Source organism: Trachurus trachurus (assembly GCF_905171665.1).
Source record: "Trachurus trachurus genome assembly, chromosome: 18".
NCBI classification, from domain to species: domain Eukaryota; kingdom Metazoa; phylum Chordata; class Actinopteri; order Carangiformes; family Carangidae; genus Trachurus; species Trachurus trachurus.
Window position 1 is genome coordinate 11,472,628 of NC_139909.1, and position 72,089 is coordinate 11,544,716.

Genomic DNA, 72,089 nt, shown 5'->3' on the forward strand with positions numbered 1-72,089 from the left:
TGTAACGGTACTCACGGTTCCATACAGGTCACAGGGAAAGTTGAGGGGAATCAGCGAAGGCCAACAGCTTACACACGGATCTCTCTCTCTCAAGTTGTCAAAATGTCCATCTTCTCCTGAATTAGATAAATCAACTAAATACCAAGTCCTAATACCATTTCATGTTGATTTAGCAATAGCTTGCATTGGCTAAATACATCAAGAGCAGAGTAGGCCTATGAGCTAAGCAAAAAAAAATGCTAGGAAATGCTAACGGCTAGCCGCGGTTAGCAATACCAGTCCGTTTTACATTGAAACACTTAGCCTAATTAACAGTTTTCAAAACAACTCACTGACTCATAATTACCTCCTTCTGGGTCGAAGCAGCTTCGCACTTTAGGTATCCAGTCGTCAACCATTAAAATAAGAACATATAACTCTTCCTACAAACTCAAACATCCACTCGGTAGTGATAGCTCGTCTTTCCACTTTTCGCTCTGCCACAGCAGACACGCAGCTCCTCGCTAAGTCCCGCCCCCTCTACCTCAGACTGTTACGGGATTGGCTGAGAGCAATGGAAGCTTTAACACCTGCCAATGAGGTGAAAAGAAAATAATGATTGACATCCTAAAATACAAAAGCTGTAAGCAACACATTCAACACAACACACCATAGCCTGCACTGCACATAAACTATGCTATTTTTTTTATTAACTTCACTCTTTCTTTCATTTGAATTGTAAATAATAGAACTATAATAGAACAACATATTTATGTACAGTATATTTTTAAAGATTTCGACACAAAATGAACTTTTTTATACAGCAAATATCCTATAACCAACAGAATAAATTAATTAGTTTAGCCAAGGCTATAACTGATAATAATGATTGATGTTTTGTTTTGTTTTACCTGGTTGCGTTAATCTTTGTTGTTTTTATCTTATGTAGCCTATATTGTTGTTGTTATTTATTGTCTTGTAAAGCACTTTGTAACATTGTTTTGATAAAGTTGTATGGATGCTGGGGCGTTTAGTGTACAGTAGGTTAAAGGCGCCCCATGTGGCTACAGTCCTCACTGCGGGTGAGCGGTTTGAATCCTGCATCATCTAATAAAGGCTCAAAAAGCCCAAAAATATATACTACTTAAAAAAAAAAAGTTGTATGGATGGTAGCCTACTGTATGTCTCACTCGCAGTGGTTCAATAAAAAAAAAGTTATTCTCAAAAAAACATTGTTTTGTGCTTTATAAATAAAATTATTATTATTAATAGTAGTAGTAGTAGTAGTAGTAGTAGCCTATCTTTATCTTTAGTTTTAGTCAATGGGAAACCACTTGAATGCACACAATGTCTGCTGACTCATCGACCGAGTGGGTCCCACAAGGTGAAAACAGACTCAGAGCCTAAATGAGCTGCTGTTTTATGAGTAGCTTCCCTATTTACCCGTCACCTTCTTCACCTCCTCTCAGCCCCCCCGTAGCACCACAGGCTGATGAAGCAGCACCGAGGATCTGCTGCTGCTGGCTGGCTGGCTGGTATATCCATCCATGTTGGAGCGTGGGGGATCATACCCATCCTCAATTACATCCCATAAATGTCAGGCTGCCTCTTCAGCCCCCCGCCTCAGTTAGCGATCGGCCTCGAGGGGCCGGCCGCTCAGACGTGAGAGGAATCGGCCCGTCGCCATTTCCATGCACAAGTGTGAGCATTCATTAAGTGTGTCTTATCGAGGAGTGAGACAGAGAGCTGGCAGCAGACGGTCCTCCAAGGCAGAGCATGATAGAGCAATTAAAACGATAGTCAATTAGGCCACACTTGCTAATTGACTCATGATTAAATCCAGAGCTGATTAATAAAGTGAACGCAGCCCTCCTCCTCTCGGCCTTGGTGAGGGGGAGGTGTGATGGAGAGCTTCATGTGCTGATGTATGCAACCAAACACAAGAACATCTGGGCCTTTGTTTCCAGCTGTGTGCTGCATAGCTCAAGTGCAGCCATGAAAAAAACGCCTCCTTCATTTGTTTTTGTTTTTTTTCATCATTTCCCGTCCTTGCAATTACACAGTTTCACTGTCACACAGTAAAAAAGGACCATAATATTCAGCATCTGAGCAGTTTGGTTTTAGATTTGCTGCCAAAAAAAGAGATTATTTGCGCAGATGCTGAGACGTCTGTCTTCAAAGCGGCGCTGCAGTCCCTGCTGGTCAATTTATTAATCTCAAAACACTTTTAAGAGCCAAGGGAAAAAAAGAAAAGAGAAAAAAAAAGGACAAACACATTTTCCACTTTACTTAGTCATAGTAGCATCTGTCTGTACAGCTTGGTCCAGATTTTCAAATATCTGTCTTGAGATTTGGACAAAGGACGTCATCATGTTGAAAAACAACATTTCTGTCTGAGTAGTTATCCTAACAAATATGTTATTCTTAAAACTATGAACTGTTGACATACAGGAATGTGGAGGTGATGCAATGAATAAGAAAACACAGTAATGACAAGAGATTATTTTAAAAATGTGACTGTTTTCAGTCGTTAAAATCTTTTCTTTTTCTCTTTTTTTTAAATAGAGGACAATGCAGAGGACAAATTCTTCAAATGTAGCTATGAATTACTTTAAGTTTTGCTATCACTACAAAGCGATTGTGTTGTTTTTGTCTTTGGGTTGGTTTTAACATGAAAGGAAATGAATAAGTTAATAAGTGAGAGCTAATTGTGATGTAACATAAGTCAAATCACTCTCTGATATGTTGGTGGTCTATCAGGTGTCAGATGAGGATAAATCCATAAATTCAGTAACACGAAAACGTCTTACTTTTTCCAAAATTTAGGCATCAAAAACATGAAGGTGTAATAATCAATGCATCAAATGTTTTTCTGTGCCATTTATGTAAGATTTTCAAACATTTTCTCAAAAAAATGTAAAAAGGAAACCTGAAACCACCTGTGAGGCCGACATCAAAAGAGCTAAATTAGAAAATGTGCCTTTTATGTAATCTGAATGAAGCCACAGGTGGAATAAAAGCTGCTTCTGTTTGATAAAAGGTTAAAATGGGAAAAGCAACTCATGACCTGGTTCCACTGTCTGTCGCCAGCTGGTTCACGGCACAAATCCTGGAGTTGTGTTGAAAAAAAGGTTTGTTTACCCAGTGTTTAATAATGTGATCCATTAATTAAACCTTTACTGTGAGCATTGTGATAAGTGGCCAAACAGGAAGAGGACACCCACAGCTGGTGGTGCAGTGGTGACTGGAACAGGCTGTTCAGTTCATCCCCCCAGTCTAATTAAGGTGTTTAGCTACGCTTTAGCAGCACTGAAAGTGACACAGGTCGACTCTTTCACACCTGCTTCCCTTCATTTTCCAAAATAAACCTGAACCTCACACCACGTCCATGTCCAAAGACGATCACCTGTGGCTTGTTTTTGCCTCCTTGTGTGCTGCTGCTGATAACGACTGCTATTTTATACGCCGGTAAAAGTGGAATGTCTGCACCTTTTTGTAGATGTTCGTCCTTAATATCGACGTTTCATGTTGTTGAACTGAGATTCACGTTGGTTGGCAGATGTCAGCCTCTCAGCAGGATCCACATCTCTGCTGCTGAGCACCTTTAAACAGAACTGGAGAGATCATCTTGTTTTTCTGCACATTCTTCTCCCTTGTTCCAATCTGGTTCCTATATTACCCACAATGCAAATGTGCGATATGCCAGTAGCTGCTGATGAAGTGTGAAGTCTGTAAACTGAAGCACTATGAAATGAGATGCAGATCTATGAGTGATTATGAGCCTTTGGGAGAAAGTGGTTCCTCAAATGCCCCTCATATGGGCAGTTTAGTGCATGCTACTACCCCGTAGCTAACGTCTACCAAATGCTTGCATGTGAAACAGTCAGGGAACATCCAATAGACTGCTTTGGGGTTAAAGGTTACAGGTTTAGTGTTATCTTAAGGATAGGATTAGTATAACAATAAGAGCTTGTCATTACTTGAAAATTCAAGTAAAGGTTAATGTCCTCCATCAACAAATGGAAGTGCAACAACCACTTCCACTTACCGCACTCTTATGGAGCCATTTTGGTTCTTTAGGTAGCTACGCTTCCGGGGCGCTCCTTTGTGTGCGACCCACTACAGCCCGCTCGTACCGTTTTGTTTGTTTGTTTGTTTTTATGTATGTTACATGTATCAAGCGTCTCTGAGTGCAGTGTGCATGAGTTTTTTCAACGCTGGTGGTAAAAGATGTGGAACCTGGGATGGACTATGCAACTCATTGTATTCCTTTTCGCCCTCACGCTGGTTTGCAGCGCGTGTCAAGGGGCAAATCCCATTCAGCAGCATGGCGACCGAGTCGTCTTGAGCAGAGAACTTCTCTTGTCTCTGCGCTTCTCATCTGGGGGCGAAAGACCGACTGATCTGCCAGCGGAGATTTTTGTGCCCCTCCACTTCGTCCGGAATCCCCCCCGGCGGCCACCGCGGAGGAAAAGAGGCAGGAGAGGAGGTATCAAGCGCAGAGTTAAAAAGCTCTGCCTGGATGACCGACGCCGATTACCCCCCCTACCCTCAGTCTTCCTATCCAACGTGCAGTCTTTGAGGCGCAACATAGATGAACTGGAGGCCCTGGCAATATCGAGACGGGAGATTAAAGAATGCTGCCTACTTGGGATCACCGAGACGTGGCTCAACGAGAACGACCTGGATAACGAGATGGCGCTGACAGGATTCGGCGTTCCCATCAGACTGGACCGCTCCCGTGATGTGACGGGGAAGTGTCGGGGTGGAGGTGTTTGCTTCTACGTAAATCAGAGGTATTGCAAATCTATTCATGTGCGGGAGAGAATTTGCACCCCCGACGTTGAATTACTTACCATCTCTCTACGTCCCTTCTATTTACCGAGGGAGTTCCCCCAACTTTTTTTCACTCTGCTGTACTGTCATCCCCGAGCAAACGCCACTGCAGCTACACAAGTGATTATGGAGCTATCTCACAGACTGGACACAATTTGCAGTGACGCTCCCAAATTTTATTTGGGGGACATGAACCACGTCCGTTTGGATAAAGTCCTGCGGACATATGAACAATATGTGACTTGTCCAACCACACAAAAGTTCACTACACTTGATTTGTGCTATGGCAACGTTAAGGAAGGTTATAAGTCTATCCTCATGCCTGGTTTGGGGGCCTCATATCACAATAGCATCCTCCTTGTGCCAACCTATGTTCCATGCATCAGACGCCAGGAGAGAAAGATAAAAACAGTTAAATTATGGACTGATGACAATATCTCTTCCCTTCAAGCTTGTCTGGAGTGCACAGATTGGCAATGTTTTTTAGATGGATGTGGTGACAACTTAGATGAACTTGCTGACACGGTCTCATCTTATGTTACTTTTTGTGTGGACTCTGTTATCCCAGTGAAAAATGTTGTTGTTTTCCCAAATAACAAGCCATGGGTAACAAAAGACCTCAAGTCCGTTATTAATAAGAAAAAAAAGGCCTTCTTCCTGGGGGATCCTTATGAGATCAAAGCAGCATCCAGAGAAGTTAGAGCTGAAATAGGCAAAGCCAAAAGTAAGTACAGGGAAAGAATTGAAAAACAATATACAAATGGGGATCTTAGGTCAGCCTGGAACGGGATCAAATCTATGGCTGCAATCAACCAGTATGGTACTGAGTCCAGTCAGTTAATCAGTGTTGATGGTGTTAGAGATGACTGTTTACCTGATGCTTTTAACACATTCTTCCTTCGTTTTGAAAGGTCTGATCTTAACAGTGAAGTCTCTAGGTTAAAGAACACCTTGACTCCTAGGAGCGACATTTTGATATGCAATGAACAAGTCAAGGCTTTATTTAAAAAAACAAAAAAGAGAAAGGCCTCTGGTCCTGATTCTATCTGTGGTCGTACACTCCACCACTGTGCCGAACAACTCAGTGGTATCTTCACCCTCCTTTTCCAGTTGTGCATTGATAGCTGTATGCTCCCTTCAATTTGGAAATCTTCTTTTATAATTCCCATTCCTAAGGTCAGCAAACCCAGAGAATTAAAGGACTTTAGACCTGTGGCGCTTACCTCTCTGGTGGCAAAAAACCTAGAGAAAATCATAAAAGAGGAAGTCCTCACTCTGGTTGAGGGCAAACTTGACCCACTTCAGTTCGCATATCAAACAAACAAAGGTGTGGACGATGCCAAAATATTTATCTTAGACAAAATTTTTAAACACTTGGAGAAACCCAAAACTCATGCTAGACTGCTATTTGCAGACTTTTCATCAGCTTTTAACAAGATGCAGCCATACATTTTAATTGAGAGGCTGGCTGCCTATTTTAACTTGCCGGATCAGCTTTTAACTTTGTTCTTAAATTTTTTAACTAACAGGACACAGCAGGTTTTAGTAAATAGTAATTTATCTAATATCATGGTGTCCAGTACAGGGTCTCCACAAGGCTGTGTCCTCTCTCCTTTGCTTTTTATCTTATACACGGACAGCTGCAGGTCCACAAAAGAGGACAGTTTTCTGGTAAAATTTTCAGATGACACCGCTGTACTGTCTCTTCTGCGAGATGCAGAGTTTGACCATGGCCATGTACTCACTGAGTTTGCCAAGTGGTGCAATGATAGTTTCCTGGATTTAAATGTCTCCAAGACAAAGGAACTTATCATTGACTTCAGGAGAAACAGGCCAATTGTCAAAGCAAGCAGGATTCACAGTGAGGATGTAGAAGTTGTAAATTCTTACAAATATCTGGGCACGATGTTTGACTCTCAGCTGAGGTTCGACATCAACACTGAGACGGTGGTCAAACGTGCCCAGCAGAGAATCTATTTGTTGCGCAGGATTAACTCCTTCGGAGTCTCTAAAGTTATTCTTCACACTGCATATTTATCATTTATCGAGAGCCTCCTCACCTTTTCCTTCATTTGCTGGTTCAACAATCTAACGGTAAAAGATAGGAAATGTTTGAACAGTATTGTAAAAGTGTGTTCTAACATTATTGGCATTAAGTTGTGTGACTTGAACTCTCTTTGGGAGAAACGTGTCTTACAAAGAGCCAAAAGCATTATGAATCATGATCATGTTCTCAAAAATGAATTTGCACTTATGCCGTCAGGCCGGCGCTATGCGCTGCCTCCCAGAAAGACCAATAGATATGGCAGGTCATTTGTTCCCTCAGCAGTCGTGCTGTTAAATGCTGAGTTGACTATGTGAATCCTTCTTATTTATCTTATTTATATGTACGTATACATATATATATTTATATATATTATCTTCATAGAAATACATATACATATATTTTTTTTACCTCTTATTCTTATTCTTAACATTGTTACTTTTTTGCACTTGACCGTCATTGCCTCGTGTGTTACGAGTTTTATTTATACTTTTAGATATGAGTTACAGTTGTACATTCCTATGTTCCATCATGCTACCTCTGACATGTGTGTTAGGCTGTGTGTGACTGACTGTATGTGTATGGTGGATTGTAGAAACTGAATTGCCCTGCGGGGATTAATAAAGTCTTCTGTTACTGTTACTGTTACTGTTTAGGTTAGATTGGAGTATTGGGTTAAAGTTACGGAAATGGCTGCATTGAGAGCCGTCATTGTTGTCCAGGTCACTTCTAAGTGCATGAAGGAATGTAAGTGCAACAACCACTTCCACTTACTACACTGTTCTGGCGCCATTTGGGCTCCTTAGGGTTACGCAATTAGGGTTAGGCTTAGGGTTACAGATTTAGCTGCAATGAAAACAGCCATTATGGTCCAGGTCCCTTCTAAGTACATCAATGAATGTAAGTGCAACAACCACTTCCATTTACCACACTGTCATGACACCATTTTGGCTACTTTGGGTTAGGGAGTTGGGGTTAGGGTTACAGACCTAGGGTTAGGGTTACTTAATTGGCTGCATTGGTAACAGCCATTATGGTCCAGGTCCGTTCAAAGTACATCAACTAATCTAAGAGCCACAACCACTTCCACCTACCACACCATTATGGAGCCACTTTGGTTCATCATGGTTGTAGAATTAGGGGTAGGGGTACAGGATTGCCAACATTGAGAGTGACCATTGTGGGACCAGGTCCTTTATTCTTTCATCAAGGAATCGAAGTGTGACAACCACCTCAACTTTGCTCTCTTTTGTGGAGCTACTGTGGCTCCCTGCTTGCAAATTAGGGTTAGCGTTTCTCTAAGAAGCTTCCCTGCGATTCATGTAATAGAAGTAAAAGTCACTACAATGACACAAAGACTGGAGTTATTCACAGATTTATTTATTTATCTATTCTTACCATTAACACATATCTGACATTTGGAGGGCTCAATGTAATATTTCAAATATGATGCATTTAAAAAGACAAATTCCTTTGGTGTGATGCTGTCAAATCCTTGTAGATGTGGGACTATGATTAAAAAAAAAACAACTAGCATTGTGTTGAGCTAGAGGTCCCAGATATTTCCTGTTTGGGGCCTTTCTGGGAGCCGTCAGCCAGGTCGACCAACACCTGAACAGTTTGTGCAAGTCGGCTCAGGCCCTCGTCCTCCATGATGAGCTGAGGGGAACAAAGGGAGTCCTGGAAAGGCACAGAGAGAGGAGTGAGCAGATGCAGGAGATTCACTCACGATTGGTTGTGTTATAATAATAATGATGATCTGCAACAATCGAAACCTTACCACCAGCTCCGTTGTAGGATTAAGACAACCTTTTTTTCTTTTCTTTTTAGTAATAGTAGAGGTTGTTAAACTATTTGTTTCCTAGAAGTTTGTTGTTTAGCAGCTTGTTTGTTTGTGAACCTTGGGGTATTATCAATGTTTCAATTGATAGACCATCACACATGTTTTACTATATTACAATAGTCTTGTCATTTGAACAGAAGTGTAGCGTAGCTGTAATGCTTATGGTAATGTTAGGAAGTCTCTGTATGTATTATAGTATGTATCTTTTGTTGGTCGCTGTTTATCACTTTTCACAATTCTTTGGCTTATGCCTTCATTTTTAACTGTACAGCACTTTGGTCAACTTGGGTTGTTTTTAAATGTGCTTTATACATAAACTTGATTGATTAACTCGATTGATTAAGCAATGAAGGAAAAATATTGAAGTTAGACCTTGGTAGTAAGAGGTGTAGCTAGAGCCAGGTTATCCCTTTCCATTTCCTGGCTTTATGCTAAGCTTGGCAAACCATGTCCTCGAACTCGGTCTCTTTTTCTAAACAATCTTAACACTCTTTAATCTGTAAGAGCAATTTTGACCACAGTTTCATGGTATTTTCATGGAAGTCCCCAAAAACATTTCATTTATAATTCAAAACCATCTTTTTGTTCCACCAAAGTGAACGGTCGTTTTGAGCCTCGGTTGAGTTTCACAAGGACTTTAACTGGTGACATTGCTGTACGGTGCAGAATTCAGATAAACACCATAACAAACAGTGTTGGTTGGTAGTGTGGAAGCATTAAGGACATCTCAGCGGTGAAGGAGTTAACACATTCTTCAGACATGCTCGGTGATATTCTGTAGCAGAACGTGTAATCTCAGAAACATCCACACAGCATGTCAGATGTTGGGAGCATTTGTCGCCTCAAGGCTTGAATCGAAGAAAGCCATTAAATCAAACTTACTTCCACATTTCCCCTCGGAACGAGTGACAAGACGACAAACATTTAAAAAAAACAACCACATACAGTACTCACTCACGGTATAAAACAGAGAGGTTGTGGTGTTTTATGGACTATTCCAGGCTAACATGATGCCAGTTTATTCTTATTCACCCGACTGGGTTCTTTAAACACTGCACTTGTGGAAATAAATACAAAACAGTGGTTGAATTAAATCTACGGTACGTAAAAAATAAATTAAATCTATGATAAAGTTAACAATTTCCCAGGTTTTCAGAAAATTGAGTTCAGTAATTGCGCTTAAGTAATTTCATGGTTGAAAAGATGAAGCCCCATGAGCTTTTTCCTGAATGGGTAAGAAAAAACTGTACAAGCTTTGATAAGAGATGGCACCCCGCCACCTAGTGGGCAACAGGGAGAATAACAGCTGTCAAGTGAGTTAGCACAGAGCTCATTATCAATGATGGTAGTTCAGCAGATATTAAACTCAAAACTTTTAACTTTGACCTCCCAAATCTAATTAGTTCACTGTTGAGTATGAGTGAAGGTTGAAGGCGTGAATTGAAATGGACAAGCAACCTGAAAACAATATATTTATCTGCCTCTGATGAATTAAAACTAAATGATATATCAGCTACGACATTAAACCACCCAATAATAAAATTAATTTCAATTATAAAATACAAGAAACTACAGAAGAAAAATATGTTAAGCTGCTTGTAAAATATAATTTTGTTGTATCAGGTTTCAGTTTTTAATAAATTTGTAGTCATTTCTGTTGATTGATTGTCGATCGATGAGCTTCAGACTGCAACATAACAATGTCAAAGAAGCAAAGGAGTCTGAATACTTTCTGAATGAACTGTACGTAGTCCAACTTGTAGAGACCAATATTTCCTGAACCATTTGTTGGACACTGTGTTGTAAGAATATATCAGCAGAGCAGTTGAGTTCTGTAGCAGAGGAAACTTGTTAGTGGAATATGTTGATTGATTGATTGATTGATTGATTGATTGATTGATTGATTGATTGATTGATTGATTGATTGATTGATTGATTGATTGATTGATTGATTGAAGGGAATCAAAGTCCTTTTGATCAACATATACTTGAAATGAATCAGATGTGAAAATAAAGCAGTGGTTTGACTGTAAATCTGATATTTAAGCCATGTAAATTGATCCTCTGAAGACCAGGAGATGCAACTGAAAGCTTCATAAAAAGCTAGTATGTGAATATTGACTTCAGTTTTGTTTTGTTTCTTGGAAGCAAAAGCAAGACAGCAAGCGAGCAGACAAACAGCACATGGTCCAAGTTTCATTTTTAATAATTTCTTTACAGCAGGAAGAAAAAAAACTTTACATATAGATTTATATAAACTCAAAAAGGATTCTTAATAATACAAGACTATCATATAAATATAAAACACAACAGTTTATTTCTGTTCTGCTAACATGTTTAAGAATATAGCTCGGTGTAAGCCAGTGAATGACTTACTGTGTGTGGCTTATCCAGTTTCATTTATAAAATATATATTTGAATTGAAACAGCATAAATTTCATCTGAACAGCAGGTGCGTAAAAAAAAGTCTGTCAGGGGGGTTGGGGTTTATTTTTGTTTTTTTAAGAGGAGACTCAAGATGGACATGAACTTGATGGTGGATAAGATAAACCTACAATTCGAACACTTTATTAATCAAGTAAATTAAGGTATAAAATGTATTTAAACCGACGATGTATAAAAAAAAACATGAATATTTAAAATTTAAACATTCAAACGGGAAGTACAAACGCATCTTTAGTGTTGCAGCATGCTAACCAGCTAGCCGCGGCCCCCATCCTGTCTAACAGCGAGTCACTGCTTCATTTATTATTATTATATTAATATTATTATTATTATTATTAGAAGTGGACGTCCAAACTTCCTGTTAATGTGCTGCCCCCTTGTGGTTAATAGTATGAATTTAACAGTTTTCTACGCATTGTCCCTTTAAAAGGTGGAAAAGAGAATCAGTCCAACTCAAGTGCTTTAGGAGTGGAGTTAGCTTCTCTCCGACCACAGCTACAACAACAAAGCCTATAATATTATTTTTAGATGATGTATTCATTTGATTTTTATTGATTTTTTTTCCCCATGAATAATTCACGTTGGTCTCCCAAGTTACTTTGACTTTCAGCTCAAAGTCTTAGTTTATTGTTTTCATTATTATTATTGGACGGAATTTTTTTTTCTTTTGAGGATTAGGAGGCTTGAAAAACTCACTGAACCGAAGAAAACAAACAAACACACTCGCTCGCTCATTGAGAATTAACCAGGTCGTCTTCGGCTCGGGTCGATGTGATCTAAAGACCTTTGAGAGGCTAAAGCAGTGAAGCTTTTAAGGTTTTCGTAGGTTTTCGTGCTCCTAAAACTTCACATTTAAATGGCAGTATTCAGTTTCATAGCGCCACCGGTTGGTAAAACAAACATTTCAATGGTTTTAATGGTTTCTGAGCAGGTTTCTGAGGATTGTGAGTTCTCGTTTGCATGCAAATACAACTTCTTTTGATATTTTGTCATCATCCAATCTGTCCCAAACTCTTTAATCCCCCTAATTTTGTCAGGAAAAAGTCCTAATTTTACACGAAGGAGTGTCGAACTTCCCCCCCCTCCAACAGGCTCGAAGCTTTGATTGATTTAATATCTTAAACCCAATATTGGTCCAATAACGGCTGTAACCAGATCCCCACTCTGAAGAGCTGCAGACATTGACCTTCTGTGAGCGATAAGCTGAACACAGCATGTGGTCGAAACAGCAGAGGCCTTCACTCGATTATTCACCATTACCACATAAAAAAGGTTTATTTTAGCTCCGAATGACTGAATATTGATTAACTCCAATTCACCTATATGTGTGTGTCTTTGTGTTGTAAGTTAAAGTACACACACACACACATTGATTTTTGAAACTATATCGGCTGAGGCCTTTGCTGATTCAACCCCAAGAGGCAGAGAAGAAAACAAAAAACATAGAAGGAAATAAATAAAAAAGAAAAGCAAATAATTTAATAACCTGTTTACATTTATACAAACATGAAGTCGGCTGGTCAAAACAGACCAGAGACAACAAAAATACTTAAACACACACACATACAGACACACACACACACACACACAACCTCCTGGACCGGAGGGGTTTGTACCGTCAGTTTTGGACACTTCAGGGTTTTTGTTTTTTAATGCAGCGACACTGCCCCCTGCTGCTCACAGTTAGCATAGCACACACACACACACAGAAACACACTGTAAGTGGTCGGTTGAGGCACTGTTATCATATCACTACAACATCCAGGCTCCATGGTAACTAACTAACCTGCGTCTCTCCCTCAAAGATAAAATAAAAAATAATAATAAAAATAAAAAATAAAAACGTAACATTCACATTTCTCTTCAGCTTCTTCCTCAGACTGGAGTTTAATCTGTGGCACAGAGAGAGTGATATGATAATGATATCTGTGTGAAGTTTTACAAGTTTTTGTTTTTAAAGAGTTGGGAATGTGGAATTGGATATATATTTTCATTTTTATTTTTGACTTTGCAGCTCATCTACAGGTGCATGCTGGGAAATATCAAACTCTCTCTGTGTCACGGAGCGAAGGCTAAAGCTAAAGCTAAGGCCGAGGCGTTTCACCGCTCTGCTCTCGTACAGTTCATCAGTGTAGTAGTGTTTCAAGACGTCAGAGTCCCGTGCACTTCCTCTATATAAGTACTTAGTGTTGCGTTTGTGTAGTTTTGTGTAGTGTTGTGTGTCCTCTAGGCGAGCAGGTAGCTGTACAGGACGTAGAGCAGGGCCATGGCGGCGAAGTAGAAGAAGAGGAAGTCTGTGGACAGCAGCGAGGACGACGGAGACGAGGCCGAGGAGCGGTGGCGGTGGCGGAGGTCCTTGGCCCTCTCGCCGTCCCCACCCGCCTCCTCCTCCTCCTCCTCCTCCTCCACCTCCACAGCGAGCAGGGCCGTCACACAGTGCAGCACAGCGGGCAGCTTACACAGAAGCACATCGGAGCACACACACATGTCCATCTGGACGACACACAGACACACACACACGGGAGGAAATACATGTAAGTTACACAAAGAGTTACACAAAGCAGAGAGAGACAGAGAGAGCGTTGGACTGAAAACCTGAACCAGGATCAGTCCGAGCAACAACATCAGAGCTGAAAGCATAAACCAGGCTTTTCAAAATAAAAGCATACAAACATAGTGTCACCATGTGAAATTAAAAGTTTACCAATCCTGTGTGAGTGAGTGTGAAATGTAATTTAGCATCAATTTAATACTATGAATAATAAGAAGCTGCTACAGGAATGTGAGAGTGACTCAAGTGTTGTCTTGTGTGATTCTAGTTAATCAATCATGGATACATCTCAAGGAAATTTAAATCGAATGCAACTGGACTTGGTTATTTGTCTAGGAAACACACCTACGTAGACAAATAACCAAGTCCAGCTGCATTCAATTTAAATTTCCTTGATATAACTATGACCTGGACAAATGAGAATATCCACAGGCTTAATCATTGATATAGTGATCATAGACTTGATCCATTATTAATTAATATAAGTGTGATTTCTTTTTTTACCTCAGGGACTCCCAGTTTACGACAGGCAGTGATGAAGTTCTCCACGTTCAGTCGACACTTTGCTGAGCTCAGTTTTGGCTGAAATCAAACAGGAAACAGGTGATTTAACGTGACTGAGACCAAACCGGACCGGACCGGACCGGACCGAGGAAGCATCCCAGATATTCACTAACATGTAGTGAGCTAATGCAGAATGGATGAGATGGTCCTGACTCCTGATGGAGTATAAATATCTTAATCTATAAATATCTATATCTAATATCTATATCTATATACCTGTAAACATCTATAATATATATTCATCCATAAAAATCTACAGCTCGAAATATCTATAACTACATCTATGAATATCTATAACTTTGTCTATAAATATCTATCTTCATCTATACATCTATAATATCTTTATCTATAAATATAAATATCTATATCTTCACCTATAAATTTAAATATCTACATCTTCATCAATAAATATCTATATTTCTAAATATCTTTAATATCTATATCTATAAATATCTGTCTTCATCTATAAACATCTATAATATCTATATATTCATCCATAAATATCTACAACTCGAAATATCTATAATATCTTCATCTATGAATATCTATAACTTTATCTGTATCTGCATTTATAAATATCTATGTCTTCATCTATAAATCTATAATATCTATATCTTCATCTATAAATTTCTATATTTCTAAGTATCTATAATATCTTTATCTTCATTCATAAATATCTACATCTCAAAATATCTATAATATCTATATCTACAATTATCTATATCTTCATCTATGAATATCTATCATATCTATAAATGTATCTCTGTCTCTGACTCTGTCACTGCAGCAGTAAAACCTCAGTGTCCTCATTGCTCCGTCACACTCACCACTGCTGGGGACGGGATGTGGATGATTGACACGGAGCGCGGTCGGATGTGGTTGACCAGCTGACAGAGGACGGTGCCGTTGGACAAGGCCTCGCCGAGGTCGTCGGGCAGCGTGACCTTCAGCCGGGACTCCAGCGTCTGAGAGAGGACGGACACAGAGTCACACAAAACAAACCAACTAACTTCTTCTTAAACTATAGAAAAAAAAAACCCAGAAAGTGAAACCATCTTATAAATGTGTGTGTTACCTTGCGTAGTTGTGTGATGTCCGGTCTCTCCTCTTTAGGCGACCGCAGCGTCGTCCGAGATTCACTTCTCCCAGACTCACCCAGAGTGAAGACGGCTCCTGGTGAACACACACACACACATTTCATTTCATTTAATTTCATTTTGATTTATTCCATTCATGGTTTACATACTTCACATGGTTGCACATATTTACATAATGTACACATGGTCACCATGAATGAAAAGGAGCAGGATGAAGAAAAACTTATAGAACCTGCCCCTTTTTATAGTTATAATTGCATTGGCTTTATATCAACACCAATATTATACACTATTTCAAAAAAATTAAAGATAATGAAACATGTAATAATAACATGAAAACAAACAAGCAAAATAGCAGGACACCACTCGTCTATCTATCTTTTCTTTTTTCCCTTCTTTTTCTCTTTCTCCTTCTTCTTTTTTGTAGGTGGTTATCTTTTCTTTTTTTAAACATTTTCTTTAACTGAGATATACTTGGACAACTTTTCAGTTCCTTGCTTTGTGAATGCCATAGTTTGAATGCCATGAAGCTGAGCACTGAGTGAAGGTCTAAAGTGTGTGTGTGTGTGTGTGTGTGTGTTTGTGTTTTGTGCCGTTTGTACCTGTGGGTTTGACGTTGCTGCGGGACGAGGCGCGGAACAGGAAGCTGTTTGGTTTCTGGGCCTGACCGGAGGAGGGAGGAGGAGACGTCTTCGGAGACGACGGGACATCTGAGTGAAAACATTACAGACGACAGCGTTACTACAGATGTGTCAGACAGATGTTCACACTGTGACACGATGTACAACAACAACACACAGAGAAAACTACAGCGAGATGAAGCAGGTTCAAAGTTTACAACAGTTTCTCCTGAAGCTTTCACTGTTAAAAGTTCAAATATCTTCCGTCAAACTGAAGAACAAACTGTGACGTCGGCAGAGAAAGACAGTTTACTACCAAGAGCTAATTTATTAATGAAGAACAAGAAGTAGGAGAAGTCGAAAGAGAAGAAAAAGAGGGAGAAGAAGAAGAAATCAGAGAAATAAAACTACAAAAGAAACCTGATGAACTACATTTAATTAAAAAATAATTTGCAAGACAGTGCACATGTTCAGCGACAAATATAAAGATATAAATAAAAGACCATTTATTCTTGACCATTTCAACTTGAATCTGACAGATTCAAGTTGAAATGGTCTTTAGAAAATTAAAACGAGTTGAAAAGTCATTTTCATTATTAGTCTTTTTTGTGTTTGAAGATCCAACAAAATCATCTGTAATCCATCAAATTAAAATTTTTAATAGTGTCTGTGTGCGTGCGTGCGTGCGTGTGTACCTATTCTGCTGCTGGATCGTTGTAGCAGCACCGACGGAGATCTTGAGTTCATCTGGTCGGCGCTCTGACAAAATAAAATAAAAAAGAAGCTCAGAGTTACAACAACAGCAGCAACAGTGAATCAGTCCAGATGTTGAGACGTTCTCCACATCTGGATCCAGTGACTGACCAACTGACTCTGTGATACTCACCGCACATCGCTGCCTCAGGCCGGAGCTGCAGCTGTTCTCTGGAGAGCCGCCACTAGAGGGCGACACACACCGACAGTTCATTAACCAGACGACGCCCACACACACACACACACACACCCTGCTGCTGCTTCTTCACTTTAAACTCAAGTGTGTGTGTGTTTGTGTATTTGTGTGTGTGTGTGCTCTACTTACGCCGAGACACTTCCTGTCTGTGGTGTCGCTGTCACATGACTTCCTGTTTTGGTCGATGACTTCAGCAAACTGCACAGTTAGAGATTTGACAGGGAGAGCGTGTGATTGGAGGAGGAGGATGAGAAAACTTTTCAAAATGTTTCTGTGTGTGTTTATGTTTTCAGGTTCAGGTTTATTTATTTAGCACATATTTATATTCAATGGTGCACGGAGGGAATGAAGCCGATTGGCTTAAGTTCCTTATTTCTATGGCTAACAAATAAACATAGAGAAAAAAGGTGATAAAGTACATACATAATCAACGTTGTATGAGCAAAATGAGAAAAAATGAAGAGATAAAGAACAACGTGATCAGTAACACATGGAGACAATGGAAATAAGGTACAAAAAAATCCTACCGAAACCATGGAAACGTAAACATAAAATTCCACCGGAAGAGCAAAACCGGCAAAACAGGCTTACGTTTTTGACATTCGGAAAAAGGTGGATAGGACATATTAAACTGATGGTGTGATGTGCGGGTAAAGGGTAAATATAGAGTGAGATTATTACTGAGAATGAACATTATGAGTGAAGGTAAAGACATTTTGAAAAGTGACAGGGAGATCTTGGTTCCTGTAAATAAACTTGTGAATAAACAAACAAATCTGATAGTTATTCAGTTTGTGAATTGGTAGAACAGAATACTTTGTAAATAGTGTCTGTGTGTGTTAATGTGTGTGTGTTAATGTGTGTGTGTGTGTGTGTGTGTCTGTGTCTGTGTGTGTGCACGCTCACCTGGCCTTCTCCCTCTGCTGCTGCTGACGCTCCCTCTCCTGCCAGATGGACAAGGTGCCCGGCCTCTTCCTCTCCTCCAGCGTCGGGCTGGAGGGCGACAGCGGCGACGGGGAGGTCGACCGCGGGGGAACGACGTCCACGTGGAGGCTGGACCTGCACAGACCGAGAGACGAGACGGAGAAAAGACAGGATGAATAAGACAGGAAGTGAAATGTTAAGATTTTTTAAACCAAAACATCTGAAAAACGAGCAAAACTCAAATTTATTGCAGATTAGTACGACGGAGTATTAGGGCCACATTGACAAATCACAAACTTCGAGAATAAAGTTGTAAATTTACTACTTTATTCTCGTAATGTTATGACTTTTTTCTCATAGGAAATGCACAACTATATTCTCGTAAATTTACGACTTTATTCTCATAAATTTACGACTTTATTCTCGTAATGTTATGACTTTTTTCTCGTAGGAAATGTACAACTTTATTCCCGTAAATTTACGACTTTATTCTCAAAGTCTGTGTTTTTTTTTTTTTTTTTCTCAATGTGGCCCTAATACTCTGTCGTAGATTAGAAATGCATCAAGAAATGTGTTCTTGCTTTTGTTGGTTTTATCTCACTTTGTAACATTGTTCACTTTATAAATTGTATTATTATTTACTCAGCCTTTAATGGTTTAATATAATATTAATAATATAACTGGACTGTATCTAATCCGTCTAAGCTCATTATATTGTGGTTCTAACATGAGCTCCATTAAGACACAGCGATAACAATGAGAACAAATTATTACCACAAAAAGCACAATTACCATTTTTATCAAAAAGAAACAAAAGTACATTCACTCATCTGTCTTCTTTGCTTTTTGTTTAATTAAGTTTTTGTTCTCTCTTTCTAAATAAGATGTCATATCTTAGGTTTCATACTCGCTGCTCTATCTCTGTTTTTCTTATTATGGTCTTTAGAGCAGCTCAAACACATCACAACAATCTGAGTGCATCCAAAAATACTGGTGAGAATCTAAGTTTAATAATAACCAATAAAAACACTCCACATAAAGTGAATCTAATGAGGTTTAAACTAATTTCTGAAGTCTGGTTTGTGTTAATAAAAAGTCTTTCACAGCTTCTGGTTTGTGTTTGTTGACTTTCCATTTTCAGTGTGTGTGTGTGTGTGTGTGTGTGTGTGTCGACTCTATTTTTAATCTGGCAGAGGAAACATCGGAGGTCGAGATCGGCAACATCCGTTTGTTTGGAACAAAACTGGAAGCCGAGGCTCGTCGCCAGGGGAAACGGACGCGTGGTCGGGTTACTAAATCTAAATCACGTACAAGTGTGAGAGGATTAATGAGGCTTTTTTTTCCCCAATCAATGTGAGAATAATAGTTCATAATAAAAAGCTGCTTGTTGTTGCTCCACAGGCTGAAAAACAAAACAAAAAGGAGTCTGGTCTGTCTAAAGAAATGTGCATTGTGATAAAAAGTCGCACAACAACACAACTAACGACTGCAGAGTGAAGGAATAAAGATGGACGACACCTTTGTGCAACAGTTTAAAATCGACTTTATCATGTGTGAGTCAGTGTGAACCATCCACACACACACACACAGGCAGCATGAAGAGTGTAAAGTAATGGGAACGGCAGAGTATTGACTTTTCCCAGCTCTTCAAACAGCCAGTGAAGTGACCTTGTGTAAAAAAAAAAACGAGGGCGGAAAAAGAGAGAAAAAGTGATAAAACCTGAGTCCACAGTCCGACTGCTGGATTACAATGGAGCGACTGTCAGGGGATCAGAGCGGTGATATGTAAATGTCTTCAGATTTACTGGAACAACTTGGCACCGGAGACGTAAACACATCAGAGCTCGAGCTGAAACGGAGGTCAAGTCCTTTTTTTTTTTTTTTTATAATTCCTTCCTTCTCGTACCTCCTACATCAGACCGACACCTTCACTCCTCCAAACACCTGCTGCTGCCGCTATCACCAGAAAATCCCACTTCCTCCTCGTTTCTCCTGGAGGTTTCGGCCTCCTCAGCCATCTGGGAGTTTAGGTGTCGATGTTCATGTTTTTTAGCTTTTTAAGCCGATATTTTTGTGTAATGCAAATGATTTGGCCTTTTCTCTCCAAAACCCTTTGGCTGGGAGACGATGCAGGTAATGAAGACGGTGCAACCAAAGGCAGAGGTACGCAAGACGTTAACAACCAACAGCACGAGTCCAAAACGTCCTTAAGGGCAGAAAAAACAACTTCTCACTCCAGTTGGATCGTTGACCCAAAATAAACTGGCCAACCAGATCTCTAAGCTGATCCGACCGTCCTCTTGGATAGAAAAGGTTGGATGTGGACTTTGCAGGTCAAGGTCGTCCAATGGAGGTTTGATCAGAGGCTTCGTCACTAGAACCACCAACAAACGGGTCTGGATTCATGTCGACACCCAACGACACCAAGCTACACAGCCCAAATCCAACCAGTATATAGAACTGAAGAAGCCTTTCGGATGAAACGTCTTCAAGAAACCAAGAAAGACGTCCAATTGTCTTAAATTCAGCACTTAAAAGGGATAGTTTAACATTTTGGCCCATTGCCATAATAATCCCTATAGCATAGCAGTAGGTTTGTCATCTTTAATTGTCGGTGCAAGCTGTTTTTAGAACGGCGGAGCAGAACCGTGAGCTGCTCAGAGCTACGCTACTAATGGAGGCTAATGGGATTTCTTGGTTTCCCTCATCAAACTCATCAAATACACAGTCCAACAACTCCAAAACGCTCTGGTGGACAAGTTGTGACCTGCACATTCACCACGCTATGAGATAATAACACAACGTTACCAGACAGAGTTGTTTTAGAGGGAAATACAGAGACTGCTTGCTGAAAAACTGCCCCCGATGGGAACGTGCATCAGCGGTTTTGCATGAATTTACCTCTAAAACAACTCTGTCTGGTAACGTTCTGTTATTATCTCATAGTGTGGTGAATGTGCAGGTCACAACTTTATCTACAAATATCTTAATATAAATATCTATATACTTCTAAAACGTCCAGTTGGAGCCGTTTAATCAGTTGAAACCAATCAATCGGTTGAACACACCTGTAGTGATGAACCTGTCAGACTTCCTTCTAACATCCAGCGCTGAGCAACAGTTTGCACTGATAAACTCGTTTTGTTTTGTTGTTCCATGAACCTGTTTTACTGCTTCACCATATAAACTCACTTCAGCTGATCATCGGTTCTGTTCTTACCTGTGTATCGTTGAGTCCTGGTTTGGCGGCGATGAAGATTTCTCCTTCTCATCCTGTTTAAAAATAAATCAAAGACACAATCAGTGACTTCCCTTGTTGTGAGATAACAACACGGTTGTTGATCGGCCGGTGAGCGGTCGGTACCAGAGGAGGCGCTGATAGAGGAGGCGTGGGCGGGTCCGTCCTCATCTCCTCCTCCTCTTCCTCCGTCACAATACTGTCGATGAACTCGAGCTGCTCGACCTCTCCGTTCACTGAGAGGAGAAGAGGAGGAAGAGATGTTTTACTTTCTCTGATTGACATTGAAACTCCTTAATGAACAGTTTACCACCACCAGGTGTTTTACCTTTGTTCCCCTCCAGAGGAGATCCGGCCTCCTCCTCCTCCTCCTCCTCCAGGTTCCTCTGGTCTCTGCCGACCTCGGCCATGCGGAGCGACCGCTCAGAGAAGTCGTCGGCCGACTGGAGGCACAGAAACACACACACACACATCCTGTTAAAACTGTGGTGTGTGTTCAAGTCTCGTGCATTTTCATTCTGACAGTTTTTTCTCTCCAGCTTGAAATGAACATATTTATCAAACTGTCAGAATCTTTTTGGTTTATGAAACTTTAAATATGTTGGAAAGTCAAGACCCGTGGCCTCAGATTTAATCTACAAAGTCAAACTGCCAGGTTGTTAAACTTGTTAAACTAAGCTTTTTCGCTATTGCTCCATTTATTTGTTGCTAAAAGGCAGAAAGTCTGTAGCTGCAGCATCATTTGGTTGATGAACAGAGATATTTCAATTAGGTTGGGACAGTAATTACAATAAATTAAATTAAAAAATAAAATAATTATATTAAAATATATTAAGGCATAAAAATAAAATAACAATACTTCAATAGAATAAAATAAAGAAGAATCAGATTAAATGGTATAAAATGACATGAAATACAAAATAGAATAAAACAAAATAATAAAATAGAACAAAAGAATATAAAATAAAACAAAAAAAATATAATTTTAATCAAATAAAATAAAAATTGAAAAATAAAGACATCCTGCACTTCATTGTCAGTGTCTACATAGTATATGTTGTCGTAGGTGTGGAGAGTGTTGAGGTTTAGTTTAGGAGAAGTGATGATTTCCTGTTGTAACAACATTAAAAACTTGTAACTTTTATATCTCAAATGTGGCATGAGTGTATTTCTGTGTGTATTTTCATGTGTGTGTGTTGTTGTTGTTATTGTTGTTGTTGTTGTACCTCATTCCCGGACCACCTCTTGCTGCCGCTGTCCACGCTGTTGAAGCCAGAGTCCAGTCCTCCAAACTGACCTGTGAACAGCTCCTGGTCCGACAGGCTGCACAGAAACAAGCAGAGAACAACTTAAAACACACACATACACACACATACACACATACACACACACACACACACACATATACACACACAGCAGCAGCTTTGTCACACAGGGGGTCGTTAGTCTGAAGTTCAGCGGCGTGTGTTGTGTTTTTCTTCCTCTGCCACATTTCCGTCCTCGGCTGTGTGTGTTTAATGAGAACAAACTAACAAGAGGCTTCATTCAGCCTCATGAATGTTTAACAGACTCGGCTTCCTCCGAGTTCAGACGTCACCACCTCACTTCTCCTCCGGTAAAACAATACGTTGTGCGGGTGAAAACACGCCGGCGATCCTTTAATATTCAGCTGTAGGAGCTGCCGCCGTCCGTAAACAACACTTACTCACTGCTCCCGGCTTTATTTTGACAGATTAGGACGTTAGGTGGTGTAGAAAGACTGATCGACAGGGCAATGTTGGAATATAATGAGGATAAAGTTGCAGTTTTAGGGTATATGTTGTTTTAAAGCCCCAGTATGTAACTTATTTGACTTTTTATTAGCAAAAATCAAATATTGCTTTCATAAATACGTATTTCACTGAAGTCGAATCAATGCAACATCAAGAATATGTTCCGATATGCAACCGCACCGCTAGATGGGGGTAATTCCTACACATTATACCTTTAAAGGTGAAATTTCATAAGTTCTGTCAAATCCAAAGCATTTTTATTGGTTGCTTGTCGTATTATATGAAAATATTGAGGCTTTTATTTTGAAAAACATGGCCCTTTAACACTGTGTTGTGCTGCTCACCAGCTGTTGAAGCCCGTGGGCCTCAGGTGTCGCTCCAGCTCCTCCTGGCTCCTCTTGCAGGCCTCCATGTTGAGGTACTTGAAGATGTGGTATTTGCCCTTGGAGCAGATCTGAGCTGGCGGCATCTGCAGCGGGTTGTTGTCCAGCGTGATGCTCTGCAGGTGCCGCAGGTGCCGGTAGCACAAGGGCACGTGGGAAATGCGATTGCAGGACACATCGAGCCGGACGAGAGGGAGCTCGGATATTTCTGTAAGGGGGGACACAAGGGAAGGGGTCAGTTAGCTGTCGGTGCTGGGATGAACTTGTTAGAATTAGGTGCTTTTATTCTGAAAATCTTGACTGAAAGTTGTAGTTTTGGGTTTTTTTTCTATAAAACTTTCTCCTGATTTGATGCTTTTTGTGGATGTTTGCTGCTGTTCGTCACTCCTAACAGGGTCTGGCTATCACAAACTTCATTACAGGAGGAAAAAGTATACATAAAATAAAATAAAATAAATTGAAAAAGGAAGAAAAACCTAAATAAAATTGTATTCAACAAAATTAAAAATAAATTAATTTAATTCAAATCTAATTGGCAAAAATGAATAAATTAAACTACATTAGATACATTAGATTCAACTTTATTGTCATTGCACATGTCACTACAAGGCAATGCTGCATGTCATTGCATATCAATAGAAATAATTAAAAAAAAATTGATTTCAAGTCAATTCAATTTCTAAAATAACACGTAGAAACTTGTAATAATTAAATCTATACAATAAGAAGTAGGTAGGTCATAATTCAAAGTAGAACAATTGAATTTGGTCATAATTTCCCCACTGATACATAAACAGTTAACATGAATATTCTGGACAAATGCTGCAGCGACTGGATTCATCCTCACTCTGAGCGAGTTTATGCATTAGAGGATTAAATCTGCTTTTATGAAGAGCTTTAGAGGAGATTGTTTCACTCAGTCCTTAAGCTGAACAACTGTCACTTCCATTGTCTTCACCGTTCAAACACAATTAACTATTAAAAGCCTTTGCAGCCTTGTCTTTTATTGTGAAAAACCTGCAGGCTGACAAAGAGGAAGCCGTTTAAAATAAAGAATGAATGAAACTAAGCCAGAGAAAGTGAGAGACTCTGACTGCTGATAAAAGTTATCTGACACTTTATTGATGTCGACTTTTATATCAAAACCACCTCTGATATTTGATCAGGTGTCGGGTCGGACGGGTCCAGATTTTCTGTAACACCTCTTTAAAAACTTCTTTCACTTCTCCTTCAGCTGGTTTTAGTTTAGCGATAAACACTGACATCACACGCCGCAGCTCCGACTCCTCCTGTTTATAACACAAGTGTTTTCATTTCCATTTCCTCCTATTGATTCGCAGCACGAGCCTCTAATGGCGCAAAGATCCATTAGTCAGAAGAAGAAGCTCGATGTTCCCACTTGAAAACAGTCGATAGCTTCAACAGTAATGAAGCAATTAAAGTTTCCACTAAAGCTGCTCGATCAATTGATTCTATTGATTGATTCATATCTGGGTTTTAGGTCAATGTGAGAAAATGGAAATCTAGATTTTTTTTCATTGGGTAATCCTCCGTTTACCTCTTATAGAGACGAATAACAACACGATTTTCAGAGTTTGTTCCCAAAAACAGTCCGACCAGTCGTTCAGTTTTGTGTCCTCAGACCTTGAACGCACCACAGGTCGCTGGCTGTCGCTGTTGAGTTCATTCAAAGGCTGTTGAGACGGATTTATTTTAGCACGCTGAGCTGAAGCAGCAGCTCAGTGGGAGACGAACTGGAGACGCTGCAGCTCGTTAACGCTCATTAACAAACCGTACAATCACTTCCTGTTGAACTACGACTGATGCATTCACTGCACATCGCTGAAGATACGGCGACTATATAAACAGTGGAAAAGACATCCTTGTTTTGACCAGTTTGCACCTTAACACTTTTCACAGAGGTGAGATTGAGTTTGATTTTGTTAAATTGTTTTGATAAAATAAAAGAGAAACTTGTTCTGGGTAATTTCTTTGTTATTTGTTGAGAAATCAATCAAAATCAATTAAAATCAATGAGTTTCTACATTAGAGATCACTATATTTATATTTCCAGTGGTGAGGTACTATATTATTCCTATTTTTATGTATTTTATTTGATTTAATAAGTATTCTTATCCACCCATATGTTTGTTTTTTCCTCACTCTTTTGTATTACATTTCATATTTTTATTTTTCTATTGGAAGCAAAATTATTTCCCCTCAGGGATCAATAAAGTTATTAAGAACACTTTGATATACTTTGGATTATCACGGTACAAACTCCACTGAAGAATCACATCATGTGCACAAAGTTTACATCTGTATTATTGTTATTTTTATGTATTTATTTTCTATTTTAGAAGTATTATTATCTACCCATATTGTTGTTTTTCCTAACTCTTAAGGCTGTTACATTTCATATTGTAATTTTTCTTGTTGGCAGACTCTGAACCAAAACAATTTCCCCTCAGGGATCAATAAAGTTATTCTGATTCTGATTGGTTTGTATGGACACACACAGCAACACAAAAAACATCCCCAGTTTTCATCGGGGTTCCTCAAACACATCACGGTGGGTTCAATCTGGACAACGGGAGTCAGTCGGTCCGTACCTTCAGGCAAAGTGGTGAGCTGGTTCCTCCGCAGGTTCAAGTCCCTCAGACACTCGAGCTGCCCGAGCTCTGCAGGCAAACACTGCAGCTCGTTACAGCTCACGTCCTGACACACACACACACACACACACACACACACAAACACACAACAGTCAGTACATCAGAGTGAATCCACACACTTCCTGTTTTACACTCAGACACTATGGAAGCCCAAAGGTGACACAATTACACTTGTGGGATTTGACTTTTTACCATAAATCAACACAGAAATCCACTATTAGTGCGTGTATGTGTGTGTATGAGTGTGTATATGTGTGTATGTGTGTGTATGTGTGTGTATATATGTATATGTGTGTATGTGTGTGTCCTACCAGCTGTCGGAGGTGTGTGAGGGAGAATATGGAGGCGGGCAGCGAAGACAGCTTGTTGTTGCTGACGATGAGCACTCGCAGGAGGGGCAGCTGAAACACTGACGGGGGTAAACTGGACAGAAGATTACGACTGTGGAGAAACACACACACACACACACACACACACACAAAACACACACACACAAACACACATAAAAACACACACACACACACACATGTAAGGGTTATTGCAAAACGAGTCTCTGTAATATTCAATATTTACAGTATCTTTGACTCGAGGCAACGTGAGCCACCTGGAGGGTTTTTTGCCTGGTCTCCTAGCAACAGTAGCTATAATTACAGTGTGGTTCTGTTGTTGTTAGACGGTTTGGACGACCCGGTTTTTTACTTCCAGTACAAACAAACTAGTGGAGCCGCCGCACTTCCACCTGCAAACTGTGTTAAACTAATCTAAGATGCTTCTGATATTCTGTCTTTGTGGTGCATTCAAGTGCAGCTTGGGGATAATAACAATTTATTTTAATTTGTTGTAAACTTCAACTTTATCCAACCTGTATGGTCACACACACGTCGGGTTTGTTCTTTCTCTCTTGGTCTACTCTGATCCCTTACAAGCTTCTCTTGAAATGCCAACCTTTACTAGACCTTCGTCGTCATGGTTACACATAATTAAGTTCATGGGATGGTCACAGTTTGATTTGGTTTCGGTCATGGTGTGATGTTGTTTGTTAGGTTAAGGGAAAGGGAAAGGTCTCAGGTTGTAGTTAATACTGGCACTTACTTCCGTAAGGATTGCAGACCTCCGTTGCCATGGTTACAATAATAAACACACAGTTAAAGGAGAATTACGGCCATTTTTGCTTGGGATAGCGACAACGCTAACCCATGGGGGCAATTCTAAAAACAGAAACTCAAAAAACAATCAAATGTCTATGATACATGACTGGAATCCTTACGAGACGCCACTGAACTCATATAGTGTACAGTATAAACAGTATAAACTTTGTGTTTTTGCATGTAATCACTCAACCGGTCAGAGATATTTTGGACATTACCACTGCACTGCTCGCAACCATTTGTGTTTGTTGTGGTTGAAAGAATTGCCCCCATGGGTTAGCGTTGTGGCTATCGCTAGCGCCGTCTAGCCATGGTGTAACTCTGGTTTGCCTGCATCAACTTAAGTCGCGTTTTTTGCTCCCCCCAACACTGGGTGACCATCAGGACAACGAGTTAGGGGGGGTTAAAATGGCATGGAATTCTCCTTTAAGCTTATAGGACAATACCGGTATGGTCTGGTTTGGTCTGACGGTAAAGACAGGTTAGGTTCAGGGAACGGTCGCAGTTTTGGTTAATACTTGCACTTCCTTAAAGGGACAACGAGGAGTTTCTATTTGGTTATAAAAAAAAGTCTCACATTAATGTGGATGAATCTATGTTACCCACACTTGTTAATGGCTCCATTTTCGATAAATATATTGATTAGTCGTTATTTTGTTATTATTAGTGGTGGCGGAAATGCTGGTCGAGCCGACCAGCGTTTCTTTACTTTCGGTTTCGTGGCGAGTCATGAGAATAACGCCGCCGAATCACCGTTTATGGTGGGAACTACGACGGTATCTGATCGCCTTCGAACCTCTGACTTTAATTCTTGATGAATGAAAACATGAGTCTGTCTTGTGCCGGTCAAAGAAATGTACGGTGCGCGCGGAGGCTCATAAATGCCTTTTCCAAAACTCCTCGTTGTCCCTTTAAGGATTGTAGACCTTCATTGTCATTCATTGCGTTTTTTTTTTTTTTTTTTTTTTTTACACAGACAGGTTGGGTTCAGGGAAAGGTCTCAATTTCAGTTAATACTACCACTTCCTTAAGGAGTGCGGACCTTGATTGTCATGGTTACACAGTGATGAAGCAACACCCACAGTTGAGTAATTGTTTAGTGTGATGCAATAAACTTTCATAATCGAGGAATAAATGTTTCCTTCAAGAGTTGAGCAGGAAATACCGATCCAACATGTAGCACCACCACTCAGATATTGATATTGATCGCTGCTGAACGATGAGCGGACCGACTTTGGGGTTTCGTGTTTGGTGTCGTTTGGTGTCGAGTTACCTGAGGTTGAGGTAGGTGAGGGCCTGGAGGTTTCCCAGGCTGGAGGACAGCGAACGCATCCCATTGTGGTAAAGGCTCAGCGTCTCCAGAGAGATGAACTGACAGAGCTCCTCAGGCAGCTCGCAGAGGCGGTTCTTAGACAGATCTGAAAAAAACCCACAAGAGGACTGAAGGTTAGACCCCATCGGACGCCGGTCCCCCTATTCATTAATCTACACAAAAGTAAACAAAGCAAAACCGTGGTGGTACACAACTTGTTAGACCGTTATGACCTTCTTGATCTTTGCTGAGATAGAAACCAGATCCAGTTTCCCAGTCTGAACCCAGCTGTGACCCATTGTTCCCTCAAGCCTCATGTTTCCCGTCACTGTCAACTGTCAAATAACCGTGTGATAAAATCAGAACGAGCGACAGTTTTTCCAAAATATGTAATATCGCAATGGAGATTCTTGGATTTCAAAACAACCAGTCCCTACGATTCCCATGATAACACCCAGTCCCATTGTGTGCTACACAACCGCTCGGCTCTAATTGTGTACTCTCCGGCTCAAGCTGAGATAATAGACCCAAATGACATCAATCAAACTCATACTTAAGTTTGATGTTCTCTCGTGTCCTCGGCCATCCAAACTACTCTTCGAAAAAACCACCAGTCTAAAAACTGACAACCCGCTCTGAAGCCACCACGCTGCTGTGACAGAAACTTGGCGAGGTCGACTCTCATCCACTTTGACCAAACTGGGTGAGCGTGTCCAAAAATAGCTGCTATTGGCTGCTTCCTGCTCTCTGTTTCCCCGAGTTAGTTCCACAGTAAGTAGGCCAATTCCCATCCAACTCCAAGGAGACAAGGAGGCAAGGAAGCAAGGATACTAATTGTAACGTGAGAGTAAAATTAGCCCGACCAGTCCAGTCAGCAGCAGCTTTTACCTTCTATCAATCACGATAAAGCCAGGTTCTTTAAGTCATAACTGGGAAAAAACCTTTGATTTGGTGCTTCCTGACAGCGCTTGAACAATCACCAATGAAAACAGACATCCATTTGCAATTACTTTGATAACTGATTTATGTTTTGGTACAAATATGTCGATCGAGAGGAGATTTGCTGCTTTTTCTAATTAATCACGTAACATCTTTGGTTCTTTCTAACATGTCTTCTTCTTTTTTAATGTTGTTTGTTGCAGTCAATGGTTGAATGATTCAAAATGTTGATTAGTCTCAGATTATTATTACTAGTTATGTTTTCTCTTGTGTCTATTTGCTGGTTTGTTGAGGGTTAAGGGTTAGATTTAGGATTTTCAGTTGTTATTCAATGAATTATGAACTGATTTTCCAAGGATGAACCCATTATATCCCAGTGGATCCAGGAATATTTAATCACTTTCTTTAATATTTAAAGAGTTAAAGTTTTCTACGGTTCTCAGGAAATGTTTTGGATCTGATTAGACATTTATGTTGTTGAATTTCGAAGGATTTGTACAATATGTTGCAACTCCAGATAATGATCCAGGTCAGTGGGAAATTAAGGTTTGGTCTTTGCTGTGTCAGGATTATTTTCTCAATGAAGTGATTGTTTTGCAAGTAATGAAAAAGTAAAACAGTTAAAAACCTTAAATTTAAAAGACCGATATCCCAAACCCAGCAGATTACTATCAGAGAACAGTAACAGGGAGAGTCCTGTATATTAGCTCCTGCTTCCTTCACGGTGGGTTATCACAGACCACGCTCAGTATTGACCTTGTCATCGGTACCGGCTGATCTCTGCACAGATATCTTCATATCCGACCTGTACGGGTGGATGAGTGCAGGGTGAAAGACGTGTGAGCGTGCAGCAGACACAATGAGGCATCAATAGGAGCTGCAGAGAGTCCAAACAGCATCGTTAGCACCGAGCTTCGGTCTGGCAGCAGGATGAGACACAGTCTGTCAATGGCAGACAGCCCAATGGCTGTTTATTGATTGCTGTTGGAAGCAGCAGGGAGGAGGAGGAGGAGGAGGAGGACGAGGAGGAGGAGGGGGAGGCAGTTCCTCTCTTTGTTAGAGCTTCTATAAAGACGATTATTTTGGAGGACTTCAAGTGAAACATTTAGGAGAGCAGAGATGTGAAAAGAAACTAGAAGATCATCCACTAATGGTCCAGTTAGGGTCTGTTTCTTAGATGGAAAAAGGGGCCGAAAGACATTTAAATACTAATTACTCCATAGAAAAATAAAAAATTAACAGATAATTATAAAAAAAGAAAGATAAACTAAAGAAAAACAGCATTAACTAGATGAAGAGGAACCAGGTCTGACTGTGTTTAATGGAGCAAACACAACAACACACTGTAATGCTGAGCTGTGTGCTACATTCATCTGAGTGAGCAGAGGAACCAGAGTGTTTCATTATCACAGACCACTTTACATGGCCTTAATAAACAGTGCACAGCATGGTGCACGGTTCAATGTGAAAGTGTGTGTGTGAGTGTGTGTGTGTGTGTTTTCTGTGTGTAATAAATTGCGAGTGTGTCTGTCTACACACACTGTACCGGAGCACTAAAGCCTGATTCCTCCATCTTCACTGTCCCATAGCTGGAGGGGAGCCGTCTGAACAATGGGTGGGGGTGGGATAGTACTGTGGATACGTGTGTGTGCCTGTGTGTGTATGTGTGTACGTGTGTGTGTGCGCTTGTTTTCAGACCCCACTGAGGACTCGAACCATACTGCAAACTACACCCATGGGGTCCTGTATCACTGTGGGGGTGTAGGGGGCTGTAGGGTTTGAGGCTGAAGACCGAAGGAATTCATTATGTCATAATTGTGTGTGTGACTGTGTGTGTGTGTGTGTGTGCGTGCGTGCGTGCGTGCGTGCGTGCGTGCGTGCGTGCGTGCGTGTGTGTGTGTGTGTGCTCTGAGGGAGTCTCTAGCTCGGCCTCAATACAAACTTCACCAAAGCCGAATCCTGTACTTAGGTATTAGAGCTTCATGAGTTCAGCTAACTGTACTGGGAACGATTCATCTCAAACACAACTGACAGTAACTTCATATTAAATCTAAGTAAATCTAATATAAAGCACACAGCCTTTTCCATTCATATTATTATAACATTTATTTAAACTTGGATATATATTGAGGAGCAACTTCATTTGCAATATAGCCGAGACAAAACAGAAAACATTTAAAAGGCCAAGACATAACACAAAAAAATGCTAGAAACATACAAGCATATCCGCAGACAAGAGACAACACAAAACATTTGAAGCATACAAGCATATCAGAAATCCGAAATACATACGTATACTGATTTACATTGAGATGTGTTGATGTTTTTGTAGAGAAGCTTAAAGGACAGAGCTTCAACATATCTGACTAACAAGCTGCAACAAATATATTTCCATTCTGAAAACATGCAAATCGTCATATGTGGAGTCTAAACAGTCACTTTCCTTCTTGAAAAAACCATCAGACCTTACTGAAGTGACATAATAACAGACAGACTGACAGAGTGAAACTAGTTTCAGCTCATAGTCCCTGCTGTTTTTGCCATGTGGTGTGAAATGCATTCTGGGATAAGTCCATGCACACCACACCAGTCTGCAGAAACACTTCCTGATATTTGAACTCGATCGGGCTGAGACTGATGACGTTTCACAAGAACAAAAAGGACGCAGATTGAGAAACTGCTTCTGTATCCGTTGTTGCAAAAGACGTTAACAGGAAGTGACGGTTTCTACTGCAAAAAATAAAAGTCTTATCTGTGCAAGACGTGCACCTTGTAGCGACTACACTCACTCCCCGACATTGAATTTTTGAATCCCCAGAGTATTTCTTGTTCTTATCTCAACCAAACCAACCAGCCGGCGGCGGCCATCTTGGAAACAATCTGATTTAAAAAAGCTTTAAAATGTGGTGATTTTGCCCCAAAATTTAGGTTTTAAATTGATTTTTCTACTGGTTTTTACTTGAACTGCAGCATAAACAAGGTTCAGTTTACGTCAGGGAAACAACACCATTGGTTTGACGTTGGGGGGTGGGGGGGGGGGTCGTAGACTTTTCTATACAGCATTCCTTAAGATTAGCCTTCATCATCAGCTTAACGCAGTCGTCCATATTTGGTTCTCCAGAGAACAAAAACACAACACACACACCAACACACACACACATCTATGAACAGCTGAAAGTCTCACGCAGCCTTCCCCGGCCCGGCTCGCTTTTGCTTTTGCTTTTTTTCCCAGGAGGCATTTCTGCCCAAGTTTACGTCCTCCTGATAGGCCGTTGTACCGGAGCCAGAATGACTCAACGGGAGCATCATGGGAAAAGCATGTGCTGTGGAATGGCAGCGTCCAGCAGCCTCTGGCACGACCCGGGTTCAGACAGCAGGACGCTGGCCTTAAACAGACGGCTCCATGGTCCGGGTCCAAGGCTGTCAGCTCGGAGGAGGAGGAGGAGGAGGAGGAGGAGGAGGAGGATGGCAACAAGTGAAACCCTCTTGGTTACAGAGCTGACACACACATGACCTACTCAGACTCTCTACGCTCCAGCTGTGACGCTTCACAGCTGGAATAAGTCAGAGCGACCGACCGACCGAGCTGTGATTTTACAGCCAAACAGATTAACTAACGGACGAGACTGAAGCTTTATGCTGATCTCAAGATAACTTCAAAGCCTGTTTTGATTTGTCGAAGGCAAATTGACTGTGATTGGAGGATTTGGCTGCGAGATGGGACGGATGGATCTCGAGTTTAACTGATTTAAATAACCCATAATAAGTTCTTATGTAACTCATTTGGCTCGTGATTTTTCAAGACAAACTTGTCAAAACATCCCAAAAAAAACAGTGAGCGCAATAAAACTCATTATTGAGCTTGGATTTTTCTTGAGCTTCCAATGAGTCATAGACACGAGGAGCATGAAATCTGTCACACTGAACGAAGCAGAGACAACCCGACTGAAAAATACTGCATGGATAAATCTCAATATGACTGAATATCATCTCAAGTCACATGATCAACTGCAGATGAGTCACCAACAAGATAACTTATAATTGCTGTTAAATGTAAATGAAAAAGAATAAAATAAATACCTGTTCACTGATCAGCTTTTATAGACAAGATAACACTCATTCAACAAACATTCATCAGCCTCAATGACCAGTGGCCACAATCTTAAAGGGATAGTTCAACATTTTGGCAAATTGGCACATTGCCATAATCCCTATAGTTTTAGCAGTAGGTCCGTTACCTTTAATTGTCGGTGCAAGCTATTTTTAGAACGGCGGAGCAGAGCTGCGAGCTGCTCAGAGCTACACTACGGAGGCTCATGGGATTTCTTGGTTTCCCTCATCAAACTCATCAAATACACAATCCAACAACTCCAAAACACTCTCATGGACAAGTTGTGACCTGCACATTCACCACGCTATGAGATAATAACAGAACGTTACCAGACAGAGTTGTTTTAGAGGTAAAATTTTCTCTGAGCAGCTCGCAGCTCTGCTCCGCCGTTCTAAAAATAGCTTGCATCTACAATTAAAGGTAACAATCCTACTGCTATGACTATAGGGATTATGGCAATGGGCCAATTTGCCAAGATGTTGAAATATCCCTTTAACAAAGCTTGGAGAAGATCAAGCTGCTTCTTCTGTTACTTATATAAGTAACAATATATGATTTGTTTCTTTAACTTGTAATGAATAAAACTTGGTCCAATATACCATAATACTGAAAAACTGTGATCATATCTTTTGTTGTAATTTTCTTTTTTACAGTTTTACTTACGTCCAAAATCATTGTGTGATGAATAAACATTGACACAGTTCAGTTGGAGCATCACTAACACGAAGCTGTAACACTACAAACTAAACATTGTAGTACTATTGTCCATCACCACACTTGATCCAGTCAATAACTTGCAGTGACGGACCGTGTCGTTGGGTCCCATGTGACGGCATTAATCCATTCTAACCAGTTAAGGATCTCTGCTGACCTGGATTGACCCCTGCTGTCGGGTTACCATGGCGACCATGCAGATTTCCTGCCAGGTTTTAAAGAACAGGGTCAACTATCATTAGCCTGGAGAGAAAGGAGCTTGGTGCTTGGACGGAGTCAGCAGAACGTCTCAAGTCGATGATGCACGTTAGCTGCAGATCTCCGACCTCCTTCGAACCCTTCGACCGTCTTTCTTTCTGGATCTTTCTATCCGGACTCATCAGAACCGACCGCTCCGACCCCGGCAGGGTTCAGCTTTCACTGGCTGGATCTTCTACTATGTGTTGCTATAATGGAAAACACCTGCAATGAAATCACTGATTGTGGAGCTGCCAGGAAGCGCGAAGACTTGAGGCTCCGACGGTCGTCTGAACCCACGGGACCAGAACAGAACCACACACACACACACACACAAAGACGGACCTGCAGTCGATTTGTGTTTGTATGCAAAAGACGGTGTAGTCAAATAGATAGTGAAACCAAAAGAGACAGCGAAGAGGATCAGCCTGAGCTACAGCTTTGCAAGCCTGCATGTCAGATCATCCATCTCTTAAGGACGCCTTTAAGGATTGAAGACCATGTGATGTGGATTGAAAGCTCAAAAAAAAAAGAAGCTTGTTTTGTGCAAGTGTGAAGCCAAATCCTAAAAAAAAAAGAAAGAAAGAAAGAAAAAAAACACAGGGTGGGAGGAGGATTTCAAAGGATCAACAGAAAGAGAAGGATCGTGGCCAGGATACTGTGTTTAATTACACGCCAGGCTGGATCCAGTTCAGACACTTACATCACCGCTGACCCGCTGACCTCTAAAAAAAAAAAAAAAAAAAAAAAAACGCACAACACTGTACTGCTAAACTGGGCTCTTTACAAAGCCCAGACTCTGTCGGTCTAATCAGTGCGTTCACTGTAAAGAAACAAACACCCCGCCGTCTCGTGTTTCAGATGATGTGAGGTCAGATCTTTAATCTGCTGCTTCAAAGTCTGACTGAACGCACAAAAAAAGTTTCTGCAGATAGTTTATGAACTCACTTTAACGTTTCCAATAAGTTCAAAAGAACTCCTATTTTTCGTGCCGTCTTAAAAATAAACTGTCAGTCAGTTAACGCACTAATCTGATTATGTTTTGAGTCGTAAACTGACTTCCTCGCTTCCTGTCGGGCCGTGTGAGCAGGTCATGGGCTGCAGTCAAATGTTGTGTTGCTGTTGTGTAAACCAGGTGTGGTTAGACACTGGGTGTGGTTTAACACACACATATACACACACACTTCAGACTGGTCTGTAGTGTTGGTCCAGTTTGAACAATGATTATTAATTCAGTCCATTGTTAATCTGACTGTTGCACAAAAGCAGAGACCGATTCATTTCCAGCCGAGCGAACGTTGGCTCATACAGGTCAGCCACCATGTTCTACCCCAGAGAAATGTTCTGATAAAAACCTCCTGTGACATTTTTCAGGGGCTTATAACTAAAAATATTTTCATGCTCACTGTTGTGTGCTGTGGGATTAAACTGATTCAAGGTCCAATATTTACCTAAGTGACACAGCTGCCCAGTGCACACTCGAGCAACAACCTGAAAATGCCACAATAACTTAATTCTAGGTGCTCTGTATGTATGTTGTAAAATTATATTCCCAGCTGCAGAACATCTGCAGCGTTGATTTAATATCTATCTGGAGATCTAAAGGACAGATGTTTCCTTCTAAATCTGACATCTTACATGAACTGTCTGATCTAAATATTTATTATCCCGAATCAAAACTACAGAGATCTGAATGTTAGATAATAGGTACAATATGAATAAAAGTTTGACACAGTGTGACATAACAGGAGCAGATTAAGTTGAATTCTTCACAAATCATTTTTGGCCACAAAGAAACATGCAACCCAACAATGAACAAGTGTAACTTCATCCTGGAAGTTAATTATCAACTAACTTTATTGTCAGTCATAGATGTAGAAGATTGTCAGTACCAACTAAAAATGCGTTTCTAGTTTCTAACGGAGTGATTTGTGCACTGAGCTTTACTTTTAAAGGGATGGTTCAACATTTTGGCAAATTGGCCCATTGCCATAATCCCTATTATAGGCTAGTTGTTTTTGAGAATTTACCTCTAAAACAACTCTGTCTCGTGACGTTCTGTTATTATCTCATAGCGTGGTGAATGTGCAGGTCACAACTTGTCCACCAGAGCGTTTTGGAGTTGTTGGATTGTGCATTTGATGAGTTTGATGAGGGAAACCAAGAAATCCCATTAGCCTCTGTAGCATAGCTCTAAGCAGCTCGCGGCTCTGCTCCGCCGTTCTAAAAATAGCTAGCACCGACAATTAAAGGTAACGAACCTACTGCTACAGTATGACTATAGGGATTATGGCAATGGGCCAATTTGCCAAAAAGTTGAACTATCCCTTTAAGAACCTGTCCAACTTTTTGTAACTTCCCTGAAAACTGACGATCCAACAAGCAAACTGAAGCTGAATTTCTCTCTCAACTGTTATGTTCTTGTTTATAAAACTATCTTCATCATGTTACATACACCGCAATTGTCTTGGTTATAGTTATAGGTTATAGGTTATAGTTTGAAGGATGATTTAAGGTTTAACCCTTCAATCTAACCACAGAACAAAACATTGTACAAAACAGTATTTAAGAGGGAATAATTACAACTTTCAACCATGTTAGCTAATGTGGTACCCATAATTATGACAAACAACATAACAACATGACCCGTTCATTGCTGCTAAGGCTGATTGAAACATTACTGACAATGAGACACAACATGTAGTTTTAGGTCCACTGGTCCACAATTGGGTTAAATCCTGAAACAACCAATTGACTTTCTTTTACTTCAACACAATCTACAAAAAATAGACACAATTGTAAATCTAACACAGTTGGCATTTGGTCTTTTGTTCCTTGTTTCCTTGTATCTCGTCGGCCTTACCCCAAAGAAATACTTTGTGGCCTCAGAGAATATCAGGTGTCGAGGACGTCAAGACATCAAGACTCTGTGTTTTTCCATGGACGGCGAAGTAAAAAAAACCAGGAAGTTAAAGTAAAAACAAGACAAGGTGGAGGCGGTGGGGGTTTATCTGGGTGCACAGACTGTAGCTGAACCTCAACTCACCACCTGTGCGGTGTTGATGTCAACTTATAAATCACCTCGGTCTTCACCTACCACTCAGGCGGATCCAGTGTGAGACGGGACGCTGAGTCTGCTGTATTGTACACAAGCGTGTTTGTGTATTAACAAAATAAAATAAAAAAACACTCTACTGCTCGTATCATGTAGGGAAGAGGGGAGGCGAGGTTCACGGAGAGGCTGCAGATGGAGGGGTGGAGAGAATGAGTAACAGTGGGATAATGCCAGCAGGAGAGCGGGAGGACAAAGGAGGCGAGGAGCAGCCAAAGAGACCGGGAGAGAGACAACAAAGAGGCCAAGACAACAAAATCCCCGAGAGCAGTGAGTCAACACGGAGAGCGGCGGCGGCTCTTCAACCGGGCTCGGTTCACACACAACAGAGCTGAAAGGGCTGATGGGAAAAGACCTGTCTCTGCAGAGGGAGAAACCACTGAGTCACAGGGAGAGATTTACGGGAAAATGTCAACCCCTGCCAATTAATGTCAATCTCCCCGACTTTATATAACAATATAACGTGTCATTAGTGTTGCTGCATCATCATATTTCCTATTAGTACAATGCTATCTACCATATGATTTATGATTGGTCAACTTTATTGATCCCAGGCTGGGAAATTGTTGTCACAGTTGTGTCGCCCAGGTTGATAAAAGTTGTTTGTCCGATTGAGTCGATGTTCAGTTGACTAATCCAACATGATTCATTAAACTTGTGATTGGTCTCTTAGTCTAAAGTCTTTGACACTCCTATAACCTTGGATTTGTGAAAGTTGTCGAACAGGTTCTTGATCAAAGTGACAGAATAAAAACATCTGCAGGTTGTGAATCTGTTTGAAAGGGGTGTTGATTGATATTTGGAAATCAATCATGCATCAAGTGACATGCAAGAAAACGTTCCACCTTAAAAGTGTCTGCTACATGCTAGTAGCCTCTGAGCTGCACAGTGAAACCAATGAGCAACAATCATGGCAAAAATTTAAATCTTATATTATGCATCTATATTGGATGAATTAATTTCAATTCAATTGAGTTTTATTTGTGTAGTTCAAAATTATAACAATACTATCTCAAGGCAGTTTACATTGTAAGGTCATGACTGTACAATATGGGAGTTTTATATTGTAATTGATAATTCACACAGTAATCAAGCATTAGAACCAAACTTTAACACAGTAAATTCTTCCACTGCTACGCATCAGAATAATAAATATATAACAAACAAAGACGTTGGTTTCATAACAGCCACACCTAATTTAAAATGCATCCAGGCCCGTCACTCAATCCGACTCTGTTTGGGTTTATTTCACAACGTTGCCAATGGCGACGCAACTTCACGTCGTGCTGTAAGACAGGATGTGGCACTGTTGATTCCTGTTACTGATTCAGTTACAGCGAGCACAGCAGTACACACACAGACACACAGGCTCATCACCACAGAGTGTTGTGTGTTTGTTAGCGTGTGTGTCGTCGGGGGTTGAAACTGTTGCATGACTGAGTGTGAAAACAGAGACTGATACGTGATGTTCTGCAGCGGAGGCACACCAATAGATACACAACTATAATGATTGATGTTCTTAATTCAACTCGTTTCAAACCTGTAATCTTCTCCCACACCAGCTCGGGTCAAATCACTTGAGGACAATTATCAGACTTCAAACAACTTCCTCTGGAGACGCTTGAGGCAACTTTTTCCACATGTGCTCCCCGACACCTAAACAACAGATCCCCTGTTTGATCAGTAGGCAACACCAGAAGCATCCCCGACCCCATGGGACTGTTGAAACATCAACTGTCTACAAACCATTTAAAAAGAAAAGTTAAACATTTTGGCAAATGGGCCCATTGCCATAATCCCTATAGTCATAGCAGTAGGTTTGTTCCTTTAATTGTCGGTGCAAGCTGTTTTTAAAACGGCGGAGCAGAGCCGCAAGCTGCTCAGAGCTACGCTACGGAGGCTAATGGGATTTCTTGGTTTTCCGTCATCAAACTGATCAAATACACAATCCAACAACTCCAAAACGCTCTGGTGGACAAGTTGTGACCTGCACATTCACCACGCTATGAGATAATAACAGAACGTTACCAGACAGAGTTGTTTTAGAGGCAAATTCTCGAAATCAACTATAAGGATTATGGCAATGGGCCAATTTTGCCAAAATGTGGAACCATCCCTTTAAAAGTAAAGCTCAGTGCAGACAGACAGAGACAGAGTTGTTTTAGAGGTAAATTCATGCAAAACCGCTGATGCACGTTCCCGTTGGTAGCAGTTTTTCAGCAAGCAGTCTCTGCATTTCCCTCTAAAACAACTCCGTCTGGTAACGTTCTGTTATTATCTCATAGTGTGGTGAATGTGCAGGTCATAACTTGTCCACCAGAGCGTTTTGGAGTTGTTGGATTGTGTATTTGATGAGTTTGATGAGGGAAACCAAGAAATCCCATTAGCCTCCGTAGCTCCACCATTCTAAAAATGGCTTGCACCGACAAATAAAGGTAACAAACCTACTGGTATGACCATAGGGATTATGCCAATGGGCCAATTTGCCAAAATGTGTAACTATCCCTTTAACCCTGTGCTGAACTAAAACTACTAAAAATATGAATGGCAGGAACCAATGTGATACTGGACCATTAGCCATGAAATCTTTTGTTGATACATCCTTAACATAAAGACAGAGTCTGGAGTGGTGTCTGGTGTTATTTGCAGTAAATGGGGGGAGCTCTGCATAAATTAGGATGTCATATGGAGTTGGGAAACACCTTGGATGATCACCAGGAACAGAAATGATCCATCTGCTAACACCAGGACAGGAGCCAATCACAGCTTCACAGGACCAGAGTTTAACACTTACGTAACACAATGACAATTTGGTAACTTCCATTTTCTGTAGAAAGCTGTGTAATATGGTTTAACTGGAAAAGACTGGTAAGGGAACCATGACTTAGGGATATCGTCAATCCTGTTTTAAGTACAGTGTGAAATACAGTGGAAATAAAGCGGAAATACAGTATACAAGCAAGAAAGGGCCTTGCACAAACATCACAAGAGAAACTAGTCATGTAGGCTAAAATAAAATGTACAACAGATCATGTGAGCAAGTCTACATGTGCCTTCTTAACTTTCAAAGTGATGCAAGGACGGAGTTTAACTCTTGAAAATGAAACTCTGAAGAGTGATTCAACCATCACAGCAACCGCATGCAGGCTGCACAAGTGTGAAGAGCAGTTACGCCACAGAAAGGAAATACAGTGATATCAGTATGTAGCCTATGCTATTCATGTACAGCCCATCAAAGTGGAGGGCTTCTATTAGACACCAGATTAGATCAAATAAGATTGTGTATGCAACGTTGAGGCAACTAAGTTCAGGTACAACATATAAAATATCTCCAGCTCAGCCACTGTTAACACATCAGTCAAACTTGATATGATCAAGGGATGTTCTGAGCATTTTGAAGGAATTTAATGAAAAAGTATTACATCTAACTGCAGAACATGGTGTCACGGTGCAATCATTAGTCTTAAAAGAAAGGTACAAGAAGGTATTGTCTACACATGGCTGCTGATGTAACCAAAGGGAAATATAGATGAAAATAGTAGAGGACCAAGGATAGAGCCTTGAGGAACGCCACCAGAAACTGGATAGAAGACGAACAGTTAAGATATTAAGTTATAGGACAATGAGTCACCACTTCACTTTGTCCATTACTGCCCTGTAGTCTGTATTGTCAATGGCTAAAATTAGATTAATACAAAAGCTATTGTAACAACTGGGATACTAGGATAAAGGTCTTGGCCTGGAGAAATGACCAGAAACCTGACGACCACTGTGCAAGAGCTCCAAAAGATCCATCTTGTGAAACTACGACTTGTACAAATCTGTGGTAGGCTACCACTTGTTGCGTTTCAGTTCAATAAAAAAGTTTTATTTTTCGTTTCTGGACTTCCTCAATTACCAGCTGCAACAACAGGGCTGGTATTGTTGTCACATTGCAAGTTTGTGTTCGCATGAACTGATAACACGCGGGCTGTAACGTCAACAGATCCCACAACCACCACGGCTGGTTTGTTATCTTATTAAAAAAAAAGTCAAGGAAACAACTTCCACTCCCACTTTCTACAAGTTGATTTCATTCACTAAAACATCACAGTGACCCAATGAGTCTATAGGAACTGAACACAAACCCCTCCAAGGCCCCATCATGTACCAACTCGGTCCATCCGCCATCTGGTCACCAAACACTGTAGGAGCTAATGGATCTGCTGCGTTACATAAGGCACGGCCTCAGCGTTCATTATTCACCAGGCCGTCGACTCCACGCCATTAGATTACTTACACACATTCTTATAGTGTTACACTGGGTAGCGGGACAAACATGGAGCCAGGAGGACTGAGGCCCATTAACTAATGGCTGCCTGGAGGAGACAGCAAAGCCACGACAACACAACAAGTAGAGACACTGTTCCCGGCTTCAAAGTCATTAGAAAAGTTGCATCATCTGAAAGTTGACATTTGTGTTGCATTCACAAGCTAAACCTCTAAAGAGGGAAGTTACTTTTTTTTTTTTTTAATGGGAGAAAATGAAAATTAAAACTGGATTATTGGGATTTTCATTGAAAATTGTTGGGGCATTATTATGCTAATGTGGAGTTAAGTGAATTATAATTAAGTATATATTAATATTTAACAATATTTCAACAAATTAAATGAAAAAAACAACTTGGTAAGATGTTGTTCCACCATTAACTGAACTTTTTTTTTCTGGTGACAGTGAAGGCTTTTTAATTTCTTTCCTCATCAAACCGTCAGTTTTTAGTGTCGTCGTCCTGTTTCTCAGCTAATTTTTCAGTTTAATGTCACCGTCTGTGTCCCATATAGACTCACACATACTGTATAGTCCAGACCCATGCTGTGTACGGTACAGTGTATTTCCTGGCAGAGTGGTCGTGTTGCCCCACAGCCCCTGTGTGTGCTGTCTGCCTCTTTCTCTTGTTACCTCCCATGGGACTGAGGAGGGATTCCCCCCCTCCTCCTCCCCACCAGCTGCTGTGGTCGGAGAGTGAAAACACACTTGCAGGTTTCACACACACATACACACACACAATTCATTCACACATGAGACTAAAAATACTGTAAATAATCATCCTGCACCCTCCGTTGGCATCATTAAGCGACTCCTGGTCAGTGAAGATGCAACAATGCGTGAACATGAACATGAACGCGCTGTTCTCCATGCAAAATTAACACAAGCGTGGCATTCATTAGCCGCCGCTGACAACTTGTCCAGTGTTTATCAGTTCATGAAAGACTCCCCTCCAGTTTTCCATGAACTTGACCAAGTCCAGCAGGAAGCAGGAAGAGGGACGACCGACCAACCGACCCATCTGGCATTTTATCCCCTTGTGACATTTAAAAGAAGAAGGAGAAGGAGAAGAGGAGTGGAGGCAGCTGGGGTGGAAAGATGTGTGTGGGGCAATCAGAGAGACGAAGACGAAGAGGACGATGACGACGACAAAGCAGAAGTGAGGAGTGTGAACAGGCAGCCCACATCCGCAGCACAGAGGAAATAGATCTCACAGCGCGAGGAGGGGAGGGAGAGAGGGTGGAGGTGCACTAACATGTATGTACACAGTCTAATTTAATGACACTGAACAGATGTAAACAACTGGCAGGAGGATTCAGACAGATGTTGAACCACGACAACACACAAACACCTGAAGTTGAAGCAGCTTCAGTTCCAGCTTTAACGCAAGACAATACAACGCAACGCAACACAACGTCACACTGTAGTTTTGTTCTTTCTAGCAGATTAACCAGAGATTTTCAGTGTCAGTCAGGCTGGAAATCTGTGAGGAGGGGGCGGGGCTTAACCGTCCCGCTCTTCAAATGTGAGCTTTTACAGTGGATTTAAAATGACATTGAAAACTGATTCTTTTAATGTTTTATTATTGTTTTCCCAGCTTCTAATTGGCTCGCAGTTGTGAATGGATAACTTTATAAACACTGATTTTGCCAGATCATGCGGAAAATGAACTACTTAATGTACGTTTTTCAATTTTGAACTAATTTCACATTTTCAACTAGTTTGCATTAGCTTGTTCCATTGTTAGAATAAATAAGCTGCTTTTCTTTTCCACTAAAACCTCCTTCTTCCTCCATCACCAGCCCCCAACTCACTGCCAAAGCCAGACTAAATGAACTATTGTTCCCTCAAAACAAGTAAAGTTGAAATGAAGAGTTCATTTTCCCACTTTAACTGTGTCTTATTGTGTTGAAAGTCAAAAAACAAGGTGCACTGTGTATGAAAATACCTGTCGGGCACACTTTGCATAAAATACGTGTTATTTTTTCCGTTTCTCTCTTCACTTGTTTGTTCATTAAAATTCTTTAAATGCTTAAACAAACAGTCTAGATGTGTCTGTACCGTCTGTATTGTTAACAACATGCTACTGATGTTGGGCCTCGTCGATGGAGCAGCGTTCACGTCAATTGTTTGTAAAGTGATATCGGCGAATGATCGTATCGATACTGAAGATCTTTTATACCCACTGCCATCAGACTTTCTAATTCTTCTGCAAATATGACTGTTTACATTTTGTGCCTGCACTGGACTCTATTTATTATTATGGGATTCTGCACCACTATGCACTTTTTACACTATGCACTTTTTACACTATGTAAGGTTGTGTTGCTCCAATGGAATTTCATTGTTATTTATGACAATGACAATAAAAGCGATTGATTGAAATGGTAGATGAGCTGACAGACAAATGAATTTCCCTTTGGGGATTAATAAAGTTATTCGTATTCGTATTCAATAAACAATCAAGTGAAGAAGTTTTTAAGTGATTTCATTTCAAACTCCGACATTTAAAGTGCAGGGAGCCAGAAAACAGAGGTCACATGATCTACACTAAGATGTATTTGAATGGTGGCGGCAGCTTTTTGCTATAAAAGTGGTTCACAATTTTAATCTAGTTCATACACAGGAAGCTTCATGTTTTTAAAAAACACTTCATCATCATCATCATCATTATCAGCAGCAGCAGCTTGGTTCTTTTCTAGGTATTTGTGCCTGAAAAGTGGAAGAAGACAGGAAGAAATAAACAAAGATTCAGTCTGGGCTGCGGACGCTACCAGTGTTTAGTGTGTTTTTAAACAGTGGATAATGAACAGTAACAGAGACAGAGACGCCATTACAGCCCTGAAACGTAAACAACACAGGCCGAAGGGTCGAATCAGCTTGGACGTGAACGTCTCACACTGAGATTGGTGGCGGAAAAAAAACAATTAAAGAGCAATTAAACAACTAAAATCAATGTCATATCTGATCAGAGGTCGACAGCAGACTTTTCAGGAGCATGACGTGGAAGTACCCCCTCCCCGAGTCCTTACACTCGAACACACACTCACTGCTGTCTTCTGTCAGCTGCTGGCTGTACTGGTCGTGGTGGTATGGCGTGTGTGTGTGTGTGTGCGTGTGTGTGTCCAGATCCCAAAACAAAAAGCTCTTTCACATCTCCAGAGGTCATATGAGTGTGGAGGTCATTTTTATTAACTGTGCGTCCGTCGTCCTTTTTGTCGTCCATGCAACAATATTTTGGTTTCCTGTGCTGCTGAACAAACTGCAGCTCCGGCTCTGTGTTTTTAATGAAGCCACTCGTCTTCTTTAATAAAATCTGAACAACTCAATATCATCTTATTACCTGGAGGAACATCTCCTTCCCAGGCTGACTGAGTCTTTTAATACCGAGTATGTGATCGTCTGCATTTTCTTTTTACAGTTGGACCTCCATTAAAGTAGAAAATCAGTTTAAAAGAGGAAACAGAAATGATTTGATCCTTGTTTTATTGGTTTTTAACCCACAGCTGTTCGACTATCACAGCTGCTTTCTGTTTGTTTTTTTTCCACTTCGGGGTCAGAAATGAACTGGGTTGTTTTTTTTTTAAATCATGTGGACGACATTTCACACATATGAATTAGTCTGTTTAGAATTAAAATACGTCACCTCACATGATCCTTCGACCACGTGCGGGCAGTTTTCCCAGAAGTAATAAGACGAAACATATAATTTAGCTTCATTCATTATCGTAATTATAAGTTTTGCCGTTTACGCAACGAGAACAAATCCACGATTCATAAACAGAAATAATTATGTTTATCCTCAATGTTAATGCCTCTATTTTATTATCAACAACTCCAGTAAAACATTTCATATTAGCAGTGATTGTACTAAAGTAAACTGATTAAAAGGAGAATCTTTGTTCATTTATTAAGGCTTAAGGAAATAAAGCTTGTGCACAGACGGTTTCTAAATGAGTGAATGCTGCTTTATGGTTCCCTACACATCACATAGTTTGAGTTATAAATCTGGTACCTCGTCTTTTAAGGCCTCAGTGTCACCAACTGTATACCTGCTTATACAGTAGAAGTGGGAGTGAATCGTATATGTACTGCTGCATATAGAATATAATTATCCATACAGCCTCCTTTTATCCCTCTATAATCAACCTCAGTTTGTCTCCGTACTATATAGAGACAAACAGATGTTTATGAGACGGTTCACCTGAACCTTGATGTCTTACAACAGAGGGAGGAAGCCACGGAGCAGCAGAGAGGAAACATGTGGACCGGGTCGTCCATTCACACCCAGAACCACAGCTGAGGGGAGTTGTCACGCTCACGCGCTGTAATCCCCCCTAAAATATCACTTTATTTCCCTGAAAGAGTCGGTTTCATGTCAGAGTTTCGTCAAAGTGAAACTGTGGATTTCAGCTCGGACGATGCTCTGATTGTTTTATGAGCAGCTATGTAGTTTCAACCTAAAAGATCTCAAACAAACAAACAAATAGCCCATGAAGGGATAAGTACTAATCCAAAATACTACACTGTCACCATGTCAACCATTGATACAATATTGATACAGCACTTCAGAGAACTGATACAGTATGACGACATTTTAAAGGTATAATGTGTAGGAATTACCCCAATCTAGCGGTGCGGTTGCATATCGGAACGTAAGTGTATTCTTGATGTTGCATTCACGTGAAATCAGGCAGACGTCAGACAAACAGACGCTGCATGTAACAGGATAAACAAGCGTCTATGTACACAAGTGGTCCGCCAGCACGAGGCCCTTATGTATTTGTAACGACTTGTAACAACTCATTCTAAGGTACGAGAAAGCTTTCATTTGTATGCGGGTGTGATTCGACTTCAGAGAAATACGTATTTATGAAAGCAATATTTGATTTTTGCTAATAAAAAGCCAAATAAGTGACATACTGGGGCTTTAAGTGAATCAAAATTTTCTTATGTCCATATTTAATACAAAATATACTAAATAATCTACATAATGCAGTGTATTTTATCAGCAACAACACACACACTTGTGAGTCCACTTGCTGAACACAATATACACTATACACAACACACACAAAGACTGGGCTTTGTTCCCTTCCACCGTTACAGGGGAAACACTCGGCAAGACGCAAGCCTTCCTCTTTGTGTGTGTGTGTGTGTGTGTGTGTGTGTGAACCTTTGACCTTCCTGAGGGAAGCTGCTCCTGGGGGGATATGTCGAGGCGAGGCGAGGCGAGGGGAGGGGGTGATGATGTTATCATAAACACAGCCGGGCCGGGCCTTCTTCTCCCAGGTTCACCACCACCGCCACATCCACGTCCGACTTCCTGTCACTGTGCTCTCGATCAGCTGAGCCGTTACTCATGTTAATGACCGGTTTAAACTTGATATATGCAGCCTAGCAACAATCTGGGAGTTACAATAACACAATGTGTTTGTCTTATTCATCTTAGTTAATGAGCTGGCGACCAAATGAACTTTTAAACTTATTTGAGTAGACTCAAGCTTTTCAATTCATTCATAATATTCTTCACTAATTCAAGTAATTGCCACCCATTTCATACATCCTCCGTCTTTCATCTTCTACCTTTACTCTTCAGATATTGTTTCATCTATATTAGTAATGGTTCAAAAATGTTTTGAAGCTGTCAGTTTTAAATATATTTGAGTAGACTTCAGACTTTCAATTTCTTCATACTAATCTTCAACAATTCAAGTAATTTCCAACCATTTCATACTCTTCATATTTTTTCATCTCTTCAAGATTGCTTCTTCAGTTTCTTCACTTAATTCAGCATTGTTTCAACAATTTATTCAGCTCATTCAGCTTCCAGCTTTCAGCATTCACCCGTATATTTTATTTTAAAACACCACACACAATCTTAAACAACAATATTCTATACTTTCACTTTCTCGAACATAAATCGAGTTCAAATAAAATGCAACATATAAAAATATCTTGATTGACAGGGGTCACCAGAAATGGGGTCACACGCCAAAAAAGGTTGGGAACCACTGGTTTAATCCCATTTCAGACGTTACGATCCAGGCAAACAAAGTACCATCATCATCATCGTCAACTTCAGAAAACAAGCACAGACATTACGACCCGTCCACCACCAATTACATGACTACGAGGTGCTCATGGGTAATCACATTACATCACAGCACTGACCTCAACCTCCTTTAGTCTCAACCACACACCTGTGAAGTCTGGTGACTGTGTCTTCCAGCTTTAGACACTAGACTGTCCACACACACACAGTCAGTCAGACACACACCTGCAGTCTCCAGGTGGACCACACTTTGGTCATGATGACACACACAGACTCACAAGGTAAAAACAAAATAATAAGACTCCAGTGGTGATGATGATGAAGAAGTGGCTGATGGGAAACGAAGCAGTGGAGGATTTAGCGACTAGAGGGTCAGATGTGTTTCTCAGGAGAAAGTCAAGACGGTCATACAGTAATGACAATAAAGTTGTAATTTTAAAGAGACCCCGAGAAGTTTGCTTTTGGTTATAAAAGAGTTTCATATTAATGTGGATGAATATATGCTACACTTGTTAATGGGTCCATTTTCGATAAATATATAATTTTGTCGTTATAGTTATTTTGTTATTTAGTGGTCGACTCGCCCAGCATTTCCTAGTTTCGGTTTCCCGGACGCTGCCCGGAGGGTCATGGGAATAACGTTGCCGAATCGCTAGTTGGCATCGTTTATGGTCGGAACTACGGCGGTATCTGATCATCTTCCAACCTCCGACTTTTATTCTTGATGAATGAAAACATTCTTGGCAAATGTTTTCGCTTTCGTCCGAATTGCGCCGGTCCAAGAATTTCACCGTGCTTGCGGAGGCTCATGGGAAACGTAGTGTGAAAACAATTTGCTTTTCTTAGTGAAGTTCTACTTGAAGGGGATTCTTCACTTTTTGGCTCATCATTATTTTCATCATTGAAAAGACTAAAATTTAGATTAGTTGTTATAGCTGCTGCTTATATTCCTTAAGATTTGTTTTTTTTTTCTTGAAATGTTCTGATTTTATTCTCAAAATGATCTTCATTGTTAAAATTTGCAGATGTTTATCCCTTCAGTCTGGCTGTAATGCTGCGTCATAGGACTAAAATATCAGCTGGCCGGATAGAGAGAGAAAAAAAAAAAGACTTGAATGAGAAGCTCATGTTGCTCTTTGTCTACTAAGATTTGTGTTTGCGAATGACAAACCACAATGGTAGATGAGAGGAGTGGCCTGTACAGACAAGAGTCAAAGACTGAGCTTTACATCTTTTTCTGGAAATCCATTTCAATTCACAAGGCCCGTCATTTTTCGGCTAATCCAGATAAAGGAAAGAAAGAAAGAGTAACAACTATGTTTCATCATCTTCAGACAGATGATACAACAGACATTAGGAGATAAATGAGATGATGAATCAGACACTTTGACAAGGAGACACATCCAGGTGGTGGGGATGTATCAGGGTTTTGTCGGTTGTCGTTCGTTCTTCCTTGTTTTTTTAGAAAGCACTATGACAGACCGGTGAGTCAGTCTGAACCGTCAACAACCTCAGGACTCCTAGACACAGCAACACTGGATCTTATAGGAGTTAAAAGGAAAACAACCTCCAGGTATCTCCGAGGAACTGACAACATCTCAACGCTCAGTCACGGAGATTACCACACAGACAAGACAGAAGACGACGCATAAAGATGAAGACTAAATGTCCACAACTGGGCCGACAGAGGAGCTAGGCTATAGCTGAAAAACAAACTCGAAACCAATAGAAGATGTGATACTGGACAAGTGCAACGAAAAAATCCCGACAAAAACTTCTTGAGCTCAGTCCGGGAAATCCAGACTTGTCCCTACTACTGTTTCTCTGACGAAAGGTTATTTTGTCAGAAACCACAGAACCACAAAAGACAGAGTACAGCTGTTCTCAGAGTGCTCCTTTAACCTCCACAGCTGGATCTACTAGCTACTGACTAACCGTCCTACACTTGGATGAACCCCATCCCCGATTTAAGTGGCATTACCATCGGTATGGGATGTATTCATCACCTATACCATAGCCATTAGGGTTGGGTCGCTCGAGTGGCAGGTGTGTGTGTAGTGTGTTTACATGTTTTCAAGGCCTCTTCATCCCACAGGACCTAGACCTGGGTTGTTATGAGCAGATGGTCATAATTATCGCAGCACAGAAACCACCAGCAGCAGCAGCAGCAGAGTAGCTATAAGGGGGGTGGTTGTGCTGGTTGCTGCTGCGTAGCCAGATTGGTTTCAGCAGCAACCTGGGTTGGGTTGGGTAATCCTCTTTCCAAGCTCGTCAGGGGTTACGGTAGTTCACTATAATCCACACCTATATAGCGCCGTGAAGTGAAGTGAAGTTTGTACAACTTACCTCGGAAAGCACCAGCAGAACAACACAAGTCAGTCGACTATAGAGAAACAAGATGTGACGCTACATGGTGGTTGAGAATTAAGGTTCCCCCTCCCTCTTTAAGGCTTCATGTTGAGGAAGAGGAACTGGCCTGTTTTGACGTTTCTTCTTTGAAGTTTTAAAGGAACAACAGGCCAGACTTATTCTGAGAAGCTGTAACTGGTACGTCTATAGAGTTAGTACCCAATAAATACCACCTGGACTTTGGTAAAGCCCCCCCAAAAGAAGGTACTTTCACTTGAAACCGGTGTACTACCTTGTACCTGGTAAGGCCAACAACAACAACAACCCCTAACCTTACATCAGAAGTAGACCCGTTTCTAGAAATGCATTAGGACTATTAATAAAGGTGCAGTTTGTAGAAAGCCCCCCCAAAAGAAGGCACTTTCACTTGAAACCAGTGTACCTTGTACCTGGTCAGGCCAACAACAACGACCCCTAACCTTACAGCAGAAGACAGCTTTCTAGAAGATTTCTAGAAATGTATTATTATCATTATTAGGCCTATTGATAAAAGTGGAGTTTGTAGACTGTGTTGTATAGCTACAAAGACAAAACGTGTCGGGCTTCAGGAAGGATGCGCCTAGCTCCTTCCCCCCTCGAAGAAAAAAGGAGGCAGGTGGCGATAAAACAAAAGAAATAAGAGCCAGCTCGATGGTAGCTACTGCTTTGTAACTTCAAGAAGGGAAGTGGACAAAGGGTGGGAGAAAAAAGAAAAAAGAAAAGAAAAGAAAAAACAATGAAAAGCGAACCGACCTGCATGTGTAATGTCGGACAGGTCGTAGTTCCGGGCGCTTCGGGGGAACTCCTTCAGTTTTCGGTTGGACAAGTTGAGAGCCCCGCTGGCTGCAGCCTCCTCCAGCGCCTTCTCCACGCTGCGGCTGGCCGCTACGGTGGCCGGCAGCTGGGCTCCATCCCCAGCAGCCATCAAACGGACAGGTCTACCTCCTCTCTCTCTTTCGCCCTCTCTCTCTCTCTTTCTTTTTTTTTTTTTTTTTCTTACTTTGTTTTAAACGTCCGCTCCACTTTCATAACCTCCGGATAGATCCCAAACACACAAAAAAAAGTCCGCACCGAGTTCGCTTCTTGTGAAAAAGTTAAATCCAGAAAGAGAAATCGTTACAAACGGACGTGAGTTTTGATTGTTTCCCTTCTTCACACAACGGGACTGGAGCCGTGGGTCCGACTCCTGAAAGAGAGAGAGAGAGAGCGGGCTAAGCTGTCAATCTTTCAGGAAGTCAAGTGAAGCGCAGACGTTTGGCAGCGGTTACACCCGGAAGTCGGCGCGTCCCCTTCAAAATAAAAGCACCAAACTTGCTGCCACCGCTAAAAAAAAAAAAAAAAACGTTATTCACAGTTTTGTTCAGAACATTAATGGTAGGCTACAGCAACGATGAATAGAGCAGATTTTTCTGTTTTTTAATTAACTAATATGATGTAACTGTTTCTATACCAGAGATGTAGAACAAACGACCTATAAAAAAACGCAAATCTTGCCTTTTACTAACCGTAAAAATTCACACTTTATGCACTAATTTTAATTAAACAAGTCTTGATGACTAACAGATTGTAAACTTTTTATTTACTATAATATATTGTGTAGTTACTGTAATATTTTGACTTTTTTGATCCTTTATTATTCAATTCATTAGTTTGGTGTTATTTTATTCTTTAATTGTTCAATTAAATGTTGCACCATTTTTTTTAAATGTTGTTTCATGATACACTTGGTGTGTGTCTTTGTTGTAAAGCATTCTGTGTCCAGTAGTGACAAAGTGCTGTGTAGTTAAATTTCCCATTTGCAAACTAATTCTTACAATAAGCTTCCGGGGGGAAACACTCTTGTATAATCAACAATCAACTCCATAAATAAAACTCCACATTTTGAGCCCATGATATCAGTATTTCTAAATTACGACTATGGTCATGACATGAACTGAACCTAGTGGCAGTCTTTACATAGCCTATAACTACAAGCCACAACTTGCTGTGAAAAGGAATTTAATTATAAGTCCACTAATAACATAATAATCAAGTTTAAATGTATTAACAGCATGTGTGTACACCTCGTGATGTGAACTTTATTTTGATAGCCAGAACCGGAAGTGTGGGAGAGTGATTGCACTTGCTACCTGAGGTTTTAGGGGTTGGTTTTTTCGGAAGGGTGCAGCCCAGCGCGAGGCAGCGAGGGAGGGGGCGTGGCCAAAATGTGAGTATTTTTGACTGACACACATGGGGGCGGGGCCTCAGATTGTGTAGTAGGGACTGAAAGGTTGTGTTACAGAGGAGAGTCAAACTTTTGTTGATGCTAATAAGCACCACTGAGAATTGGATTAGTGCAGACATAATTAAATTATTGATTAATCATAAAGCTGTGAGATTAATGAGGTAGAACTGACTGAATTAATGTTTAGTTTATTGTGAATGAACGGAATGTAGCCTATTCTTCATTACTAATATAAAATAAAAGTTTAATTCAACCAAAATAAAAATAGTGAAAGGTGTAAAACCACAATGTCTGCACGCACACACATGCACACGTGTCTAAAGATTTATATAAGTGCAAATGCAGCGTCAGCAGGCCACCATTGTCCCTCTTTACCTCCCGTGAGGTTTATAACCCTGATTCTTATTCCTCCATTCTTTTAGGAACAGATGACTCTCCTCCTACACACACACACACATGCACAAATCCACACACTTCTGCATCCATTAGCATTGTCCCCTCCTCTTCATCCTCCATCCATCCTTCCCTTTAGCCCCCCCGTCTCCTCCCTCCCTCCCTTCCTCCCTCTCCAGCGTCCCATTGGACCATCTGTCAAAGTCCTGGTCTGACTAGTTGTCCAGCTGCGACCACAGCGAGAGTGTGTTGTCGGCAGCGTGGGGGTTAACTTTCACTACATGCACTTGCGAAATCCATTAACAGTCGCTGCTTAACTCATTTCGTCCACTGTATTTCTACGAGATTAAAATGAGGGTAGCGTGACACCTCCCCCCATCACCCGAGGAGGGGATGCTGCGGCCTATTGCTTGGTCTGCTGTTCTGTGGTTCCCTTTGTTTCATACAATACAGCTGTAAAGTAAACAAGAGGAGAATATATAGAGGCACTAAATCAAATTATGTTTGATTTATGATTTCATAACAACGGCATAATGGATAATAAACAAAACAATCAGTGCATCCATTTTGACCATGTGTGTTTACTGAGATTTTTAATATGCTGTGACGCCCCAGTTGCTACTTTAAATGTAGAATTACAGGGCTGTTTATTACAGTAACAGCTAGTGCAGCAATATCTGGGTTATGTTTTGTGCTGTCTTCTCTGAAGGTTAATTCCACCACTGTGGGGCTCGAACTGTGATATTTAAAGGGGAACTATGCAAGTCCGGTCTCTTTCACTTTGTTTTGCTAACCCTCCTCTCAGCCATGTGCATTTGTTTTCAACGAAGTCAGCGAGAAAGCAATCAATAGAGCACTACATAGGCTAATGCATAATGTACAATGTGTATATTTGTGTAGTTTTATCTGTCATAAACAAGAGACACGGGAGGTTGGTTTTCAGCTAAGAGACGCTAGGTGGAAGGCAGAGAGCCTCCATTCTCCCTGGAACAAGTTACAAGTCATTGATTTAACCACCAGCACTATAACTCCAAAGCCGTTTAATTAGGGTACAAATGTAGCAGAGTTAAGGTAAAAATCCTGCGTAGTTCCTCTTGAAGTTTGCGTTGCTGTCAGAAAGTGGCGAAAAAGGCTAGCTGGTTAGCATGCTACCTTAAATAGAACAGAAAACATGATGACGAGAGTTAACTTTACTTTGGTGTTTGTTTCCACCTTTGATGTAATGTAAGAGAAGATGTTTGATGCTGAACTCACAACTTTTACTTAGGCGACTTCTAGTAATTTCTGGTAGTAGTAAGTCAACAGTTGCTAATGCTAACGCTATGTAGCATTTACAAATAGGATAGATCCTCCTACTAAATTCACAACCTTAATATAATTAAATATGTGCCCCCAGATTCAATGTATTGCACAACTTTAAGTTTTTAATGATGCAAAAAAGCATCACCACCAAGAGTAAAAAGCTGCTAATCCTAAAGCTAGTTATATGAAAAGATCTTTGGTACGTAGTTTTGTCCAACACAAGAACTGAATATTGTCCTACAACAGGGAAATATTGTGATAATTATATCTGTGAAGTTTTAATAAAAGTCATTTAAGTTGGTTTGACTTCATGAAAATTTTAATTTATTATGAAAAATATTGCATATGGAAATATCAGGATATTTAATATTATTGAATAAACACTAAAGGCTTCAATTTTAGCGTTAAGAATGCAAAGTCTTCACCACAAACACACAGGACACAGCAGGTCAGATAAGTTCACACACACACACACACACACACACACACACTTTCACACACTTGCATGGTCATGCTCACGCTCCCTGCTTAATGAGTGCGAATATTCATGAGCTTCATTAACCCACATGCCATTCCATTGAGATGATGTCACCACTATGACCAATCAAAAGAGCTGAGTGCACCACCGGTTTGAATTCATTATACTGGGATTAGACCAATTAGACCAATTAATTAGTTCACATTCGTTTAAATATGAATAAAATGTTTTTCAGCTCAACTATTCAGACTGTTGATTGAACGTCGTTGATGAGCCCAAACGTCTGCGGAGCAGTGACCCAGTAAATCTGGTCCCTCTGGACTCTTTTCCCACCAAACCCTTTTTTTTTTTTTTTTTTTCATTTTTATTTTTAGTTCCTACTCGTTTTCTACCCGAGGGAGTGACATCACCGTTTCTCACGCTCTCTGTCCATCTCTTCTTCCTCTGAGCTCTCCCTCGCTTCCTCTCCCATCCTGTTGATGTTGATGTTTCCCCAGTGATTTGTAGAGCCACTGTTCTTGATACCGATCTCCTCCTCCATTCATACAACACATACACAAATATAAATACATATAAATTATATATGAAACCTAAGAGAAATTTGATACATTTCATATAGTGACATGTCTGTATACAGGTTTCATTTCATTTCTTTATTTTCCTTGTGTTTTCCTCGTGTATAAACAGTACCAAACACCAAACAACACATTGACATATGTATATAATTATTTGTATTTTTCAAATGTGTAATATAAAAAAAACATAAACATTGAGTGTTTCATTCATTCTTTCTCTATTTTTTATATCTGATTACATTCATTTAAATTTTATTTAGACCTGAACTTCTTATAAAGATAAAATCAAGTTCCTGTTCTGCAAATTTGATTCCTGTATTGATCCTAAACAACAAAATCTGAGTTCTACTTCTGGTTAAAGTGAAACTGAACTCTTTAATTTGAACTAAATCCAGAGTTAAACTTTTAACTTTTTTTTTTTTAAGTGATCCGGTGGTTTTGGCTAACTTCCTGTCAGCCGATGGAGTTAGCAGTCCCCGCCCTCGTCCCTACGTCACCACATTCACGCGCATCCCTTGGCTGCACACACAGAGAGGACCGCCTCTTTATGCCGTTCTCTCTCCTCATTGGATAAAGGTTGTAGGATACAAGGAAAGTTTTCTCCTCTGCTTACAGCAGAGCAGAGTGACTGACAGACCCGTGTTTCAGACCAAACACTCTATATAAGTGATTGCTGTCGGAAGATATAACTATTTAAGACTTATATTAACATAAATATTCCGCTTACTTCTGCTTTAACCATCACCGACCTTTTCTGTGTGAAGTTTTCACCTGTGACCTCCAGGGAGAGAGAGAGAGCTAAAGAAAGACAGGAGGAACAGCCATGGACAGATGGAGGGAAGGTTGAAGGAGAACAGAGAGAAACTGAAAGAGAGAGAGAGAGATGAGTGACAGCGACTGAGGGAGAGGAGAATGAGCGAGCGACGTAGAGGTCATATGGAGAGAGAGAGAGAGTGAGTGACTGGTGAAAGGGAGAGCGAAGCCTGAGAATGAATGGTATGTGATTTAGATGTGACCAGCCCACCACCAGCTGTGCATGTTGTCTCAGGCACACACACACACACACACACACACACACACACACACACACACACACACACACACACACACACACACACACACACACACAGATTGTCTTATCCTCCTATCCCCCCACTCGGTCTGGAGCCAGTCAGTCATTAACACGGCAGTAAAACAGTCTGTGAGTTCAGACACCAACTTTCATACCAGTGACACTGATACATGTATCTATACTTAACACACATACACACACACACACACACACACACACACATACACATACACACACACACACACACAGTCCGACTGCTGAGTCCTATTCATTTGAAAGCGGCCTGCAGGTGCAGTTCACCTGGTGGGAGCGTGGACCATGAGCGAAGGCCGAGTTTCAGTGTGAAGTTGAATATGTATGATTATGCTTTTGTGTTTTTTTGTTGTTGTTTTTGGCACTTTAATTTGTTTATGTTATGAAAGAATATGCCTTATTTTGTTTTACATGTTCGAAATAAATATTAAAAACAACAAAAAACGTGAGGTTCTGGGTTCGATTCCCGGGTCTTTCTGGGCGGTTCCCTCCAGGTTCTTCAGCTTCAGGTCCAAACACATTCACATTAGGTTGATTAGAGGCTCTAAACAACCCAGATGTGATTGGCTGGTTACCTGTATAATCATACTCGTGTTTAAGTTGAACTGAAATGAGTTTGTGACTTTATCGATCTTTGTTGTTGCTGTTCTCTTATTCCTTTCTTCCTTTTTTTCTCTCTGTTGCTTGTTTGTTGTGTTTTTCCTTGTTTCTTTCCCTCTTTTCTCTTCCTATTGGTTGATTTGTTTTGGTGATTTTGTATTGGAGGGGAGGATTTTATTTAAGCCCCTCGGGTCTTCTTTTGTATTATGAAGTATAATGTTTGTTTTATCATTGTGCATATGAATAAATAAATAGATAGATAAATAAATAAATAAACAAACCTGTGGTCTTGACCTTTGTCAGCTCCGGGCCCATTCATCTTAGCCTCTTCTCCGTCCACCAACCACTTCTCCTCAGACTTTCACCTGATCACCTGTCTTATACCTTCTGTTACCAATAACTTGAGCTTCAAGAAACAGTTAATTTATTTAAACCTTTATTTTAACTCGTTGGTCACTGAGGTTTCCCTCATTTACAGGGACGACGAGTCAAAATTATTTTTAGACTTTTTTTTTACAGTGTAATTTCATGTTTCTGCCCCTGTATTAGGCTTCTCTCTGCTCGTATATCTCTACAAAGAAAGGTCATAATAAGGTCACAATGTCGGTCATTTAAGATAAATAAAACATTATACTGTAGCCTACATGAGCGTTGTGCAAAATCTTTCACAACCAGGGATCATTTGGAAAGATGGAAATACGTGGGTTTAAAATATATGAAAGTGTGTGGCACGCTCAAATATTTATTCAAGGGAGACTACTGATAAAGACTTTCTTGGAAAAAACTGATGTGAGTTGCATTTTGACAGATAACTATTCATTTTTTCAAACATTAAGTGCTTGAAAGACTTTACATTAGGCTGTATAAAAGCAGACAAAACACAAAACACAGGCCTCCAATAAAAATCTTATAATCAAACTAGAGTTAAACCACAGCTCCCATGATGTTAGATGCTTGATATAGAACAGAAAACCAGTCGGCTCCCATTAATCTGCATAATGTGTCTCCTATTTGTACAATCAGTAAAATTACATTTCCATAATAAAACTGCTAATAAGAAACACTGAGTAATCCAATTTGAATGGAAGTGTTTTTAATTCGTTTATGATGAGTTTGCATTAAAAAAAAAAGGGCACTCAGAGGATTTTAGTGTTGCACCCCCACCATGAGGCAGGATGCGAGGAGGGGTGGGGGATTTAAGAAATTAAAAAAGACAGATATTAAGCAGATGTAGCAGCTGTTTGGGGCCTGGTAGTCTCCAGGGAGCGCACAGATAAATTCAGCTTTAAGGCCCAGAGCAGCGTAGTCAGGCTGCAAGCATGGGAAGAGGAAGTATTCCTTAGATCATTTACATTCACTTCTTATGTGAGATCTGCACCAAACTGTTTAAAGTCATAGATGTCAAAACCATAGTAATGTCTGATTTTTTTTTTTTTTTAACTATACATATCGAGATTCAAACATGTTTTTTCTAGGAAAAGTGTTGAAAAATGTTGAAATGCATATTTCACAATGTTTAGGGAAGTAGTCCTGGGATCACCTTTTCATGTGGACACTTAGATTTGATGGATTCTTTTATTTATTTTGAGTGAAATCTTGAGGTAATTGTGATCATATATCGCCCCCATGTGGTTTTAATTGGATCAACACTACATCTAACACACTGTGAAACTTCATTGGTAACGTGAGTAAAAGTGTTACTTACTAATTTTAAATATACAACATAGGCCAATCTGAGAGAAGAGAAAGAAAGAAAGAATACGTTGAAGTCCACAACATGCCCATTTATTTTACAGTTTAGCATATTTAACTGAAGCTGATGAGCAAATATTATGAAATAGTTAAATAGTTTATGTTGAAAATCTATGATACCAAAAGAATGCATTAAGTAAAATGAAAATATAATAAATGGACAGTTTCTTCTTGATTGATTATTTTACAGTTTTCAGAATTCATTTAATTTCTGGTTTCGTCCTATTTACTAAAGAACCTTAACCCTAAAAACAGCAGAAACCTGTAAAGCCTTAATTATTTCCCCTTTAATGCCTTTGTTTTCTTATATTATATACACAACTTAAGTAAGAAGTGGACTTATTAAAATAAATCGAATATTTTATCTGTAGCCTATATTATATTTTCATATATACATCATTACTTCCATTAACAATGTTGATTTCAATTCAATTTGATTGTTTTTATTATTGTTATTATTAATAAAGCATTTTAATCATAAAAATGAGAATTAATGCCAATTTGCCCTTTTACTGTGGTAAAATAGGTGAAAATAGAAATCTGAACTACATTACCCATGAGCACCCTGTAGGGAAATTTACCGACTTTCCCGCATCCTGAGGCCTCTCGTCGCTGATTGGTTGAGCGCGCCAGCCAGGAAACACATATCGAAACGTGATTGGCCGGTTCCCCTCCGGTCAGTTGCCCGGATGTAGATTGGATACATACATACATATAAGGGACAATTGTAGGCGGCGGGTGTTGTAGTTCAAACCAACCGTCCGGACCCGAGCGATTTAACGTCGAGCTGCAACGGCTGAAGTTATCCGTGGATTTTAATCATGGTACGTATTAAAAAAAAACGTCGTGTACGTGTTTAGTGTCGTGTCGGAAGCTGGTATTCAATAATCGATACAATAGATCCTTTCAACTGAGGAGCTAACTGTTAGCCGCTAACGCTAGCTGTTGTACTAGCCTAGCAGAAAGGCGCGGTAAAAAATAAATAAAACTACACAAAATGTCCGTGTTTTTTTCAGTTGGTGTGTTTCCGTTAACGGCTGAACGTTAACGGCCGGTGTCGGTGTGTTTCTTAAATTTTCAGGCCGGCGGCAAAGCAGGTAAAGACTCCGGGAAGACCAAGACCAAGGCGATCTCTCGCTCCCAGAGAGCAGGACTGCAGGTCGGTTTCACTTATCCACACACACAACACACACAGAGATAAACACTCATTCATTCATTAATTAAGACATTTATTCATTCATCATTTAGTTATTCATTCATGGATTCATAATCATTTTACCTCGGCGATGTTAGCAGTTAGCACGCAGGCTAACAGCCAGAGGTTACACAGCTGGTGTCCGGTCGAGTCTCACCGACGGACGGACACAGGCCACCGGGAGTCCAGCTTTGTTTCCCCTGTAACTGAAGCTCTCTCTTTCTCTCTTTTTTCTTCACACTCTTTCTGTCTCTCTCTTTTTCCTTCTCCCTTTCTCCCTCTGTTTGTTTCTTTCTCTCTATCTTTCTCCTTTCCTCTCTCCATCTTTCTCCTTCTCTCTGTCTCTCATTCTCTTTTCTTTCTCTCTCACTCTCTTTTTCCTTCTCTTTCTACTTCTCTTGTTCCCTTTTCCTCCTCTCTCTCCCTCCCCTTGCCTCTTCACTCTTTCTCTCTGTCTTCCTCCCTGTTTCTTTCTCTCTATCTTTCTCCTTCTCTCTGTCTCTCTTTCTACTTCTCTTGTTCCCTTTTCCTCCTCTCTTTCTCTCTCCCTCCCCTTGCCTCTCTTTCTTTTTCACTCTCTCTCTTTCTCCCTCTGTTTCTTTCTATCTTTCTCCGTCTCTTTTCCTCTCTATATCTTTCTCCCTCCCTTTCTCCTTCTCTCTGTCTCTTTCTACTTCTCTCGTTCCCTTTTCTGTCTCTCCCTCTCTCTTTTTCCTTCTCTCTCCCTCTCTTTTCTCCTTCTCTCTGTCTCTCTTTCTCCTGCTCTCAATTCAATTCAGTTCAAATTAGCTTTATTGGCATGAATGTTACGAGAACTATGTTGCCAAAGCACCAAGAATCAATGAAACAAATACAACTCACAGAATCAAATATATCTCTCTCTCTCTCTCCTCCACAGTTCCCGGTGGGTCGTATCCACAGACATCTCAAGTCCAGAACCACGAGCCACGGCAGAGTCGGCGCCACCGCAGCCGTTTACAGCGCCGCTATACTTGAATACCTGACTGCCGAGGTAACAGAACGGGAAACTCTTCGCACTTCATCCTCCGTTAATATACCGTACACAAATAAAAACTAACCGGGACCGACTCAGCTGCTGTTTTCTAAACCCAGGGTTTGGTTCTGTGTTTTTTATTTTCTCCTCCAGGTTCTGGAGTTGGCAGGAAATGCATCGAAGGATCTTAAAGTGAAGCGTATCACCCCTCGCCATTTGCAGCTCGCCATCAGAGGAGATGAAGAGCTGGATTCACTCATCAAGGCCACTATTGCTGGTGGAGGTGAGGAAACGTTGTGATTATTTGTTTAATAAATTACCCATTTGTATCGATCTCTAGCGCTTAATCTCTCTTTCTCCGTTTGTGTTTGTTTTTCCCAGGTGTGATCCCTCACATCCACAAGTCTCTGATCGGAAAGAAGGGCCAGCAGAAGACCGTATAACCTGAAGTGCCCTGGAAGTCGTGCCATCTCAGGACGAAGTCTGCATCAAGTGGTTAAATGTCTTAGAGTAGAACACCTTTAGGAGTTATTTGTATGGTTGAGCTTGCATTTACTCACCTGGGGTATTTTTTTAAAAGTGGCTTCAGAGAAGCTCATTTTCTTGTGTTCCGGCTTTTTTTTTTTTTTTTTTCTGTTCCTGGTGCTGCCGTTTTTTGTTTTGTTTCGTGTCAACTTCCTTTTGTGGTGTTCCCATGTTTTAAAAGTGGTGTTTTAAAATAAAGCTCTTATTGGGCATTTGCAGTTCGCTCTTTCAGTTCTTTGCTTGTTCATGAGCTTGTTTCCGTTTTTACGTTATCACTTTCTACTCTGTAGGTATTCAGTTTGGCTACCCCAGTGTGGATGGTGACAATGTTTGGCTTCAGTATTCTTAATATTTAAAGTTTCAAGGAATTTATCTTTGGTCTGTAAAAGCAAAGACCGACCACCCACCACAGCTTGCACATGGAAAGTGTCATGAACCATCTTAAGTGTGCAAACCATCAGTTTCAGTCTTGTGCAGTTGCATGAAATGCAGAGCATGTTTGAACATCAGTTTACCACTGGACTGACATGAACTGGAAGAAAAAAGAAAATAAAAACATTGTCATTTTTGGATTCTGAATAAAGACTGGACTGGCACAGTCAGAACATTTTACACACTGTGGTGTACGGATGGATTATTTGCTGTACCGCACGGCGGCTGGTCGTTAGAGCTCCAACAGGAACAAGGGGAAGTTTTTTAATGCAGTAGAGCCAATCATTTTTTACTTTTTATTGAAACACGAGATTTAAAATATTAACACTGAAAATAGTTAATTAGAGGTAATGACTAGAGGTAAAGTTTATGATACTTAGGTGAAGAGGCAAAAAAAAAAAAATTGTAATAGATATCACTATGAAACTTTACCAGTTTGTTATGTACAGAATAAATAAGAAAAAATGTATTGCAAGTTTTATGAATTGTATGTTTATATATGCAAATGAGGTGCGAACTCATAAAATATGCGCTAATTTGCATATTACCAGAACAGATTCGCCCATACATCAGGAAATACTGTCTAGTCATAAAAAAAAAAAAAAAAATTGCAATCTTTTTGGTATACAATTTCTTTAAACCCTCCTATGAATTATATATCAACAAACCCTTATGTAAAAATAAGCAGGATATAGATAGGAAGAAGTGTGGAAAGTTTAGTGAGTGTAGGGAAATGAATATTTAACATTTTGGTGTGTAAACTTTAAGTGTTTGCACAAAACACATTCCTACTGCAAGTCTTTCCTTCTTTCAAAAATTCTGTATTATAACTTTAGTACGCTATCATTTTATAAAAAAACAGTAGTTCCAGTTCTATTACCTTCTATGCCTTATTCAACATAGAATCTATCTATTACATTGGCCACATATACAACAAAAAGCAACAAACACACAACATCCAAATGTAAGTGATCACACTTCCTTTTTAACAGCGCAAAGATAGTTTCACTATCTCCTCGAGGTCATTCCTTACTTTAACTTTATTTTCTTCTACTTTACTTTAAGTAGTCATTACCGGTATCTCTTAAATTCTCTTTCTTTCTTTCTTACTGCTACCTTCAGCTATTAGCTCAAACAAAAACGTCTCAGAGTCACTACAAAAACGTGCAGCCTTGTGTAATCTCTGTAATCTGATACTGGGGAAGTTGGCCGTTTTCACTCCCTGTTGAAATCGAAAGGTAAACCGTTACTCAGTCCAGGAAGAAGCGGCTTTAACGGGACTGTGTTTTTTTTGTTTGTTTTTTAATGAGAAGATGAAGATGTTTGTGGTGTTTGTGACGCTGTTGTACGGTGAGAAAAACTTTATTTAACACAATTTAAATAAACTAACTAACTAACTTCTTCAGATTTACTGCGCGCACGCACACACACAGCTTCAGAACGGTGAAGTGAAACAATAACCTGCAGATAACGTAAGTTGACGTGAACTGTGACCCAGAGCAATAAGACTTTAAAGGACAATTCCAGTCAAATTCAATAAAAATAAATAATTAAGTGTCCTTAATAATATACTAAAAGTTTACCAAAGTTTGACCACTAAACGTGTAATTTTTAAGATGGCGTCCATGATGGCAGGAAGACCTTAAAATATCCTAACTCTTTCGTTATTTGACCTAGCCAAGTAATATTGGTGTCTAACCCCATGTTTTCTGAGTCTATGAATCCATTTGACTTGTCTAAATTGCACTGACAAGATTACATACTTACTTACAGTACCACACAGTTCTAATAAATGTATTCTTTATTGGGATCAAAAGAATGGTTATGAACCACAGAAACCACCAACACAAGGCAAAACAATGAGAAGGGAGAAATGAGTGGTTGACCTGACGCTCCTTTTTGTGTTTACAAATATACATAAAGTGGTATCATTCAAGTACATAGGTTAATATTTTGTTTGAAATATAATATATATTAAATATATATTAAATATATTAAATTAAATAATATAAAATATATTGTCCACTGGTGTGACTGCCCGAGGTAACATTGCCAATCTGTATATGACTGTAATGAAATATGACTTATTAATATGAATAATATGAATTACTTTCATACATATAATAAGAATGTTTACCTTATTTTAGAACACGGCTCTCTTGAATACTCGATTCTGATTGGTCAATCACCAATATTCTGCGGTGTTTATTTCTCGATCACCGTTGCTAGGGACTCCATAGCAACGGCCGACTCTGCATGTCCGGTCACGGCCGCTGTTTTGCTGAGCCTCCTCCCGTTCGTGCATTTGAAGCCTTTGATAATCAATCAGTGGATCGATGGATTACCATACACGTTACGATGTATTTTGTGTAGTCGTATCTGTCATAAACAAGAGATTATGGGGTGCGTTTGTGTCGCGGAGCTACAGAGAGGAGATCATGGAGCTGTGACACGGTCAGAAGTTCTGATGCAAGTTTACTTTTCAGCTACGATGTGGAAATAATTTTAGGTCTAATTTTACATGAATACAATCTCTTTTTATCATTATTTTGTGTTACATTATTGAATGATTTAGTTGTAGGCCGTGTTCTAAGCGGGATAATGTATAGTTGGTCGGTTGTTATGGAGAAATAAACCCCTTCAGGTTGTATGAACCATACAACCTGTCGGGGTTTATTTCTCCATAACAACCTCCGAACTATACATTATCCCTTACATATTGTATATATATAAGTCTTCATGACCCCACTCTCAATAACCAAGAGACAATACATTTTGTCTGCAAAACTGAGTAGGCTAGTTGGTGATTCATGACAGGATGGCCAACCAATGGTAGGTGTTACCAGATCTCTCTTTGATTTTATATGAAACTTAAGTCATAAAAACATTGTTTTAGTTGCAGCTATGCATAAGACGTCATTTTAACATTGAAAAAAGGTTCATATTGTTGGTCTATTTTCATTTGAAAGCAGGAGAATGATAATGCTCACTAAAGTCTTTGAGCTATGGTTCAATTGAAGTCTCAAGTTTGAACTAGAGTCCCCTTTTCCGATATTGTGTTAAAATGTGTTGAATTCAAGTGGTTATTTGTTTTATAGACAAAATGCACAATATGGCACTGCTATCTTTATTTTGTTGTTTCCAATGCATAGTCTCTTTGAATTATATTAGTCTCTTCGAAAATATGCAAATGTTATGTTATTTAAAATCTCACGCTGCCGGCCATTCCCCGTGCCAAGAGTCCTACACAACAGAGTGCAGGTTGTTTTCATCAGGTCTGACGTGCTTTTCACACTATTGGCTGCTGCAGATGTCAAGCAATGTCTGAGACAAACCGCTACTTTTCATCGTGTTTTTACTGGGAACATGAATCACGTGGAACTGAACGGCTTCATTCACAGAGACGATTCAGGTGTTTAACTGCACATTATACAAAAATACATACAACAGGTACATGTATCAACAGCTTTGTGGGGTTTTTTAGTCATTCCAATAAAATTGTGTTGATTTTTTACTTTGTTCAATGTGTTTTACATATTTCTTATGAGTGAATTTATAGTTAGCCTATAGGTGGAGAGTAGCCTACACTTTGGGGCCTGATGATATTCTGTTCACTCAGCAGGACATAAATTAGTTTCTGTGCAGCCTCTGTAGTGTGACACTCTGTGGGAGTTGATCTGTCTTCACATCCTGTTGAAATCAAAAGTAAAAGTTTGTCGCTGCAGAGATCTGGTTCAGTCTGGTTATAACCGTTACTCACTCCAGGAGGAAGCGGCTTTAGGGGAACTGCAGATGAAGACGATTGTTGTGTTTGTGACGCTGTTGTACGGTGAGAAAAACTTCATCTAACCCCATTTAAATGGCTGTGTGAACCATGTTATAGAAGACAGCTGACTTGATACTGTGATACTTTGGTAAAGTTGGAAAGATATTCACAGATTCGAACTTCAGGGATAATCTGAAGGGAAACGTTGTTCAAACATGACGCCTCTTTCCCATCGTAATAGCGAGCTACAAGAACTAAAAACACTTATCTTTTTCTCCCTCTTTCGCTCCACCCATCAACAGTCTCCTTAAAGCCTGGTTTATGCTCGACGCAGTCGTGAGTGCGCGAGGCTCGCGCGCCACAAATGACGTAAACGCGCACCTCGCGACGGCGTCGCGCGCTGGCGCGTCGCGCTGTCGCGCACCTCCAGGATTTTGAAACTTGGCGCGCGCCGCGCGAGTGTCGCTCGGTTCAAAATGGATGAATTTGAGGGAAGACTGGCTGAGCTGGTACGCTCTAGCATTTGTACAACTCGTAATTAAGTTAATTACGAGTGAATGCGGCAAGTATAAACCATGGATGTATTATATTGGTATAAACGCCTGTGCGCTCTGCCGAGGTGCGCGCGCCAACTGCCAACGGAGCCAGGCGAAAGTATAACCAAGGCTTATGGTCACAATACAACAGCTGTTTTTGATGGAAAAAATGCTTTTTTGTACAATGCGCACTGAAAGATGACAGAGTGGAACAAACCCAAAAGTACAAGACCAGACAGGCAAGTGGCAGTAGAGTGGCAGACAAGAGGTCAATGACCACTTGGCAAGTGGGTTTGCACGTCTTTTTTATGGGCGAGTGAGTTTAACTTCAGTACCACCACACATCATCACTTCTCCTCACTGGTACTTTATGACTGTGGCTATACCCGCGGACCTCCGTTACACCTGAGTCATGTTGCCTTCCAGTTTTACTCAGAAATCTGAATTTCTGGTCGGATCTCAGCAGCCCCAACATACAGTAAGAATTCAAGATGGCTGCTACTCACGTCAACAGTAGCTAGTAAATCAACACTGCAATTTAACTGTTGACTTTATTTTTCTCTGAACTGTTTCACATTAAACTCAGTCCCTGGACATTTTCCTACACCATGTTTTTGTTGTAAGTTTGAACGGCTTCTGAAAAGCATTATACATATCTAGCCTATCATTTACAGCTATGAAATCATCATATTTTTTGTTTCATTATATTAATCTTTCACTTTTCCAACTTCTGCATTTATAAGAAACAAACCTGTGGTTCCTCAGGTCTGTGGTGTGTGAGTCTGTGTTGATGAGACTGTCGGTGGTTCACTGCAGCTCCAGGTCAAACACTGGATCTTCATCAGAGTCTGATTATCATCTGGTTTCTGTCTCACCTCTGTCTGTGTCCTCAGTTTCCCAGCATGCCTCAGCTGTGGAGACATATGAGGGGGTGGGATCTGTCCTGCTGCCCTGTAACCTTCCTATGTTTGACCTGGACGAGCCTTCAGTGGTGTGGAGCCGCTCCGACCTCCGTCCTTCAACCGTCCACCAGCTTCAGCCGGACGGAGACGAACTCAGAGACCAGAACCAGGACTACAGAGGACGGACGTCCATGAGGACTGATGCTCTGAGGACCGGAGACCTCAGCCTCACTCTGAGGAGACCCACCATCAGAGACAGTGGCAGCTACACCTGCATCCTCAGAGGGAGGGGGGGAGAGGAGAGGCAGAGTCAAGTACCACTGAAGGTCAAAGGTCAGAGGACATAGACTCATCAGAAATGTGTTTTAATGTTTCACATTATTGTTTATAATGATATTTTAATCTCATGTTGTTGTTTGTGTCGACTGCAGGACGTCATGAAGAATCGGTCTACATTGTCTTTGGTGTCTGTTGTCTCCTGCTCTCACTGACTGCTGCTGTTCACGCTGGCATACTGTATACAATGACAAAGAAAATAAGTAAGTTATCTGTGTGTGCGTGTGTGTGTGTGTGTGTGTGTGTGTGCGTGTGTGTGTGTGTGTGTGTGTGTGTGTGTGTGTGTGTGTGTGTGTGTGTGTGTGTGTGTGTGTGTGTGCGCGCGCTAACGATTCCCATCCAGGCAGCAGAGCCGTTAGCAGAGCCGTTAGCCGCAGGCAGCAGCCGGTGCTAACAGGCCGGGGAGTTGGTGGCCGGTGACGAAAGCTGCCTCCATCTCAGCCAATAGAAAAATTTGATTGTAATAGCCGTGTTTCAACCCATAGAGGGCAGTCACGCTACATTTTTACTACAAAATACACCAAATTGAAAAGTTTTGACTAAAATGTCAAAAGTTGGACCAGAATCAATCGACAACACTACCTTATACCCAAATATATTTGTTTTCAGCAGAAAAAAGTGGTTTAAGGGTTTAGTTGCTCTTTAATGTTTATAAATGTTCTGATCTCATGTTGTTGTTTGTGTCGACTACAGGATCTCGACCAGTCAGGATCAAGGTTCTCCAGGTTCTCCAGGTTCTCCTGGTTCTCCTGGTTGCTTGTGGTGTTGGTCTATGCATTTTCTTTCTTCATAAAGGGACTGAGAACAAAGATGGTATGTAGTGTGTGTATGTATGGGGAGGGGGGGGGTGTTGACTGACAACAACACTAACATCTGATCTCATGTTGTTGGTCTCAGTTGTAGAACCTCCTCCAGACTGGATCGCTGGTCTACTGGGTCTAATGTTCATCCTGCTTCTCCTGACTCTCCTGGTTTATTGTGTCTGGGTCAGAACACATTTAGAAAATATATTGTGTATATTTGGTTATTTCTCAGGTAAGAGGTCACAGTGGAACTGAGCAAAGTGGTTTTCTTTTTTGAAGTGTTATTTATTAATATTTGAATCTTATATTGTTGTTGATTATGTCGACTACAGGACGTCATCCAGACCGGGTCAAAGTTCTCCAGGTTCTGCTGGTTCTCCAGGTTCTGCTGCTTCTCCTGGTTGTCCTGTTTGCTGTTGTTCCTTGCGGTGTCATTCTTCACAAAGGGATTAAGAACACAGATGGTGTGTGTGTGTGTACATTAATCAGTATAAATTGTCTCTTTGTGCTCTGCCCCCCCAACACACACACAACTCGAACACTCATTAGTTCTCATGAAACGTGAGCAGCACAAATCTATGTGTAAACTGTGTGCAGCCATACATTAACATGTTTTTCTGCATTCATCAAAGCTGATCTTTTCAACTTCTCACAAAATCGACACCTGCTCTAGACTGCGTGTCATGCTTGTGTAAATTTATAAATGCACAATACACAACTGTCTTTGAAACACGTAATGACACACGTGTAGAAATATTTGGAGAGGGGCAGGTTTTAGGGGTCAAGACTCTATCTAATGATGATAATAACCTGATATATGATAACGGAAAACTTGAATTCCATAAATGTGCAGCTGATATGTGATGTAAAGTGTGTGTTGCTACACGCTGCTACACGCTCACTGGACACACACCTCATCCTGCGCAATAGTGCAGTTGGCAGAGACGGCTGGTTCATCTGTAACAATATAACCTGCCCATACAACTTCATAATGTAGATGTTGATGCAGCCACGCTCCTCTGCAGCAGACAGCTGAGGCTGTGAAGAGGCTCCTCCCCCACTGGCTGTTGGAGTTTATGTGGGTTTTTTTTTCATGTTTCATATGAAACTATTTTCCAGCTGCCATGTTGCATCGCCATCTTTGAATACGGTAGCCGAAAGGGGACAAACTTGGTTCAAGCGCTCTATTGAGTGTCTGTGTCTAGGCTTGTCCTCTATCGAAAGGCCGATCGATGATGATTTTTCTTAAATGTTTTTATTGTCGTTATAAAAGACACACAGTGCTACAGCTGAGCAGCATTGGCAGCTAGATCTTCCACTGTTGAACTTTTTTTATTCAAAATGCAGCCAAACACCAGCACATGTTAAATAAATTAAAAAAAATGATAGTACTAATCAGTCAAAGTTAGTTTGTCCTCGGAGGTCACCGTCACTTTGCCGACGAAAGAGCTGAGCTTGACCAACTGAGTGAGCTTTGCAATCTAGAATCTGAACACAGTTGTCACGGTTTTCCCCCATTTTACACACCGGGGCTTTAACTCCACCCAGAATGACTCTGATCCACGATCTCTCTTTTTTTCCCCACTCTCTCTCCCTTTTTCCTTGTTGGACAGGATGCACCTACGTACCTCCTTATATGGTGGTCATGGTCTCCTTGTACAGTATGGCTATTCATGGGTGGAGATCAATGCCGGGGGGCGTGCTGTTAATTTACGATGGGTTGGTCTTCATGATTTTACACACGTGCTTACGATCAAATTTGTGTTTTCCGCAGCGTTCATGAATCTGGAGGAGAGTTTTAGTAGTGTGGGTATTTATGTGTAAATCTACACACAGATTTACTGACGTTTCATGAATGAGACACATAATGAGTCAATGGTCCAGACAGTTCAGTCAGAGTCAGTCGGTACCGAGTGGTGTCACCCACTGGCATGTGAACTGTTGTTTTGAAGTCAGGAGTTTGTGATTTGGCCATCGCCATCTTGGTTTTGTAACCAATGGATACTATATATGGAAGAAGGGGGTGGGGCTGTGGAGGAGTGAGGGGTAGATCTGTCCCAAGCTCTATACACCCACCTACTGTACACCAGACCCATCTACACCGGCTACATGATGGATTGAAATGAACAGGGTCATGACTAATAAACATTGTTAGTGCCATGATGAGGACAGACTGCGCAGAGTATCACTGTGTCAATCAAGTGTCAGCCACACCCACAGACCCACTCTGCTTTATCATCAAACTAGTATTTAAGACCATATTCCATGTTCCTGTCTCTGTCCTCAGTGTCCTGGCATGGAGACACTGTGGAGCTCTACAGTGGGAGGTCTGTCCTGCTGCCCTGTGAGGACTCTCCTTTACCCAGAAACCCCACAGTGACGTGGAGCAGACACGACCTCCGTCCTCCAACCGTCCACCAGAGACACCAGCTGGGTGACGACCTCAGAGACCAGAACCAGGTTTACAGCAGCAGAACGTCCATGAAGACCGACGCTCTGATCACTGGAGACCTCAGTCTCACTCTGAGGAACCTCTACCTCTCTGACAGCGGAAACTACACCTGCATCATCACAGCGTTTGGAAATAAACGAACACTGAGAAACATACAGCTGAAGGTCAAAGGTCAGAAACACACACTAACACCTACAGTACAGGATACAGGTCAGAGGTCAAAGGTCAGAGCTATGGAGGGATTATCTACGGTGGCCCTGAGGGTCAAAACACAACAACATTCCACAAAACACAAAAACATTTCAGATTACGGAAAGGGTAAGGACAGCATCTTGTTTGTGATCAACACTGTGTAGCCCAGGATGAGTGCTCAAGTCTGGGTGGGAGGAGAGGGGGGGTTGGACGCTGCAGCATAACGCCGGGTACGATCGGACCATATGAGTTTCGCTTTTACCGCGTACTGCTGTCATGCATACGCGCTTCTGTGTGCATGTGTGTGTGTGAAGCCATTAACTCATTGAGTGCCACGCTCCTTTCCAAAGTTTTAGTCAAGTGTACCGGCAATTTAGACCATTTTTGACGATTTCTGTAGAGCCACAGCGTATTCTATATTATTGCCACCAACACATATGTGGCTCATTTGAAAGGTGAAACTCTCTGCTTCAAATGGCCACAAACCGTTTGTTTTTACGAGCCTCCGTTCCTGAGAAAAGTCAAGCTAAACATGGCTGGGTTTCACCAAAATCCCTCCTTTTTTTCTAGAAAAGGAGATACAGCGTCTTTTATGAAAGCTGCTCTGTTTGTGTCTGTCGCTCTTCTGACACTCGCATTTCTGGATCAAAGGGCTCGTATAAGATAAATATATACAACAATGGTTGTTCTATTCACAAAACCACCATCGGGGGCGGGGGGGGCGCCACTAAACAACAATAACACAGACGCACCGTGCCGTGTCACAGCCTCTCGCCGCGGAGCGTGAGGGTCTTTCGGCCACAGACGGACCGGTCCCGCCGGTGGTCGCGGTCCTTCTGTGGTACGGGCCGGTGCCGGTCTGCTTTGACCGAGGGATCATCACATTTTACCGCGGGAGGACTTTGGGGAGGACACGGTGTTGCTCCAGATGAAGACCGGGTGGGACAGTCGGCTGAGAGCTTCCTGGTTCAGCTCCGAGCAGCTGGAGCAGCTGGAGCAGCAGCGCGGGTGAGAGCAGAGCAGCTGCTGCATCCACATGCAGAACTCCGTTTGAAAAAGCCGAGTTATGATAAAAACGTACAGATCATGAGCTGTCATGAGTTTTTGATCGTCATCTATTTCAGTTCTGCTCGTCGTAGGGTCCCCAAATTTACACATAAAGGTGTGTTAAAGTGTCTATTTTCATAATTTAAAAAAGAAGCAAAAAACGTAAAATTACGTTTTTTGGCACTCAACGCATGGGAACGAATGCGCATGGGAACGCATGGGAACGAAAAACGAGAAATTA

The 72,089-nt window shown here is 40.8% G+C and overlaps 2 protein-coding genes across 3 annotated transcripts; one reads left to right on the forward strand and one right to left on the reverse strand.

Moving 5' to 3' along the window:
* Positions 1–8,256: 8,256 nt before the first annotated feature.
* lrch4 (leucine-rich repeats and calponin homology (CH) domain containing 4) lies at positions 8,257–51,417 on the reverse strand. 2 transcript variants are annotated; one of them, XM_083993436.1, is made up of 18 exons: positions 50,993–51,417; positions 28,339–28,483; positions 26,229–26,358; positions 25,858–25,963; positions 23,207–23,453; positions 22,317–22,413; positions 21,419–21,533; positions 21,217–21,326; positions 21,073–21,125; positions 17,835–17,987; positions 17,058–17,126; positions 16,866–16,917; positions 16,675–16,738; positions 15,962–16,069; positions 15,338–15,435; positions 15,090–15,227; positions 14,203–14,280; positions 8,257–8,539 (listed from the first exon to the last, which is right to left on the reverse strand). In XM_083993436.1, the coding sequence occupies exons 1-18, from the start codon at positions 51,162–51,164 to the stop codon at positions 8,390–8,392; spliced, it is 2,085 nt and encodes a 694-aa protein (XP_083849562.1). In that variant the 5' UTR covers positions 51,165–51,417; the 3' UTR covers positions 8,257–8,389. The 2 variants fall into 2 exon arrangements, with proteins under 2 accessions (XP_083849562.1, XP_083849561.1); XM_083993435.1 differs by lacking the exon at positions 8,257–8,539 and adding an exon at positions 10,637–13,640.
* A 7,946-nt stretch (positions 51,418–59,363) lies between these two features.
* LOC311001644 (histone H2A.Z) lies at positions 59,364–62,011 on the forward strand. Its single transcript, XM_083992754.1, has 5 exons — positions 59,364–59,492; positions 59,750–59,827; positions 60,762–60,875; positions 61,011–61,140; positions 61,239–62,011. Exons 1-5 carry the CDS (start codon positions 59,490–59,492, stop codon positions 61,298–61,300), a joined length of 387 nt encoding a protein of 128 aa, XP_083848880.1. The 5' UTR covers positions 59,364–59,489; the 3' UTR covers positions 61,301–62,011.
* The last annotated feature ends 10,078 nt before the right edge of the window (positions 62,012–72,089 follow it).

Bases quoted from the DNA above. Each gene is read 5' to 3' on its own strand.
- lrch4 (XM_083993435.1), bottom strand. From the start codon at position 51,164: ATGGCTGCTGGGGATGGAGCCCAGCTGCCGGCCACCGTAGCGGCCAGC. The intron at 16,739-16,865 runs GTGAGTATCACA...TTATTTTGTCAG, and splicing joins GCCTGAGGCAGCGATGTGCG to AGCGCCGACCAGATGAACTC. The intron at 15,436-15,961 runs GTACAAACGGCA...TGTGTTCACCAG, and splicing joins CAGCAACGTCAAACCCACAG to GAGCCGTCTTCACTCTGGGT.
- LOC311001644 (XM_083992754.1), top strand. The intron at 60,876-61,010 runs GTAACAGAACGG...TTTCTCCTCCAG, and splicing joins TTGAATACCTGACTGCCGAG to GTTCTGGAGTTGGCAGGAAA. The intron at 61,141-61,238 runs GTGAGGAAACGT...TGTTTTTCCCAG, and splicing joins GGCCACTATTGCTGGTGGAG to GTGTGATCCCTCACATCCAC.